This window comes from Parus major, unplaced genomic scaffold (genome assembly GCF_001522545.3).
Source record: "Parus major isolate Abel unplaced genomic scaffold, Parus_major1.1 Scaffold411, whole genome shotgun sequence".
Classification (NCBI taxonomy): Eukaryota; Metazoa; Chordata; class Aves; order Passeriformes; family Paridae; genus Parus; species Parus major.
In genome coordinates, this window is record NW_015379319.1 from 1 (window position 1) to 54,063 (window position 54,063).

General features: G+C 47.9%; 2 protein-coding genes, 2 long non-coding RNA genes and 3 pseudogenes across 9 annotated transcripts; 3 read left to right on the forward strand and 4 right to left on the reverse strand.

Annotated features, from left to right (window-relative positions):
• Positions 1-9,284: 9,284 nt before the first annotated feature.
• Positions 9,285-13,390, forward strand: LOC107199026 (zinc finger protein 239-like). 6 transcript variants are annotated; one of them, XM_033511646.1, is made up of 3 exons: positions 9,285-9,414; positions 11,177-11,251; positions 11,429-13,390. In XM_033511646.1, exons 1-3 carry the CDS (start codon positions 9,300-9,302, stop codon positions 12,517-12,519), a joined length of 1,281 nt encoding a protein of 426 aa, XP_033367537.1. In that variant the 5' UTR covers positions 9,285-9,299; the 3' UTR covers positions 12,520-13,390. The 6 variants fall into 6 exon arrangements, with proteins under 6 accessions (XP_033367537.1, XP_033367540.1, XP_015471817.1 ...); XM_033511649.1 differs by having other exon boundaries at positions 11,193-11,255; XM_015616331.2 differs by having other exon boundaries at positions 9,301-9,429; positions 11,177-11,255.
• A 2,119-nt stretch (positions 13,391-15,509) lies between these two features.
• On the forward strand, positions 15,510-16,938 carry LOC117243791. The gene is made up of 2 exons (XR_004495697.1): positions 15,510-15,560; positions 16,386-16,938. It is a non-coding gene; the product is annotated as an uncharacterized LOC117243791 (long non-coding RNA).
• A 3,180-nt stretch (positions 16,939-20,118) lies between these two features.
• LOC107199025 (zinc finger protein 664-like) lies at positions 20,119-25,897 on the reverse strand. Its single transcript, XM_015616330.3, has 4 exons — positions 25,769-25,897; positions 24,003-24,081; positions 22,637-23,807; positions 20,119-20,977 (listed from the first exon to the last, which is right to left on the reverse strand). Exons 1-4 carry the CDS (start codon positions 25,880-25,882, stop codon positions 20,902-20,904), a joined length of 1,440 nt encoding a protein of 479 aa, XP_015471816.1. The 5' UTR covers positions 25,883-25,897; the 3' UTR covers positions 20,119-20,901.
• A 6,342-nt stretch (positions 25,898-32,239) lies between these two features.
• On the forward strand, positions 32,240-34,342 carry LOC107199024 (annotated as a pseudogene).
• An 8,564-nt stretch (positions 34,343-42,906) lies between these two features.
• On the reverse strand, positions 42,907-44,528 carry LOC117243685 (annotated as a pseudogene).
• A 276-nt stretch (positions 44,529-44,804) lies between these two features.
• LOC107199027 lies at positions 44,805-46,428 on the reverse strand. The gene is made up of 3 exons (XR_004495698.1): positions 46,218-46,428; positions 45,439-45,632; positions 44,805-45,075 (listed from the first exon to the last, which is right to left on the reverse strand). It is a non-coding gene; the product is annotated as an uncharacterized LOC107199027 (long non-coding RNA).
• Positions 46,429-51,912: 5,484 nt separating this feature from the next.
• Positions 51,913-52,813, reverse strand: LOC107199028 (annotated as a pseudogene).
• Positions 52,814-54,063: the final 1,250 nt, after the last annotated feature.

The following is a 54,063-nucleotide window of genomic DNA, read 5'->3' on the forward strand; positions in this document are numbered from 1 at the left end:
TGTCGGCCTCTGGAGGGAAGTCAGGGGACTCCTCTGGGTCTTCCTTGTTTGATGGTACTGTTTTTATCCCTTTCCTTTTGTGTGGCTCGTTGTTTCGGGTTTTTTTTCAGTCTGGGTGCGTCCCATGAGTCTCTGGTTTCTCTCGTTTACATAGAAGTCCTTATGCCATCCTCCTCCTCAGGGCCCAACTGAACAAGGTACAGCAGCTTGGGGCAGGGGTACAGTGTTGGCATGTGGAGTCTAGGAGCAGTGGGGGCAGGGCCTGGCTGAACACGGAACAAGAAACACAGTACAGCAACTTGGGACAGGGGTACAAGGTAAGTAAACCTGGGACAGGGGTACAAGGTAAGTAAACCTGGGACAGGGGTACAAGGTAAGTAAGGGGTTTACAAACAGTAATATGGTAACAATATTCAAATTATTCTTAACAGAGACAGGGTAGCTTCCAGGAAAAATGAGACCAAGAAAAAGATAAAATGATTGCATATGTGAAAGAAGATTGAAGAGGACTGGTAGATCTCACCTCAAAAGATCCACTAGTGTTGGGGGTTAGGTGTCCTTTTTTTTTTGTTTTGTTTTTCTGGTTTGCCCGTGGAATTTTTACCCATTAGTTGTGGGGACAACCTAACTGTGGATACTTAGTGGGTGCTTGAGAAAAGACAAAGAGTGGCTGGACCAAGGGGGGGAAGGGGGGCAGGAAATGAGGGTGGGAACAGTTTGGCGGGCTTTCTTCAGCTTCAGAGAAAGACATTTTGGGGCGCAGAGCTGTTGCGGTGAAGAGAAGGGAATTTCGCCATCACCCAGACGGAGCGGCTGCTTCTTCTCCTTCTCCCCTCTTTGTTGGCGGCCTCGCACCCCCTGTCCTGCCGGGACGTGTGGCAGTGCCAGCCACCACCGCGGAGCTGCTGATACACCTCAGCCACCGGCCCAGGATCTCAGCTCATCCCTGCTGTTCCAGCCGACTGTTCCTCGGAGCCCTGCAGGAGCACTAGGACTGCCTGCCTGAGGGGTTTGTGAAAACAAAAGCCTCTCCTCCATCCCATCTCTGCCGAGAAGGCTGTCCCGGGGTCCCTGGTTCTGTGTTCTTGTTATTGCTGTAGTTATTGTTGTTTCTTTGCCTGGTTATACTAGTAAAAAACTGTTATTCCTATCCCCAGATCTCTGCCTAAAATCCCCTTGATTTCAAAATTATAATAATTCGGAGGGAGGGGGTCTACATTCGTTCATCCCATGGGAGGCTCCTGCCCTCCCTAGCAGACACCTGTCTTCTAGAACCGAGACAACTAGTTATAAAATTGAAACTGGGGGAAAAAGGGAAAGAGGTAGAATTTCTGGTTGACACAAGGGCAACATATTCAACCTTGAATAAGACTTTAGCACCTGTGGGGAAGGATTATGTTACAGTAATAAGAGCAACTCGTCAACCTGAAACAGCATATTTTTGCAAGTCATTAAAGTATAAGCTTGGAAAGCAATGGGGCATTCATAAATTCCTATATCTGCCCAGCTCCCCGAGACACCTTTTAGGTAGAGACTTGTTAGAACAATTACAAATAACTATTAAATTTAAAAATAGAGAGGTTATTCTAGAAGTATATGATGAACAGTACATAGAGGCATTGAGTTTAATGGTGACAGCCATCCAAATGGAGGGGGAAATTAGTGAAGAAATAATAAATCAAGTATTTCCTAGAGTGTGGACATCCAGTGTACCAGAGAGAATGAAAAATGTCCTTCCAATATTAATCAAACTCAAGGAAAGAAGATAACCAGTTAGAATTAAACAGTACCCCCTGAAGAGGGAAGATAGGGAAGGAATTAGTCCCATAATTGAAAACTTTTTGCAGTTAGGGTTGTTAAAAGAGTGCCATCTGAGTTCAATACTCCCATTTTGCCAGTCCTGATGGGTCATACCAGATAGTACAATATCTAAGGGCTGTTAACAAAATAACTGAGGATCTCTATCCCGTAGTCACAAATCCATATACTCTGCTAACGTCCCTGACACCTGAGCACCTGTTTTAGACTTGAAAGGTGCCTTCTTTTGCCTCCCTATCCATGAGGACTGGACTGACAGAAAATTTTTGCATTTGAATGGGAAAACCTCAAAAGTGGGCGCAAATCCCAGCTCACATAGACTGTGTTGCCTCAAAGACTTAAAAACTCTCCCACTGTTTGAAGAGCAACTTGCCAAAGATCTGGAATCCTGAAAAGTTCCCTCAGAAGAAGGAAAGATACTACAGTACATGAATGATATCCTCATAGCCACCTAGACAAAAGAAGCATGCATAGCCTAGACAATAAGCCTGCTAAACTTTCTGAGACTTCAGAGATACAAGGTGTCGAAAAAAAAAAAAAGCCCAGGTAGTAAAGCAAAAAGTAATTTATGTGAGTTATGAAATCAGTGCTAAACAATGGACTCTAGATCAAGATCGCAAAGAAGTGATATGCCAAACCCTGAAACCTCAAACAGTAAAGGAGCTGCGAACATTCTTAGGTATGACAAGATGGTGCAGACTATGGATACACAGCTACGGGTTGCTTGTGAAACCTCTGTATGCGCTCATTGCAAGTGAGAACAAAAACCTCCAGTAGACAAAAGAAGCCACACAAACCTTCCACCACCTTAATGTCAGCCCCAACACGTGGACTCCCAAATGTAAGTAAACAGTTCTTCCTGTTTTCCCATGAGAAGCAAAGAATTGCCCTGGGAATACTGGCCCAGGACTTGGGTCCTGGGAGAGCAGTTGCTTACTTCTCCAAACAACTAGACGCAACAGCCAAGGGATGGCCAAGATGCCTTAAGGCTGTTGCAGCAGTAGTGCTGAATATTCAAGAAGCACACAAATTCACCCTGAGCCAGAAGATTACTGTATTGGTGTCTCATACAGTGTCTGCAGTCCTAAAAGTAAAGGGCGAGCACTGGCTTTCCCCACAAAAGTTCCTGAAATACCAAGCCATCATGGTAGAACAAGATGATGTGGAGATAGTTGTAACTAACTTTATCAATCCAGCTTCTTTTCTCAGTGGGAATCAAGGGGAGCCGGTGCACCACGACTGCCTGGAGACCATCGAAGCCTCCTACTCCAACTGCCCAGACCTGAAAGACACCCCACTGGATGATGCAGAAACCTGGTTCACTGATGGGAGCAGCTACATCATCATTGGAAAGCGACATGCCGGGTATGCAGTTACCACCTGCAAAGAGGCAATAGAATCTGAACCCTTGCCAACAGATACCTCTGCACAAAAGGCAGAGATCATCGCTCTTACCCGTGCCCTGGAGATTGCAAAGGGAAGAAAAATAAACATCTATACAAACTCAAGATATGCATTTAGAATTGCACATGCACATAGAGCCATCTAGAAAGAAAGAGGACTGTTAAACTCACAAGGGAAAAACATCAAACATGTGCTGGAAATATTGTGGCTACCTGAGCAGGTAGCAATTATGAACATTAAGGGACACCAGAAGGTGAGCTCAAAATTGGAAGAAAAGAACAAGCTGGCAGACAGAGAGGCAAAAGAAGCAGCAAAGGGTGAGATAACAATTGAGGGAGCCTTAATTCCTGATAGACAAGTCTTCCTTGAAGGTAAGCCAGTATATACTAAAAATTATAGAAAACCAATTCAAAATCAAGGAAGAAAATATAACCAAAAGAGATGGGCAATTATTGCAGAAAAGACAATAGTCATCCCTTCTCATTTGTTATAGTCACTAGTAAAGAGAAGAGCACCAGAAAACACACTGAAGAATAGATGCCCTGTATAGCTATCTAATTGAAAAGATTACTGCCAGAAATTTATACTCTACTGTCATTCAAGTAACTTGGAAGTGTAACATCTGCCACTAAACTAAACCTAAGAATACTCCCAAACCAAAATTCAGTCAAATTGAAAAAGGCCATGGGCCTAGACAACAGTGGCAAATTGACTTTTCAGAACTCCCAAGAAAAGGGGGGTATTGATATTTGTTAGTTTTAACAGATACCTTTTCAAAGTGGCCAGAGACTTTTCCCACCAGAACTGCCAAAGCCTGAGAAGTAACCAAAGTATTGTTACAAGAGGTAATACCATGCTTTGGAGTTCCAGCCACAATATCTTCAGACAGGGGGCCACATTTTATCTCAAAAATAGTACAACATATCAGTTGACATCTGGAGATAGATTGAAAGCTCCATACCCCTTATCGCCCCCAGTCAAGTGGCCAAGTAGAAAAAATTAATCATTTAATTAAACAGCAAATCGTTAGGCTGGGACAAGAAGCTAATTTACCTTAGCCTCAATCTCTCCCACTAGCATTGATGCAGATCTGAACCAAGCCAAGAGCCAAAGGAAAACTAAGTCCCTTTGAAATGCTTTATGAGAGACCATACGGTGTGCAAAAGGGATTGTCTACCCAAGTGGGGGAAGAGAGGCTGACTGCCTATATGATAGCCATAAGCAAACAGCTCAAAGCAATTGAGAAACATGTGGCTGGAACCCAGAGCAGAGGGCTGGATGGGCCAGTGCATGACATACAGCCTGGAGATTATGTGTATGTTAAGTCTCTTACAGAAAAAAACTTTAGAGCCACAGTAAAAAGGACCGTTCCAGGTACTCCTCACCCCTTCACCGCAGTTAAGATCAAAGAACAGAGTGCCTGGATTCACCATTCTCGAGTGAAGAAAGCTCCAAAAGCCCCTTGGAAAGTAACACCGGGTGACAATGAACTGAAACTAAAACTTACTCGAGCAAAATGAGTACATTGCAGTTGGGAGTATTCCATGATTTAGTTTGCAAAAACCTAGTCAATAGAATCATTCTGTTTGTTTTACTTGTAGCCACAAGTGTAATTCAAGAATTAGAAAGCACCTCTAGCCAGAAAAATGATGAATAGCCTTGGTCCCAAGCTTTCATTCAATCCACTAGATTCATGAGAAAATACTCTGATACATGGGATTTAAACCTATCAACTGTGGTTATGCATGTAACCAAGTAAAACCAAGTATATAAAAAGCAAGAATAGCAAAGACAAAGGTTATGGACCCTTCAAGGAACTATCAGAGAAGTAATCAAGGTAAAATGCTGGATGATTAATAGGACTAACTATGAGAAGGCAGTCCAAATTAGTGTTTCAGCTTCTACGGACAAGCACTGAGAAGTTTTTGATAATTTAAGTAAATTGGATTGTTGGTATAATTTTACGTTGGTACAAACAGTGGATATGGTCTGCCTTTGGGGTTGTGATGATAAAAGACTAACATTCAAATTTAAAATGAAAGCTGTGCCTATTGCAACAACCAAATCAACTGTAACCCAAGCTCAGACCACACCACCTAAAATTGAACCTAAGATTAAATCTAAAATTTATGAACTTGGCCCATATGTAATAAAGAATACTGGACAACAACAGCTGTTATTTAACCCAGAGTGGTCTCTCAAGCATATTGAATTACTAATGAAAACTAACATTTCTACTTTTCAGCCAGCCTGCTCCTCTTTCCTAAAGACACCATCTAAAGGCTGAGCAACATGGTTACAAAAGCAAGTACACTTCAGAGACAAAATGAGAAGAGACTTAATTGGAATACTAAGAACAAGGTTGGGGGTATTAAATAAAATATATTCATAAATATTAATGAATAAATTAGCCACTGCCACAAGTAATTTAACAAAACTAAAACATCCCCTACAATCCTATTTATTAGCATTAGGAACTAACCAATGGGAAATTTCTAAAATATTACCAAGGTGGAAGGAGGCTGAGGACCAAGACCACAAGCTAATAATTAAAGCACTAAATATAGCCCAAAATAATGTGTCATTAGCCCTTAGCTGCATACAAGCACAATTACAGATACAACCAATAGTCACTTCAGTAATAAAAGAAAGAAGTGAAGGTGCTTTTCCAGTTGAAATTCAGAAAATTGTCTGAGACAATGCAAACAATTTAAAAAGAAAACTTAAGTCTTGGTAGACTCTGGTAAATTTTACTTATGACTCTACCACCGAAATAGCTACTGCTTTTGTGCTAACTATATGCAATGCCACAATTTACAATATCCACCCTATTATTACATTAAGATTGAATCATGAAAGGACAGTGCTCTACCCCTCAGAGCATAGAGCATGGGCCCAGATGATAAATGAAAAATGGCAAACTGTAAATTTAGAATCTTGTGTTACCCGAGAACAACAAAGGTTTATCTGTGAAGCTAACACGATTGATGCACAGGACATATGTTTAGACACTGAGCAAAGCATCTGCCAATTTGAGATTCAGCCAAACACAAGTCAGAAGAGTGTGCTTGTATATATTGGCCTAGGCTGTGTATGTCTAAGAACTGCATGTGTTTCTGTAGAAATAGATGATAACAATGTAGCCTTGCCCATTAAGAACCATTCTAATTTTTGTATTTGTAATTTTGTTAAAATTGTAAGGCGTGATTTTTTCATATCTGGCACTGGTTACATCCCACCAGTTGATAAGATCTAACTACACAATATACACCATAAATTATCACCTACACCCATTGGAATGAACCTGACATTACTAAGACAGCTAATGAACCACCAAGACTTAGCAAAAATCCTGAAAGAGATCCAGGAAAATGAGCAAAAGACTCTGATTACTGTCTATTATAATATAAAAGAGATAAGCAAAGTATTACAGAGGGTAAACCAAGACACAAATCATCACTAGTGGGATGTACTGTTTGGATGGTCACCAACTACAACTAAGATTTGGAACACACTTTGCCACCCTCTCATTGTCATACTGGCATTAGTAGGTGTAAGTCTGGTGCAATCGATTGCAATGCTTGTTTAGAACTAGAGGATGTTAAAACAAATAGCAGTACTGACCTCCCTAGCAGCAGCATATGGTAATGCAATGAAGAATACATACCAAGGAGGGCAAACTACAAAAATAGACCAAAAAAGAGAAAGACATCAGTATAGCTAAATAAAAAAAATTACTAATTTTCTAGAAAAGGGGGTACTGAAGCAGAGAAATTAAGAATAATTAAAAATTTATAAAATTTCTTTGTGTAAAAGAAGGGGCTACAAAACCCGTGTGAAATGCTGACTGTTCCCATAATAGCAGGAAGAGAAAGACTATAGGATGAGATAAGGAGCTGGAATACGTAAACAGGATACAAGCCTAAATGCGCCATAGAATGAGGGGTTTCCTTGGATTCTTTTGGACCCCTAAGCCAGAAGAAATGGAAAGGGGGGAGTCAAAAGAACTGAAGGGAGCATGCACAAGGAGACAAGGTAGAAAGTTCAGCCAAAGGAAAAAGGCTGACTTCAGCCCCAAAGACCCCCAGAAGACCACCAGAGTGACCAACAAGGAGCAGTGCACAGCTGCAAGTAGGCGTGGAACTAATTTTAATACAAAGTGGGGACAGGCAGGGTTAGCAAATTAATGTATATTAGGTGTACCGTGTAATCCTAATTTGTGGAGAATAAAAAGGGAGAAACAAGTCTCCAAAGAGTGCATGCCTTTGGAGGAGATATCCCCCCATGCACCTCAGCGCTGAATAAATGCATACCTACACTTTTAACTACTCTGTGAGTTACAGAGTTCTATCTATCCGCATATCATCCCACCCCTCTCTACATCCAACTTGGCCTCCTACTCTGGTAGTGCAGGGACACAGGGAATGGGGCCATGGTCACTCCATCCCCCGGGGCTTTTCCCACTGCTCAGGGACAGGAGTCGTTCCCCTGCTGCACCTTGGGCTTTCTCTCCCACCAGAGACTTCTCCAGGAACTTCTCCACCTGAGTCCATCCCATGGGGAATAGCTCCCTCACAGTGCTGCAGCGTGGGTCACTCTGCCACGGCATCAGGCCTTCTGAAAGGAATAGGCAAGAAGAGCAGCTCCTTTTTAATGCCTTTATTGAGGTCAGCTCTAGGTGGGGGAGCTCGACCACTGCTGCTCCTAATGGACAACACAGAGGAGGAGATGTTCAGCTTTGCCACATGTCAGAGCTGGGGCTTCCGTCCTCATGAGAGTCCCTAAGAAGATATTCCCTTGTTGTAAATCTAGGGTAGTTATGGATATCAAGTATTGTGCAGTTATGGCAACAAGGTCCGGGACATAAGTTCCTGAATGTTCTCCCTTGCTCCTCAACATAGTTTGGAGTCTGTTTTGTTCCATGGCTCACTGATTCTATAGGGGTCTTTAGATGTTAATCCCACTTCTCCTGGGTGCTATCCCCCATGGGAGTTGGGCTCATCTACACACTGGGTGCTGTCATCGGTGCCACTGAGGGGTGCCAGGAGCAGCACAGGCAATAGACAAGGCCAGGTGGCAATTAACAAGGCTGGTACAACAACATTGATATTTAACAAACATCACACAACATGAGGTATATTTACAAAGTAAGCACCTTATGGTGACAACATTCTACTGTTCAAACTGTAAACATCTTTCTGTACTGATCAGGAGGTCACGATTTACACTTTACAATCCTGATGCTGAATGTCTCCTGAGGAGGCCTGATCACTGAGAAGAGTGGGGCACTTGTAGGCTGACCCTGTTTGGAAAACCTGCTCCTCACCCCGAGCCTCACCATTGCCCACCTGTGACTGACATCCCAAAACATTGAAAACATTTATCCATTTTTCTTTATAATTCAAATCTAATGAATTAATAAAAATAAAATTGTTTTTTATAATAATATTCTACTCTATTTTATAACCTAATTTTTATATTTATGTAAAAGCATTGATGCATTTTTAGAAACGAAAAACGTTATTGTTGGTGGTTCTAAGTACCACAATTACCTTCATTAATTAATTGATCACTATTTCTCTCTCTTTATTGCAATTACTCCTATTTTTAGTCCGTTAATAATTTTTTTTATAATTATTGTCAGACAGGGTAAAAGGGACCACTTTGGGGTCCATGGAGACTTTCCTGGGGAACATTTGGGGCAGTTTTGGGTCTGGGAAGGGAATTTAGAGAGAACTTGGGGGTCTGGAGGACACTTGGGGGAGCCAGGTGCGCACTTGGAGGGGCACTTAGGGATTCTGTGGGACAATTCGGGGTCCGGGGTAGCACCTGGGGGTCCAGGGGGGAACCTGGAGGTCAGGCAGGGGAATCTGGGGGCCCTTCGTATTCCGGGCGGGCACTTGCGGGACTGTAACGGGGCTCTCTGGGGCGCGAGGGATGATGGGAGTTGTAGGCGCCGGTATAATACAGTTTAAAGGGGCCGCGAAGCATCACGGGAGTTGTAGACACAGCTCCAATGGGTTCCGGTGAGGCGCGGGGCATGACGGGAGATGAAGTCCTGGCTGGAATAGCGCTCTATGGGTGCCGCGGAGCATGATGGGAGCTGTAGTCCCGGAAGTGGCTCGGAAGGTGCCGTTCGCGTCGCGGGAAGGCACTTGGGGGAACACTTTTGCGTCCGAGCCGTGGCTGCAGGTCCTCGGGGCGAATGTATACGGCTCGGGAGCACTTGGGGGGAACCTGGGGAGCTCTAACCGGGCTCTTTGGGGCGCGGGGCACGGCAGGAGGTTTGGGCGCGGAACTGTGTTGTGAGGTACTCTGATAGCGTGGGGGATGATGGGTGATGAATTCCCAGCAGTGGCTGTAAGGGGCCTCAGTGGGATCGGGAGGATTCAGGGATCCACGGACGCTTTGGGGGGTCCCGAACAGGTGATGAGGGGGATCCTGGAGCATTTGGGGGACACTTATGGGATATATGGGGGGCGATACCAGAGTTCTGGGGAGCGCAGGGCATATTGCCAGTCCCTCCCATTTCCTATCAGCATGATCCCATTTGCTCTCAACTGCTCCCAGTCAGCCTCAGTGTAGTTAGACTCTCTGCCAGTATGATCCCAAACACCACCAGAATGATCCCAGTTCTTCCCAGTATAAGTCCAATTTCTTCCAATCACCCCCAGCATGCAGCCAGTCACTCTCAGATCCTGCCAGTTGCTCCTAGCATGATCCCAGTTGCTCATAGCTGCTCTCAATCACCCTCAGCATGATCCCAGTCCCTCCCAGTATACCACATTTGCTCCCATCCTGGTCTCAATTGACCCCTGCAGGCTCCCACTCACTGCCACTATGATCCCAGTCTCCCTCACTGTGATTGCAGTCTCTCCTGCCATGGACCCAGCTGCTCCCAGTATGATCCCTGTACGATGTCAGCACTATCGCAGTCACTGCCAGGATGATCCCAGTACAAACCAGTCCCTGCCAGTGCTGCCACTCCTGGGATCCCCCAGCCCTCTCTATATTCCCCCTCCCAGAGGAGCCCATGGACTGGGAGTCCCCAGCCAGGGTCCCCAGTCAGCCCCAGTTTGGATCTGCAGCCCCCAATTTTCCCAGTTTCCCTCTCCTTTTCCCTGGGCCATGTTCCCCCCTGGCCCCAGTGGGTGGGAGCAGCCAAGAGCCCTGCACTGCCGATCCCAACCTGTCCTGGTTCCATCCCTGCTCCTGCCGTGGACTGTGAGGGGTTCGGGAATGGGGCACCGAGGGTGTCGCTGCTCCTGGGGGAGGAGGAGGAAGGATGGAAGAGGAGGGGTGAAGAAGGAGAGTGAGAAGAGGTGGAAGTAAGAGATAGAGGTGGGGTTAGGGAGGAGGAGGAGGAGGAGGGATGGAAGGGGAGGAGAGGGAGGAAGAGAAGGGACAAAGAAGGATCAGGGAAAGGAGAAGTTACCACGCAGTTGATCACTCCCTGAATTCACAGCCCCCCACCTGTGGGGTTATCGCCCCCCATCCCATAGGTGACTGGGGAGGGGGAGTTCAGCCCTGATATCCTGGGGGGTCCCTGGGTTGGGTTTTTTGAGGGGGGAATATTTGAGAATTAAGGACTGCAAAGCTGAGTGGAAAATGCCCCTTGGGAGGACATTAGGGGGTCCCAGCATCCCTAAGTGGGGAGATGGAAACGGGGGAAACTTTTTGGATTCCTGGCACTCCCAGCAGCCTGCGAAGAGCAGGGATTGAGTAGATGGGGACCCACAATATAAGTGTGACCCCCAACAGCTGGGATAGGGGGGAACCAATGAGCAGTAAAGGGGAAAGACCAGAGATGGGGAATTCCTGGGAGGTATTTTCAGGGCTGAATCTTGATGTTTTGGAGGTTTTTATGGAAGGCTGGTGACTTCTAGAGATGGACTTTGAGAGAAGGAAACCCATAATCCAATGTGATCATGAATTGTATTTTTGACCAAACCAGGATTTCTCATTCCCAGACCTTGGCCAGATGGAGGAGGAGGCTGTGAGGAAGAGGAAGATGCCCCAGAACACCCAGGCAGGTGAGGGGGAGGTCACTGCCCCTTTCCCTCTCTCTCCTGCTCCATCTCCCAGCCCAGCCTGGCCCCCGGCTGCAGGACAACCCCGCTGCCAGGGACGCACTGGGGGGGATCTCCTTCCCCTTCCCTCTGGCACGGAGGCAAATCCCATCCACTCCTTGTCCTTCCTCCCCCAGACAAGGAGCTGAGGATGGAAATCAGGGAGGACAAATCCCCACGGCAGAACCTCCTGAAAGAGGCCATTTTTAGGGGCACCACAGTGCAGGAATTGAACGGGAAGGAAAATCCCCAGAAATCCTGCAGGAGGAGAGTCTCCAAACCCAGCCCAGGGAGCTCTGAGGATGAAAGACCCACCCTGTGCTGGGAAGGCGGCCGGAGATCCAGCCAGGGCTCTGAGCTGGTGGTCCATGAGCAGCTTCAGGATGGGGAGAAGCCCTACAAGTGCTTGGAGTGTGGGAAGAGCTTCAGCCAGAGCAACCGTCTGATCCGCCACCAGATGATCCACACCGGGGAATGGGCCTATCAGTGTGGGGAATGTGGGAAGGGCTTCAGCTGCAACTCCAACCTTGTTACCCACCAGCGCATCCACACCGGGGAGAGGCCCTACGAGTGTCTCCAGTGTGGGAATAGGTTTCAGACCAGCTCCAGTCTCGTCATTCACCAGAGGATTCACAGAGAGGAGAGGCCCTTCCGCTGCCCTGACTGCAGGAAGGGCTTCAAGCACAACTCCAACCTCATCAACCACCGGCGCATCCACACTGGGGAGAGGCCCTATGAGTGTGGGGAATGTGGGATGACCTTCAGCCGGAGGTCCCAGCTGATCATCCACCAGATGATCCACACTGGGGAGAGACCCTACGAGTGTCCCGAGTGTGGGAAGAGGTTTCAGACCAGCTCTGATCTCCTTGTGCACCAGCGGATTCACACAGAGGAGAGGCCCTTCCGCTGCCCTGACTGTGGGAAGGGCTTCAAGCGAAACTTCCACCTTGTCAGGCACCAGCGCATCCACACTGGGGAGAGGCCATACATGTGTCCCGAGTGTGGGAAGAGGTTTCAGACCAGCTCCTATCTCCTCGTGCACCAGCGGATTCACAGAGAGGAGAGGCCCTTCTGCTGCCCTGACTGCGGCAAGGGCTTCAAGCGAAACTCCACCCTTGTCAGGCACCGGCGCATCCACACTGGGGAGAGGCCCTACCGGTGTCCTGAGTGTGGGAAGAGCTTCTCTGTGAGTTCTCACTTGATCAAACACCAACGAAGGCACCGGTAGGGAAAGCTCAAGTAAGAAGGAGTGCCCAAGTGCTGGAATAGCTTTGTGTGCTGCACCAGTTCCCTCCCCCATCAGAGGACTCACATTGGGCAGAGCCCTGATGAGTCACATTCCCAGTGATCTGCATTGGGAAGACACTGGGCTGGTGATCATTTTGATTTGGCTCTAATTATCTTTTGATTCATCTTCATCCCTTTAAAACAGACAAAAATTGGGGTAATAATCAACAGATTCATCAAAGGCATCTAAAGCCTTACTTTTAATAGTGCTACAAGAGAATCTGGGATTCAGGGACGTACATGGGAGCGTTTTGGGGGATATTTGGTATCGTTGTCTCCATTTCTTGGCACTCAACGAGATGAGAGAGTTTGATCTGTCACCTCAAAACCACTCAATGCCATTGAAAACTACTCAGTCCCACCCCAAAATTACCAGATTCCACAGCCCCTCAGGGTGTGATGCCTTAAGTTTTAGCTTTCATATTTTTCATATTCTGCGCTGCCTAGGTTTGTAGTTTTGAACTTCATATCAAGTGTTAGTGAGCTCTCTTCACAGAGTAGGTAGACAAAACAATTCCTTTTCTAGCTTGATACAAAGGACAGCTGTGACGAGTTTCAGGCCCAAAAGCATAAACAAGTGTGGCCTGAAGAGAGAAAACAGGAAGGAGGTGACTTAATCATCTGAAGCTGTAATTGGACCATGAACCCCAATATGCAGATGGACCTAAACTTCTAAAAATGTGAGACCTCGTGATCAGTTGTCCATTTTTGTGACCATTTTCAGTCCATCCTGGGTGTAGCCCTGGCCAGGCTCTTGTACTGCCCCAGGTGTATCCTTTAAGGCCTTGTAATAAATGTTATTCTTAACTCTGTCTAGCCTCTGTTCTAGGTCAGCCTTCCCAAGGCATCAGGTGGAATGGGGTTGGAAGGGGACTGGGTGAAGTGGGATGCAAATCAGGAGGGGTGAGATGGGCATTGGGTGGGACAGGATGGGTGGGATGGGGATTGGGAAGTGTGAAATGGGCGAAATAGGGCTTAGGGCTGTTGATGTCCAGCAGGAGTGGGATAGGTTGTGGTTGGGAAGGTGGGATGGGGTCTGGAATGAGACAGCAAAAGTTTGGGGATAATGAATAAAGGGGGAGCCTATTACTGAGTTAGTTTTTGGATATTCTACATTCCTGAAGAGATTTTGGGGTATCTCATGTTTCTGAGGCAGTTTTGGGGCACTGTCCAACTGTTGGGAGGTTCCTGAGAGCAGCTCCATCGAGCCCCATTGCCAGGGGTGGTTGCATGGGCACAAGGTCAGAGCTGTAGGCAGAGTCCGTTCCCTCAACACTGGAAAGCAGAGAAATGATGAATGGCCCCAGACATCTCCAGTGTGTGTTTGGTGTTGAGATGAAAAATGAGCGATGGGACCACTATGCTTTGAGATGCTCAAGTAGCTCGATAAGATATCAATCTCAAGGCGTGAGATTTATAGAGCAGCAACAAGTCAGCCATAGCTCGTGGAAGTCAGAGTTTCTTCTCCGCACAGCAATATATGTTTTTAGTCAAATAGACAGTTGACATGAAGTTTGTTTTCACTTAGTAACCTATCACCTTTGCTTAATTTTACTGCAGTGTGTCTGTGTCTTAGCCACTAAGGTGACAGCTCACATACTCATGCATCTCTCTGTAACAGTTTCTGGATCTCTAACCTTCTATATAACTCACACTATTACAGTTTAAACTTTAAACTATTTTACCTAATAGAATTTCTTACTTACTGTCATGGTTTTAAACCAGTAACTAAAAAAATCACTTATTTCTTGCTGTGAGATATGGATTAGAACAAGACCAAAACAGGCTTAAAACTTAAAAGGAATAAAGACAGTTTATTAACAAACTACAAGAATAAGAACACCAGAATAAGCTTCCAGAAAACCCTTTTATCTCTCACTACTTGGCCATTTTTTTTGTACACATGACAACATAGAGACAAAAAACTTTTAGAACTTTGGTGGTTAAAAACAGTCCCAATTCTTGCTACAGTCTTTTCATCAGTCTTTGCAGAGAAACAGAAGTCTCCTTCTGCCAATGTATGGAGTTTTTCACAAGAAAACTATTTTTGTTATAGTTTTCTATTTCTCTAATGCCAGCTGCCCGGAAATCTGTCATCAGAGTTCACTCCTCCCATTTCACATCACTCTGAGGTGTGTTATGGGTCAATGAGTCTAGGGATGCCATTTTAAGGATGAGTTATTCAAAGGCAGAAGTCTTTTTGAGTCTGTCTCTGTGAGCTTTCCTGGAAAACAGTTTTCTCTTTGCCCCCCAAGGCTTCAAAATCTTCACTCTACTCATTTCCAGCAACTCACAGTATTACAATTACTCTCTCTTTTTCTCAAAAGTCCACACTTTGAACTCTCTATTCCTCCCCAATACTCTAGTCATGAATTAAAGGAGTCTTTTTAAACTACTATTGTCCATCTTCATAGCTTTAACAGAAAGATATTTCAGCTGTAAAGCACCTTCTTATTCTCTCTCATTTAAACTTAACTCTTTTCCCTCACTGTTTTTGGTAGTTTTATGATGTCTTCTGCATGTTGATTGCCTCTCTTTCTCTGTCTTTCTGAGAAAAAGGAATAATCTGTACATTTTATCCAAGTAGTAAAGGAATTAAAAGCTTTAGAAAAGCTACAAGAGTTCATGGTGTCAGGTTTCAGTCCAGCAGCAGAAACTGAAAACCAAACCAGGCTGGCTGCTCTGCTTTCCTTTCCTTTCCTCCCCCCACCTTCCTCCCGTCCTCTGCGGCCTTCTTCCACCGGGGTGGGGAGAATGGAGGAGGCTACCACAGAACCTTGTCACCTTCTCAAAAGACGGAAACAAAAACGGGCAAGAGAACTCTGACTGTACCTCTTAAGGGGGTGTTTACAAGTTGACTTAACTTTTTAATGGTCAAGACTGCTGTCAATTCTTAGAAATGACTGATAATTGGTCAGGAGGAAAAACTCCCATCAGCCACCAGCAGCTTCAACTTCCTCAGCTCTCAAAGCTATCTTAAAGGTAAAGCTACCCCATAACACTTACTTAACACATATTCTTACTTATAACTATAGAGACATAAATTTATAATTTCTCTACCCAGTGTTTGTTTACCTTCATCACTACATCAATCCAGGCTTTTTCTAAGGCTAAACCGAAGATACTCGGTTTCCAACATCTCCCCTCTCCCTTTGCACTAAAAATCTCCATTAATGGATCTTCTGGAGTGATAGTGGATAAGCATATGATATTGAAACTTGAAAAATTAGCTGAAATCACACAAAAATTGGTTCTAGGCTCACTAACTACACAAAGCTACACTACTAAAGGCAAAGTAAAAAACAAACTTAACATTTGATTCAACTCCATATTTCTTTAAAATTATCTTTTGGCAAAAGGTTCTTTTTTAAATTTTTTTTTTTTTTTTAATTTTCAAGCAAAGTTTTCAGCATATTCTTTTTTTTTTTTTTTCTTTCCAAACTTGTTCATGGACTAACCAAGATACATAGTTATTCTGTGCACATTCAATTTTTTAAAATTTGGACATCTTCTGATTCTTTTGAAAATTCCTTCTTATATTCTTCTTCAAGAATAAGGCAAGGGCTAATACTACACTTTTGCCGAGAGCTTTACAATATTTCTGGTTTTTACACCCTTTACATTGATATAAAACCTTGGGTTTTCACAGATTTGCAAATGGAACAAAAATAATGTCTACTGTCCTCCAGGAAAATGAAAAAAAATACTATTATTTTAAGGTTCAAATAGTTTATGTTAAGAATAATTAGAGGATTGTTACATGTTACTGTTCGTAAACCCCTTACTTACCTTGTACCCCTGTCCCAGGTTTACTCACCTTGTACCCCTGTCCCAAGTTGCTGTACTGTGTTTCTTGTTCCGTGTTCAGCCAGGCCCTGCCCCCACTGCTCCTAGACTCCACATGCCAACACTGTACCCCTGCCCCAAGCTGCTGTACCTTGTTCAGCTGGGCCCTGAGGAGGAGGATGACATAAGGACTTCTATGTAAACGAGAGAAACCAGAGACTCATGGGATGCACCCAGATTGAAAAAAAACCCGAAACAACGAGCCACACAAAAAGGAAGGAATAAAAACAGTACCATCGAACGAGGAAGACCCAGAGGAGTCCCCTGACTTCCCTCCAGAGGCCGACATAAACTTGAGGGGACTCGACTGGGATGACACCCTAGACTACAAGGCCAAGAGAATGAGTCTTACCAGGGACTCCTGTGAGGAAGGAAGTCCCAGCTCTGCCCTAGTGACAAAGCTGCAGGGATCTTCCTCTTCTGCGGTGTCCAAGTGGGAGTAGTGGTGGTGTGTGTGACTCCCCAGGCCTCCACCCCACAGCTGTTCTGTTTAATAAAGGCCCTCTTAAAAAGAGCTGGTCTCCTGGCCCGTTCATCACAGTTGAGACTCCAGATGTGCTGTTTTAGCAGGTCCAAGTCTATCAGCTGAAAATGTTGATCCTTAGCATCACTGAATGTTCTTTCAAATCCTGAAACAGGGAATAACTGAAGAAAATTGGTAGAGACACAACATGATGATAACATAAAACTTCTGTTGGCAAACTGTAGTTTTCAGACATAACTGTGTCTTGGCAGTTCTGGTCTTGTTTTGACAACAAAGGCTGTGTAGTGACTTCTCTGTTTACTGGGTCTCATGTTTTCGGAGGCAGTCAGTGTCTGGTCAGATGAACAGGTGACTCTTTTGAACCTGTCAACAGAACATAGGCACTTCTCCCATTTATGTTGATGAATCATTTAGGCTTAACTGTAGTAAACTTATTTGTGAATTCAGATATTATGATCTTTTCTAAATTTTTGGTGCAATTATTTCATTATTCAAAATGAATTGTGGTCTAAATTTCTAATGCACATACTACGTTAATTGAATGTTCTTAAGGCATCAATTCCTTTTGCTTTTAAAAGTGAGATGTACTTTTATCATGCATATGAATATCAACACAAAACTATACACATAATGAACAACAACTTACAGTAGTTACAAATTAATTAGATGATAAACATTATTGATAACATATGTGATATAGAATTACTGTTAACTACTAAAACACTGTACCAGCATCTCAGAGTTTGTAAACAGCTGACAAACCTCAAATCAGTAAAGGATTGGATAACCACCTCCAGAAATGATTCTCCAAGTTCCCTTCAAAATTGATCCAGCTGTCATATTAATAGGGTCAAATTGCTAAGTCAAAAGTGACTCAAATATTGATTTGGTACAGAAAACATCTATATCTGTTGGCAAACATTTCATCCAGGTAAAGTCAAGGCTTGACCAGGCCTGGCTTTAAACTGGAAAGATATCTCTTAACTCATTTTCAAAACAAGGTTCTTAATTATAGCAGCTATGGGATGCTTAAAGCACAGCAAACTGTTGAAGTGCATTTGTGGAAAGCAAATGATCAGAAGTCTTAGGCAACAGACCGATAGAACTATCTAGCAGTTGGTTTAATCTGAAGTTTCTCTCATGGTGGCTGACTTTTAGCAATGATACGTTTTTCTGGAATTCTGGAAGCACTGAAAAACAATAAAGCTACACTGAATTAGGCAAGAGCAAGCCTTCTTAAACAAGGGGAGGAGTTACAAAGAGTAAGAAAACCCTGTACAGGAACAGCTGTATAACTTGTTTAAAGAGATGCATCTGCAGTTAGAAAACAAAAAGAGCTCAAATGACATATGTCTTAAAGGCAATTACACAAAAATTGTAAAGCATATGGAAAGCTGACTACAAATATAGTAATAATACCTTGTGAATAATACTCATCATAAAATCTGTAAATTCACATTATACAATGAATATATCAGCAGTAAGTGTCTGAGGGAGTTAAGATAGTATTTTCAAAATATTCATGTCTCAATGGCATGAAGTGAAACAAGGTAAAAACTTTTAAACTTCTTAGTATTAATAACAGTCACTATTCTTTTGTGTTACCTAAAGAAAAAAAAACCAGTGGAGATTGTAACAAATAATTAAACCTTTGATGAAATGAAGGGTGCAACAGACTGTATCTTCTCCCATCCACAAACAGGTGTTTATCAGTGTTCTATCACAGTTTCAGTCATAGTCATCTCTCTAGGAAAATAACTATACTTCGTAGTTTAGACAAGTGTCTTAACAAAAGGTGAGACAATTTAAATAAAACAATATTCAAACCTGGTAGAAATTAATTTTGACAGAAGGAAATAACAAAACTTAACCTCAAAAGAATATTAAAGTTATAAAACCTAACTTAAGAACACTCAGACCTAAACCTAGTGAAACTTAACTTTGCTAAATTCTATCAACACTTTATCAAGTGAAAACATAACTCATTCTTAATCTATTATTACAAAAAGGCAACTGAAAGTTTGGTATATACCTTTTAAACACAATATAATAGCAACATGAATTTACAATAGAGATTATAAATATGTGACAAATACATTATGATTTTATCTAATTTGGCCTTGAGAATAACTCATAGTATCTACAAAGGTTACTGAAAATACTTATTTGTAGCAGGGATTTGCTTGGAATATGCTTAAGTTTGTTAGGATTTTTAAAGTGCAGTTTTATTAGAGAAAAATCACAACAACACAGGATTTGGCAAGTTGCCATTCAGCTTTTGTAGCACTTTTCAGAAACATCAAGTCTGCTTTTTAATTAAATTACGAAGTCCAAATTGGTATATATGCTGTTATACCTGTTTTTTATAGCAAAAAGACTCACATTGAAATTACCTTATTAAAATTGTGGAAAACACAAGCATATGGGTAATATATGGTTAACTTAACTTTGTCTTGTGCAGTGAAGTTCTCCTAGCTAATTATTTTTTAAACCATGAATATCTTCTGTAGATAACATTAATTGGAAGGTCATTTTATTAGTAACTGTAAATCATTCAATATTTTGACATTAGGTTTTAAAACTAATTATTGCAAGGTAACTTTTTCCATCTGTTAATATTTACTCTAAACATTTTTAAAGAGAGGGTTTTTGAATTTTCTATAGAGTCACAATAATTTCTCCAGTAAAACTCTAAAACTGCAAGAACTCATAATTACTTAAAAACCACAAATTTAATTCTGAAAGGGTATATAAAGACATGCTAAGAAAACAACAAATTGTTACTGTTTAACCAACTGGGTAGTATCCCAGTGCTTCTTCGGGGGGGGGACGACAGTGTGAACGACATCCTCCATTTATACTTGCAGAGGGCAAAACCGGAGACAAAAAAACCCTATAAAGTTAACTTTAACAAATGCAGTTCTTTCCCTCAATATTTATCTCATTCTTTGCAGACAGAGGAAAAAGGACATGATTTTACAAAAATGGGCGATGTTAAGCAAAGAGCTTCTCAGGGCCAGGTGATAGCAACGGTGACCATTGGAATTTATCAACTTTTAATTACAGTAATGAATTTCGAACTAGATTCCATATAGTTAGCAATTTTTTGACTATTTTGTCACCCTTTGAAGCTGTCTGAACCACCTGTTTCTGCTCAACTGTTTCTGTAATTGCTGATATTTGTCCTGTGTGGCCTCGGAGCTTCTTCTGCAATGCCTCTGCCGTGGGGGTGCCTTTGTTCTCTGTGCACACTCCAGTGCTCCCCCCATGCCCCCCTGGGTCGGGTGGAAACCAATCAAAATCTGGCTTCTCTTCAAAAGTAGAGTTAATATGTTGTCCCTGTAGGTCCACAGTCAATTTAAAAACATTGAACACCTCCTTATATACTTCTCTCTGACTCTCTCCCCCTCTCTCCAAGGGCGTCATTGCCAAGAATGTTCGCCTAGCAGTGGGGGGTAGAGATGGCTGCTGCTGTGACAGCAGGTAGAATTATGGGGCTTGCAACCTGGATAAATTCTGCTTTCATGTCTTTTAAGGTATTAATTATAATCTGCCAAGTCAGACTGTAAGACAGAGTGTCCTTGCTTTTCCTTGTAATTGTTTTCTCCCACAACTGGACTCCTATTTCTCTCCATTCTTCCACTGCAAAAAGCAGTGGAGGCACTTTCAAGTTTCCATTTTCTCTAGCCCATAAAACGAGCTTTTCAAGGTCCTTATCCTTGACTGCTTCCCCTCATTTAACTATAACACTTTGAAGCAGTTTTTGTGCTGCCGCAAACTATATCCATACTAGCAGCCCTGGATGGGGGGAGGTTCGCGACGTCTCCTACCTGAGTGCCAACGCGTACTTGCCTTTGGTCTTCTGTCTCAGGCTCCTCCGTCCCCAGTTTTCCCCAGCTTAGGTTCACAATTCCACGTCCAACCGCTGCACGAACCTGCCACCCAGCTCCGATCCACGCTTTCCGCATCCAACCGCTGCACGAATCTGCTCCCTCAGCCCTGATCCGCATTCCACGTCCAAACACTGCGCGAATCTGCCGAGCTGGTACCCTTTGCCCGCAAAGGGTCCCTGTTCAGAGTGCCAGGTAATGGAAAACTGCTCAGACTACTCACTGAGTCCTCACAGAGGTATAGCAAATGTTGTTTATTTATATCTTTAGCACAATTTTATAGGGTCCTACAGGGCTCGCAGGGCTTAACAAGCTACTATTCGTTAATACATATTGTTTTACATTCTTTTCCATGTACACAACGCCATTGTTTTTCTTTATTCTTGCTGTTCCAGGAGAGCTTCAAGAACACTACCCTTGTTGCCTGGATTGAAAGCTGGGTTGTGCAGACAGGCTTTTACTAAAATATCATGCTTTTGTTCTGTTAAAACGTTTTTCTGCACAGTGCCAAGGCAACAGACTCTGCCTACAGCTCTGACCTCGTGCCCATGGCAACCACCCCTGGCAGTGGGGCTCTATGGAGCTACTCTCAGGAACCTCCCAACAGTTTGGGAGTCCCCCAAAACTGCCTCAGAAACGTGAGTAACACCAAAATCTTAAGAACGTGGAATATCCAAAAACTCACTCAGTAAAAAACTCCTCCTCCCTTCATCATCCTTGAACCTTGGCTGTCTCATTCCAGACCCCATCCCACCTTCCCAATCCCAACCACAACCTATCCCACTCTTGCTCCTCCCATGCCACAGCAAGACTCCCTTCCCAAGCCCTATTTCGCCCATTTCACACTTCCCAATCCCCATCCCACCCATCCTGTCCCACCCAATGCCCATCTCACCCCTCCTGATTTGCATCCCACTTCACCCAGTCCCCTTCCAACCCCATTCCACCTGATGCCTTCAGAAGGCTGACCTAGAACAGAGGCTAGACAGAGTTAAGAATAACATTTATTACAAGGCCTTAAAGGATACACCTGGGGCAGTACAAGAGCCTGGCCAGGGCTACACCCAGGATGGACTGAAAATGGTCACAAAAATGGACAACTGATCACGAGGTCTCACATTTAGGTCCATCTGCATATTGGGGTTCATGATCCAACTACTGCTTCACAAGATGAAGTCCCATCTTTCTTGTTTTCTCCCTTCAGTCCACCCCTGTTTATGCTTTTGGGCCTGAAACTCGTCACAGCTGTCCTTTGTATCAAGCTAGAAAAGGAATTGTTTTGTCTACCTACTCTGTGAAGAGAGCTCACTAACACTTGATATGAAGTTCAAAACTACAAACCCGGGCAGTGCAGAATATGAAAAATATGAAAGCTAAAACTTAAGGAATCACATCCTGAGGGGCTGTGGAATCTGGTAATTTTGGGGTGGGACTGAGTAGTTTTCAATGGCATTGAGTGGTTTTGAGGTGACAGATTGAAGCATCTCATCTTGTTGAGTGCCAAGAAATGGAGACAACTACACCAAATATCCCCCAAAACCCTCCCAAGTTTCTCCCAGATTTCCTGGAAGCACTAGTAAAATGTGAGACTTTAGATACCTTTGATGAATTTGTTGATTTTTACCCAATTTTTGTCTGTTTTAAAGGGATGAAGATGAATCAAAAGATAATTAGAGCCAAAACAAAAGGACCACCACCCCAGTGTCCTCCCAATGCAGATCACTGGGAACATGGGTCATTGGGGCACTGCAAAACTTGAGTCTTCCAAGGGGGGAAAAAAGCTGGAGCAGCAAACCAAGCTCTTCCTGCACTTGGGGCACTCGTAGGTCTTCCCTTACCGGTGCCTCTGTTGGTGTTGGGCCAAGGCTGTGCTCTGGGTAAAGCTCTTCCCACACTGGGGACACTTGTAGGGCCTCTCCCCAGTGTGGATGCGCCGGTGGGTGATGAGGTTGGAGTTGTACTTGAACCCCGTCCCACAGTCAGGGCAGCGGAAGGGCCTCTCCTCTCTGTGAATTCTCTGGTGCTGGAGGAGATAGGAGCTGGTCTGAAACCTCTTCCCACACTCAGAACATTCATAGGGCCTCTCCCCAGTGTGGATGCGCTGGTGGATGATCAGTTTGAATCTCTCTCTGAATGTCTGCCCACATTCCCCACACTTGTAGGGCCATTCCCCAGTGTGGATCCTCTGGTGGCGGATCAGACTGGAGCTGTCGCTGAAGCTCTTCCCACATTCCCCACACTCGTAGGGCTTCTCCCCGGTGTGGATGCGCCGGTGGGTGATGAGAGTGGAGTTTTGCTTGAAGCCCTCCCCACAATCAGGGCAGCGGAAGGGCCTCTCATCTGTGTGAATCCGCTGGTGCATGAGGAGATTGGAGGTGGTCTGAAACCTCTTCCCACACTCAGTACACTCATATGGTCTCTCCCCAGTGTGGATCATTTGGTGGATGGTCAGTTGGGACCTCCAGCTAAAAGTCATCCCACATTCCTCACACTTGTAGGGCCGTTCCTCAGTGTGGATCCTCTGGTGGATGGTCAGGTTGGAGCTCTGGGAGAAGTTCTTCCTACACTGAGGACACTTGTAGGGCCTCTCCCCAGTGTGGATGTGCTGGTGGACGATGAGGTTGGAGCTGTAGCTGAAGCCCTTCCCACATTCCTCACACTCACAGGCCCATTCCCCGGTGTGGATCATCTGGTGGCGGATCAGGCTGTTGCTCCGGCTGAAGCTCTTCCCACACTCCAAGCACTTGTAGGGCTTCTCCCCATCCTGAAGCTGCTCATGGACCACCAGCTCAGAGCCCTGGCTGGATCTCCGGCTGCCTTCCCGGCACAGGTTGGGTCTTTCATCCTCAGAGCTCCCTGGGCTGGGTTTGGAGACTCTCCTCCTACAGGATCTCAGGGGCTTTTCCTCCCCATTGGATTCCTGCAACATGGAGGTGCTCAAAATGGCCTCTTCAACGAGGTTGTGCCCCAGGGATTTCTCCTCCCTGGTCTCTGTCCTTGGCTCCTTATCTGGGGGAGGAAGGACAAAGAGAGGTTGGGATTTGCCTCCGTGCCAGAGGGAAGGGGAAGGAGATCCCCCCCAGTGCGTCCCCGGCAGGACGGCGTCAGCAGCGGGGTTGTCCTGCAGCTGTGGGTCATGCTGGGCTGGGAGATGGAGCAGGAGAGAGGGAGAAAGGGGCAAAGGGGCAGTGACTTCCTCCTCACCTGCCTGGGTGTCCTGGGGCATCTTCCTCTTCCTCGCTGCCTCCTCCTCCATCCGGCCAAGGTCTGGGAATGAGAAATCCTGGTTTGGGCAAAAATACAATTCATGATCACATTGGGTTAGGGGGCTCCTCTGCCCAAGTCCACCTCTTGAAGTCACTGGGCATCTGGTGCCCATATAAATATCCAAACCACCAAGTTTTAGCTTTCAAAATACCTCCCAGGAGTTCCCCATCTCTGGTCTCTCCCCTTTGGTGTTCAGGGTTTCCCTCCTGTCCCAGCTGCTGGGGGTCACACTTGCACTGATGGTGCCCCTTCTACTCAGTCCCGACCCTCCCCAGGCTGCTGGGAGTGCCAGCAATCCAAAAAGTTCCCCCCATTTTCATCTCAACACATAGGGATGATGCGGGTTTTTAGGTTCCAGAGTCCTTTCTCTCCTTATTCGCTACTGTGGGATGCAGGGGGTCCAAGGAGTCCCCCCTGCCCCTCTCCAGGCTGCTGAGGGTCCCATAAATCGCAGCGCTCCCCCTCTCTGGGCTCCCCATTTTGGGGTCCTGGGGGGGGACAGGGCTCTGCTCCTCCAGGCTGCCTCTGCTGGCAGCCGCCACTGGGAACCCCCAATGTCCCTCCAAGGGAGTTCTTCATTCTCCAAACATCCCTCCCACAAAAAACCCAACCCAGAGACCACCTAGGATATCTGGGTTGAGCTTCCTCTCCTCGGGCAACTGTGGGATGGGGGGATGATGATCCCACAGGTGGGGGGCTGTGAATTCAGGGAGTGCTCAACCTCATGCTTCCTTCTCCCTCCCCTGATCTTTCTTTGTTCCTCCTCTTCCTCTTCCTCCCACTCCTCCATTTCTCCTCCTCCTCCTTCCTATCCCCACCTCCTTCTCCTACTTCCATCCCTTCTCACTCTCCTTCTTCATCCCTCCTCTTCCATCCCTCCTCCTCCTCCCCCAGGAGCAGCGACACCCTCGGTGCCCCATTCCCGAACCCCTCACAGCCCATGGCAGGAGCAGGGATGAAACCAGAACAGGTCGGGATGGACAGCGCGGGGCTCTCAGCTGCTCCCACCCACTGGGGGTGAGGGGAACCCAACCCAGGGAAAAGGAGAGGGAAACTGGGAAAATTGGGGGCTGCAGATTCAAACGGGGGCTGGCTGGGGACCCCGGCTGAGGACTCCCAGTCCATGGGCTCCTCTGGGGAGATCTGGGAGGGGCGAATATAGAAAGGGCTGGGGGATACCAGGAGTAGCAGCACTGGCAGGGACTGGTTTGTAATGGGGTCATACTGGGATCATCCTGGCACTGACTGGGATTGTCCTGGGGGAGTACTGACATAATACTGGGATCATACTGGGAGCAGCTGGGCCCATGGCAGGAGAGACTGCAATCACACTGAGAGAGACTGGGATCATACTGGCAGTGAGTCCAACTACACTGAGGCTGACTGGGTGCAGTTGAGAGCAAATGGGATCATGCTGGAAGGAAATGGGAGGGACTGGAAATATGCCCTGCGCTCCCCAGAACCCCAATATCGCCACCCATATGTCCCATAAGTGTCCCCCAAACCCTCCAGAATCCCTGAATGCTCCCGACCCAACAGATGCCCCTTACAGCCACTGCTGGGAATTCATCACCCATCATCCCCCACGCTATCAGAGTACCTCACAACACAGTTCCGCGCCCAAACCTCCTGCCGTGCCCCGCGCCCCAAAGAGCCCGGTTAGAGCTCCCCAGGTTCCCCCCAAGTGCTCCCGAGCCGTATACATTCGCCCCGAGGACCTGCAGCCACGGCTCGGACGCAAAAGTGTTCCCCCAAGTGCCTTCCCGCGACGCGAACGGCACCTTCCGAGCCACTTCCGGGACTACAGCTCCCATCATGCTCCGCGGCACCCATAGAGCGCTATTCCAGCCAGGACTTCATCTCCCGTCATGCCCCGCGCCTCACCGGAACCCATTGGAGCTGTGTCTACAACTCCCGTGATGCTTCGCGGCCCCTTTAAACTGTATTATACCGGCGCCTACAACTCCCATCATCCCTCGCGCCCCAGAGAGCCCCGTTACAGTCCCGCAAGTGCCCGCCCGGAATACGAAGGGCCCCCAGATTCCCCTGCCTGACCTCCAGGTTCCCCCCTGGACCCCCAGGTGCTACCCCGGACCCCGAATTGTCCCACAGAATCCCTAAGTGCCCCTCCAAGTGCGCACCTGGCTCCCCCAAGTGTCCTCCAGACCCCCAAGTTCTCTCTAAATTCCCTTCCCAGACCCAAAACTGCCCCAAATGTTCCCCAGGAAAGTCTCCATGGACCCCAAAGTGGTCCCTTTTACCCTGTCTGACAATAATTATAAAAAAAATTATTAACGGACTAAAAATAGGAGTAATTGCAATAAAGAGAGAGAAATAGTGATCAATTAATTAATGAAGGTAATTGTGGTACTTAGAACCACCAACAATAACGTTTTTCGTTTCTAAAAATGCATCAATGCTTTTACATAAATATAAAAATTAGGTTATAAAATAGAGTAGAATATTATTATAAAAAACAATTTTATTTTTATTAATTCATTAGATTTGAATTATAAAGAAAAATGGATAAATGTTTTCAATGTTTTGGGATGTCAGTCACAGGTGGGCAATGGTGAGGCTCGGGGTGAGGAGCAGGTTTTCCAAACAGGGTCAGCCTACAAGTGCCCCACTCTTCTCAGTGATCAGGCCTCCTCAGGAGACATTCAGCATCAGGATTGTAAAGTGTAAATCGTGACCTCCTGATCAGTACAGAAAGATGTTTACAGTTTGAACAGTAGAATGTTGTCACCATAAGGTGCTTACTTTGTAAATATACCTCATGTTGTGTGATGTTTGTTAAATATCAATGTTGTTGTACCAGCCTTGTTAATTGCCACCTGGCCTTGTCTATTGCCTGTGCTGCTCCTGGCACCCCTCAGTGGCACCGATGACAGCACCCAGTGTGTAGATGAGCCCAACTCCCATGGGGGATAGCACCCAGGAGAAGTGGGATTAACATCTAAAGACCCCTATAGAATCAGCAAGCCATGGAACAAAACAGACTCCAAACTATGTTGAGGAGCAAGGGAGAACATTCAGGAACTTATGTCCCGGACCTTGTTGCCATAACTACACAATACTTGATATCCATAACTACCCTAGATTTACAACAAGGGAATATCTTCTTAGGGACTCTCATGAGGACGGAAGCCCCAGCTCTGACATGTGGCAAAGCTGAACATCTCCTCCTCTGTGCTGTCCATTAGGAGCAGCAGTGGTCGAGCTCCCCCACCTAGAGCTGACCTCAATAAAGGCATTAAAAAGGAGCTGCTCTTCTTGCCTATTCCTTTCAGAAGGCCTGATGCCGTGGCAGAGTGACCCACGCTGCAGCACTGTGAGGGAGCTATTCCCCATGGGATGGACTCAGGTGGAGAAGTTCCTGGAGAAGTCTCTGGTGGGAGAGAAAGCCCAAGGTGCAGCAGGGGAACGACTCCTGTCCCTGAGCAGCGGGAAAAGCCCCGGGGGATGGAGTGACCATGGCCCCATTCCCTGTGTCCCTGCACTGCTGGGGGAGCAGGCACAGCTGGGAGGAGGGAGGGGTGTGGAGAAGCTGGTTTTAAGGGTTTTCCTTTACTTCTCATTATCCTCCTCTGAGTTTCTGGAGTTTTCTGCAAGAAATCTCTCTCCTCCCCCACTCATCCACAGGGGTTTGGGGCAGTTTTCCCTTTTGGGGGAAATTCCAGCAATGCACTGATGCTCCTAATTAGAGGTGGGAGAAGTGAGGCTCCAGGGCTTCCCGCTGAGCCGGAGCCACCGAACACCCAGGGCTGGGACAGGCGGGCCGGGAGCTGCGGAGAACTTTGTTTGTGTTCTGAGCTCAATGGCCGCTCGGGCCGGGCCCGTTCCAGGGCTGTTCCTCATCTCCGGATTTCCCCTCACACAGCCCGGGGGACGCAGAGCGCGCGGGGCGGGGATGTGCCGTGTGCAGAGCCCGCCGCTGGCTGCGATTGGCTGCTGCTACCGTCACTCATGGTTCTGACGCGCGCTGATTGGGCAGAGAGGGGACAAGCCCAGTCCCGCTGGCGCCCCCAGGACAGCCGTGGGGCGGGAGAGCCGCCATTGCCGGAGCGTCTGTGCGGGCCCGGGAGCGGCGCCAGCGGCCGGAGCCCGGTGAGGCGGCGGCGGAGCTCGGAGGCGGCCCCGGCCATCGCAGGTGGGAGCCGCGCTCGGTTCTGCGGGAGCTCGGGGCTCGGTGCGGGCGGAGGGGGCGACAAGGGGCTGTGGCGGGTTGTGCCGTGGCCGGCCCGTGTTGGCCCTGGCGTGAGGGCCCTGCGGGAGCAGCTGCCCGGGGTCTCGTTCCCTCTGGGGCCCCGGCAAGAGCCGGTGCCGGAGCAGCGCTGGCTCGTCCCTGTTCGTGTCGGGAGGCCGGAGGTAGCTGCGCTGTGCCCGGGGCTGGGCGGGAAAATTCCCGGCGCCAGAGGTTTGTGTGGCCAAAGGAGCCAGAGGAGTGGTGTGCAAGTGACTTTATTGCTGCCCAAAGGGAGAGGCCATGGGGCATTTGCCATGCGGTCTCTCCAGGTGCTGGGGAACGCAGCCCCGTTTTTGTTCTAATTTTCCGGGCCGCATGTTCCTCTCCCTTTCCCCACTGGCGGAGGTGCTTGGAAAGTTCAGACTTCCTGATCCGCTTCTTGTATGTCCCGCTTAATATGTACCCCCCACTTTTGTATAACGTCCGATATTGTTGTTCTTCTGGAAGTTCAGGAATTTAGTGGGACTTTATCTGAGCAGCAGTCCTTGTCAATTAGTAACATTTTCTGAAACGGATTATTTTTTCCATTGCTCCTTATGTGCAAGTCTCTGGCCCTAACTTCAAGCAGATTCACTCATTGAATCTGTTTTTTCTTCCTGGGTCTTCTTTGATTTTGGGATTGCTCTCAGTGACCTCATTTGTTGTCCTTTTGTAGCCGTTTCTGGCTCAGGAGGCCTGGCTGCCACCTGCATCCCCTTGCTCAGCTGCTGAATGAGCTGCACTCAGCAGGGTGTTGTGCATGGCGAAAAGATGAAAGTAGAATATAAGAGGAGAAACAGCATTTGTTTAACCCATGGTCTGCCAGGGAAACATGGAGATGTGTTCCATTCCCATCCTTTCCACGTTTGGACTGACACATGAGCTTTTTTCTTATATCCTTTGTTATCTGTTTTATCACTTTTCCTTTGTGATCTATTTACCAACAGCAGTTTGAGTCATTTAACTTTCCTCAAACCCCTCCTTTTTCTGCTAAAAGATAATCTGATCCCATCTCACGGTGAAATGTTGTGTTCCTCTTCTGGGTGGATTGGTGGGCAGGAAGGTCAGGAGCTGGAACTGTCTGGTTGGGTATTGTTTTGAGGACATCCTGTAATCTAATTATGCCATGGAAATGATAAATTAGTTCTCTGGTATCTGATACGAATTTGTTAGGGTTCCCTGGGGCTGGTCTATGGTGTTGCAGGATTTGTTCTGGTGGCTGTTCATCTTTTCCCTGTTTTTGGGTCCTCCCTCCAGGTAGGGCTGCATCAGTTGACCCCTTTTCTCTAATTAAAGCATCAAATACTTGGATTCTGAACTAATTTTCCCTGAACTTGTGACAGCAGAAACAGACCTCTGCAGTGGTCTGATACATGCTATATAACATAGACAGTGACAGCACAGGTTGGAGAGTGGAGAGGGATGATTCCTTCCACTTGTTTTACTGAAGTTTTCACAACATTCTCCATTTGCTGTTTCCCTTTGCAGCTTAACCAATTTCTGCTCCAGAGTGAGGTATCCTCACTATGGGCTCTGCCTTTAGCTGTGCAAATTCCCTTTGTGCCAGAAGGCAGAGCTTGGGTTGAGGGGCAGAGGGAATCAGCCCAATTCTGTGTTGCGGAGTAATGACTTTGCAATTAAAATTGCAAAGTCAGAATGTTTTATTTCCTGCTGGGAGGCATAGGGGATTCTCCACCATACATGCATGCCTGGTGGAGACAAGCTTCAGCTTTAAATACACACTGATCCCACCAGCCCACACCTCCCTGCCCGCCCATTCCCTGGCCATTCTCTGTCTCATTGCTTTTCATATTATAATGAGTCTTGTGTGGTGCTACACCTCCAGGTGGTCTCATGGGCAGAGAGGTCTGTGATGAAGTCAAGACATCTTCCTCAGTGTTTGCTGATTGAGCCCCATCTCTGGGCAGGTGCAGTGGAGGCTCAGCTAACTCCTGGGTCAGTTTGTCCTGGTCAAAACCAGGAGTCTGGTTCTTGCTGACTTCTTAAGCCACAGGTTGTGCTTTTTTGGGTTTTCACAATACCTAAGTCTTGCTTCACTGAGTTTTCACAATATACATCTTAGCTTTATGGTCTTCACCTAGCAACTAAATTCCTTTGTGTTCTGTTACAAGTTGTTTCTACCTTTTACAAAATTGTTAAATGAAGTATATATTTTTGTTTCCTCTCATGTGCTGAAGCACATTACCTGCTTCTGATATTCTGAATTTTCATATACATATGTGTTTCCTGTATCAGTTCCTCCCCCAGCCAAGAAGCCCCTGGTGCATGGTCCACACTTTGCCCCAGCAGTGTTAATTTGCATTTCTAAAGTTCCTCTCCTGGCTGCCTTGAAGGAAGCTTCTCTTCCAGGGCACCATCCTGTGACTCACATGTTGCCCCCTCCAAAAGCTAGGGTTTTGGGGATTTTTTTTGAACAGTATTCTATTAACTGTTTACCAGTTAAAGGGTCATCTTTAAAAAAAAAGCTCTTCCCATTTTTCATTTGCAGCTTAAAGGTGAACACTGCAAAACCCATACCAAATTTTTTCAGTTTCTAACAGTCACACAAACACATGGACAAGGAGTCCAAAGCAATGAACATTTTTTTCTACTTCATCTCCTAAGAATGAAAATTGATTCTTACACTCCTGGCCCAAACCGAACTGACGATATAAAAGTAGGATTATGAAGAAAAAACATTCTAATGGTGGAATCTTGCCGCCTGAACTGCAGGAAGCGCAAAAGCTCTCCAGCAACATAAAATTAAGGCATTACTTTGTTCTGGCCAGGATCTGCAACAGAAATCATTTCATCCACACAGCAAAACCAGTGTCCAGGCAGACCCGCAGTGTTGGGGAAGGTGAAACAGGGAAACCGTATGAATGTGATTGTTTGGCACTAGTTTGTGAAAATATGAAGGCTAGAATCAAAGTAGAAATGAAAGCCTGCTTTCAGTTATAGGATACTGAGTACTGGTTAACCAAAGAACAATAGCCTAGCCAGCTAGAGGAGAATCCCTGTTGATAAAACAATGTTCTTCTGCTGATAAGAAGAGTCCAAAAATAAAGAAGCAAGGAAAGAACTTGTAAAGCTCTGTAGAGTATAAAATGCAACACTGTATGTTAATATAGGGAAGCTCATAGGTTGTATGTAAATTCTTTAGTGGGTATGTCTCATGGTGATTGGTTACTAAGAATTAGAATATTCACGATAGAAAAAGATATATTGGATTGTAACAAGAACTTCGCTCTCTTAGCCCTTAGCTCTTACCTCTGAACCCCTCCCCCTTATCCCTCTCCCCCTCTCCCCCACTCTTAACTCTCAGCCCCCTCTCCCTGCTCCTACCCCTCTCATCCTCCCTGCTCTCTCCCTCTGGTTTTTCCCTCTTTCCCTCTGTTTCTCTTACTCCCTCCCTCCCTCCCCCTTCCAACCTCACCTCCCCTGCTCTACCTGTGCTCTCTCCCCTCCCCCTGACCATGTGGACGCCGAGGCTGGTGGCGGACACAGGTCTTCCCTCCTATTACCCTTATAATAAATTGCTTATACTTGAACAGCTTGACCCTGGAGAAGTCTCTCACCGGGAGCGAGCGTTTTTACATCCCCAATACCGCAGCTGCCAGCATTCCTCACCTGGAGCCCAACTCTGCCCCACCTGGGCCCCAGCGCCCCCCGTGAGGAGAATCTGGGGAGGGGGGAGTGCCAAGGCCAGGCCCCCCCCGCACTGTCCTGGCAGGAGCAGCTGCAGTGGGGAGCGAGTGTGGGCGGAAGCGACCAAGAGCCCAGCGCTGCCCCAGGCCGAGCTGGCCCAGCTGCATCCCTGCCCCTGCAGAGGGATGCTGTGGGACTGGGGTGGGAAGAGGGAGCCAGCAGTGGGTGCTGGGCCTGGGGGCAGGAGGGGAAGGGAAGGGGAAGCAGGGTTGAAGAAAAAAATGGTCAAACCATACCCATGGGAGTAGAAGGTGAGATTGTGCAGGAGAAGGAGGAATAGAAGGAGGAAGAGGAGTGTGAGGAGGAGTAGGGACACATGAGAAGGAGGAGCAGAAACAGGCAACACTACAAGGTTCTAGCCCTCCCTGTATCTGCAGCCTCCCAGCCCCTGGTGTGTTTCCCCCCACAACATGCAGCAGGTGACCGGGGAGGGCGATCCATGATTTTCACAGAGCTGAATCTTGGTGTTTCTGAGCTTTATTGGGCTAAATGTTGGTGCTTTGATTTTTTGCAGGGGCTGAGTCTTTCTACGCCTAAGGAGGTTTTGGCTGCATCTTGATATTTGGTGAGTTTCTGATCTCTCTTGATGTTTGGAGGATGTTTGGGGCTCTATGTTGGTGTTTTAGAGGTGCCCAATGACTTCCTGAGATGAACTTGGACAAGGAGGAATCCCCAGACCAAGGTGCTCACCTCTTATTTTTTCTCCCAAACCAGGATTTTTCATTCCCAGGGAGTGGCCAGATGGAGGATGAGGAAAAGCCCCAGAGATCCCACATAAGGACGGGCTGCAAACCCAGCCCAGGGAGCTGTGGGGAGGAAAGTCCCCGCCCTGTGCCAGGACAGCGGCTGGAGATCCAGCCGGAGCTCAGAGCTGGAGGAGAAGCCCTCCAAGTGCTTGAAATGTGGGAAGGCTTTCAGCTACAGCTCAAGCCTGATCCAGCACCAGGTGATCTACACTGGGAAAACACCCTATGACTGTCGGGAATGTAGGAAGAGATTCAGCCAGAGCTCCAACCTGATCCGGCATCAGAGAGTCCACAATGGGGGGTGACCCTATAAGTGCCTATGAGTGGGAAATGTGGGAAGAGCTTTAGGAACATCTCTGGTCTGATTGAACACCAGGTGATCTACACTGGGGAAGTCCTATGAGTGTGAGGAATGTGGAAAGAGCTTCAGCTGGATCTCCCACCTAATCTGGCACAGTTGATCCACACTGGGGAAAAGCCCTACAAATGTGGGGAATGTGGGGAGAGCTTCAGCCAGAGCTGCAGCTTAATCAAGCACCAGATGATCCACACTGGGGAAAAGCCCTACGAGTGTGGGGAATGTGGGAAGAGCTTCAGCACCAGCTCCAACCTGATCAATCACCAGGTGATGCACACTGGGGAACAGCCCTAAACCTGCTTGGAATGTGGGAAAAGCTTTGGGCAGAGCTCCACCCTTAGGTATCACCAGCTCATCCACACTGGGGAGAGGCCCTATGAGTGTCCTGAGAGTGGGAAGCGGTTTCAGACCAGCTCCACTCTCCTCAGACATGAGCGCATTGGATGAGAGGCCCTTCTGCTGCCCTGACTGTGGGGAGGGCTTCAACTGCAACTCCACTCTTGTCAGGCACCGGTGCATCCACACTGGGGAGAGGCTCTATGAGTGTCCCCGGTGTGGGAAGAGCTTCTCACAGAGCTTTCACTTGACCTGACAGCAGCAGAGGCACCACTAAGAGAAGCCCTACAGGAGGTGTGGGAAGAACTTTGTGTGCTGCTCCAGCTCCATCCCCCATGGGAGGATCCATGTTCGATGATCTCCAGTGACCCCCCATTGGGCAGAGCCCTGGTGATCCATGGTCCTGGTGATCCATGTTGGGACAACACCTGGCTAGAGGCTCCACATCTTCCTGGCTCCCTGTTGGCACCTGGATGAACACAGGGGCAGGAACACCCATTGAGATGCAGACCGAGAATGGGAATTCCTTGGGGAGAGCAGATTTGTTGACCTAAAACCCAAAAAATCTTTTTCATTCAATCCTATCTTCTGGTGGTATCAAGGAATAGTGGATGGTCTTGGAGGTCTTTTCCAACCTCAGTGATTGCAGAGTTTTGATTTCCTGTTGCTCAAGGGTGTCTTCCAAAGCTAAATGATGATGAACTGGGGCAAAGACCAAATTTTGGAGACAGTGGGGTGGAAACCCCTCCAAAAAGGGTTCTTCCCTCCCACCCAAGCATGGGGATCCTCAGCTGGCACAGACACGGAAATCCTTTTCTTTTGGCCTTGACTTGCTTCTCATTTCTCTTCATCCTTTGAAAACACCTGAAACTGGGGTAAAAATAAAGACATTGAGATAAGACATGGGTGGGGACATTGAGGGACATAGACAAAGAGAGTGACATGGGGACACATGGGAAAGCCTGACAGAGCTGTCTCCCTGCAGAACTGCACCCCAAAAATCCCCAAACTGGGGGATTCCTCCCAGGAAAGAGCTGCTAGGAGGTGCCAGAATGGAGTGAAAGGGGGATGGGATCCCCAGACTGAGGAGGGAGGGGACTGGGGGCAGTGGGGAGGGGTGAAAGACCAGGGGAAAAGAGGGGACTGGGGCCCCAAAATTACATTGGGAGGAGTCTCACTCCTGCTCCTTTCTAATCCCACCTCCTCTCCAACCGTTCTCCCTTTCCTTCCTCTGCCCTCCTCCATCCCTTCTTCTGTTCCCCACCTGGCCCCAGCACCCACCCTTGGGCCCCCAGTTTTCCCAACAGTGTTTCATCCTGCGGGAGGAGCTGGGATGGAGCTGGAGCAGGTCAGGCTGGGGCAGCACTGGGCTCTTGGCCCAGCCTGGGCACCCCCCATGTACACCCTCCCCACATTCCCCTGGCAGCTTCAGGGAGTTGCAGTGCCTTTTGGGGTTCAGGTGCCTCCCAAGGACCCCCAGAGCAGGGTGACATGGGGGGAAGACACACAGCAGTCCCCATTTCTGATCTATCCCAGGACCAGGTCTGCCCCAACCCCAAGTCATGGCCGCACCTGTGGGGTCCCCCAAGTCCCTCCCCACTGCTCCCCATAAGCAGGTCTGGGGAGAACTGGGAAGCTTTATTGGGAACACTGGGAACAGTTTGGTGGGGGCAGAGTAACAGCGGGGCTGGGGGTACACACGACCCCCCCAAAATCAGCGCAGGGACAGAGCCCGGAGGTCCCAGCTGGGCCCGAGGCCATTGGGGAGCAGCTGTAGCTGTTGGCGGCTCAGGAGCTCTGTGGGCAGAGAAAAGGGGGTGACGCTGGGCTGGGGGCCCTGGGGGGAGCACACACACTCAGGGGGAGGGGGGACATGGCCCCTGGGAACCCCCCCCCCACCCCCCAACCTTCCTTTGCAGGTAGAAGCTGAGCCCCAACACCAGGAAGACGAAGCCCACCCAGGACCTTCTGAAACCTTACAGTCTCTTCCCAGCCTCCCCAGGACCCCCCAAAACCCTCCTGTCCCTCTCAGGATCCCACAGCCCCCTCCCAGTTGCCCCCCACTGCCCTAGGACCCCCAAATTCTCTCCCAGTCCCTTCCCAGCCGCACCAGGACTCATCAAGACCCCTCCCAGTCTCTTCCAGCACAACCAACCTCATTCCATCCTCCGCCTTCCAATCCCCAGTCTTACTCCAGCCCCTCCAGGCTCACTCAGATCCCTCCCAGTTACACCCAGCACCCCCAAAATCCCTCCCAGTGTCCACCAGGATCCCCAGAACCCCATCCCACCCTCCCTAACATCCTTCAAAACCCTTCTCAGCCATTCTAGACCCCCAAACTCCTCTCCCAGTTTAAACCAGTCTATCTCAAACTCCCTCCCAGCACAGCCCAATCCCCTTCCCAGCCCTGCTGGTGACTCCCCTGCTGCTCCTGGCGCTGTGGGGACTGTGCCATGCCCCAGTGCCGACTCAGGGGGTGCTCCAGGCTGACGTGCTCCACCTGGCAGCTGGACAATGCCCCACGGTTTGCCTTCTTGGTGCCCACCCTTAACCGAGAAGCCCCAGTGAGGAGGTTCCACTGGCGAGTGTTGCCACAAGGCATGAAAAACTCGCCCACCATTTGCCAGTGGTATGTTTCCTCATTGCTGTCTCCCGTCCTTGCCAAAGTAGGGGAGGCCATCATCCACCATTACATGGATGATGTCCGAGTGTGTGCCCCCCATGACAATCTACTGAGACGTGCGCTTGACCTGGTGGTTGAAGTTCTAACCTCTGCAGGATTTCAACTCCAGGAAGAGAAAGTTCAAAGGATGCCACCCTGGAAGTATCTGGGCCTACAGATCGCTGAGAGGACCATTGTTCCTCAAAAATTGGCTATTAACATCGATCCAAAAAACCTGGCGGATCTCCACTCCCTGTGTGGGACTTTGAACTGGGTCAGGCCTTGGCTGGGTCTCACTACTGAGGACCTTCATATTATCGAAGGGGGAGAAGGAGCTGAGTTCTTCCAGGTCCCTGACCGGTGCGGAAGGCTCTGGAAAGGGTACCGAATGCCTTAGTGGAGAGGCAAGCACACAGGTATGAACCAGACCTATCTTTCGAATTTATTATACTGGGAAATCTGCCAGACCTGTTTGGGTTTATCTATCAATGGGACCAGGACTCAAGGGACCCACTCTTGATCATAGAGTGGGTTTTCCTAAGTCATCAGAGGTCCAAAAGTATCACGGGGCCGCAGGAGTTGATGGCTCAGCTTATCAGGAAAGCTAGGGCAAGGCTTCGGGAGATGTCCGGGTGTGACTTTACATGCATACAGGTACCGGTCAGTCTGTCTCAGGACAGAGCATCCCCAGATAAACTGACCAAGGAAATGTTTAACCAATTGCTGCAGGAAAATGAGACTCTCCAGATTGCTTTGGATAGCTACAGTGGACAGGTTTCAGTCCACGCCCCTGCTCACAAATTGTTTAACTCAAAGTTCAGTGTGATTCCTAAAGAGATCAGGAGCAGAAAACCTCTCAAGGCAGTGACAGTTTTCACTGACGCATCCAGAGCATCCCACAGGTCAGTAATGACTTGGGTGGATCCTCAGACTCAGCAGTGGGAAACGGATGTTAAGTATGTGGAGGGATCTCCACAAGTTGCTGAGTTGGCTGCTGTTGTCAGGGCCTTTGAGAGGTTCCCCGAACCATTTAATTTGGTGACTGATTCGGCCTATGTAGCAGGGGTAGTAGCAAGAGCAGAAAATGCAGCATTAAAGGAAGTCTCAAATTCTCAGCTTTTTGAGCTGCTTTTGAAACTAATATATGCCCTTTCTCACCGAAAGCAGCCTTTCTTTGTTATGCATGTACGATCACACACAGAGCTCCCTGGCCCAGTAGCCGAGGGGAATGAAAGAGCGGATTCCCTCGCTGCCCCTGTTGAAATGGCCCAACTTCCTGATGTGTTCCAACAGGCTAAACTGAGTCACCAAATGTTCCATCAGAATGTGCCTGTTTGGTCTGTCAGTTCCATCTAAGGCGAGATCAGGCCAGAGCCAATGTGGCCACATGCCCACAATGTCAATCAGCAGCAATGCCATCCCTGGGCTCGCGGGTTAACCCCTGAGGTCTGGGGAGCTGTGAAGTGTGGCAAATGGATGTCACGCACATCCCAGACTTTGGTAGGTTCAAATATGTAGACCTCTCCATCAATACCTTTTCTGGTGCAGTCTATGCTTCTGCCCACATGGGAGAGAAAGCTGAGCATGTTTATAAACATCTCATGCAGGCTTTCTCTGTGCTGGGGGTTCCCAGGGAAATCAAAACAGATAATGGTCCAGCATATGTTTCCAGGAAGCTGGAGGATTTCCTGCAGGAGTGGGGAGTGGAACATAAAAGAGGCATCCCCCATTCCCCCACAGGCCAAGCTGTCGTTGAGCGAGCCCATCAATCGCTCAAAAAGGTCCTGACCCATCAAAAGGAGAGCATGAAAGGCTGCATGCCTCAAGATTGGCTGTGCAAGGCCTTGTTCACCATCAGCTTTCTAAACTGCTCTTCTGACAATCCAAACCCTCCAGTGGTACGCCACTTTGAGTCCACAAGTTACAGGACACAAGAACACCCACCACTGCTGGTAAGAGATCCAGAGTCCCAAAAGATCTTGGGACCTTTTGGGGGTGGGGTTATGCCTGCATTTCCACACCCCAAGGACTGAGGTGGATCCCACAAAGATGGGTGAAGCCTTTTACCCCAAAGCACCCCAGCAGGCCACCAGATGAAGAGAAGCAGGGTAGTGTCGTGTCCCAGGAAGTAGTTGCAGAACCTCATCCTGGTGGAGGAAGCAGCCCCAAGTTCCCCTTTTGATCCTGACCCTACCATATCTTCCTCCTCTTTCTAAAAAAGAAAGAGGGAGATGTTGTAGTATGTTTATTCAGTTCTGTTAAAATTGTTAGTGTTTTTGTCTGTTAGGTATGTTCCTGGTTCTCCCCCATTTACTGCTTTGGTTGGTTCCATTTGTCTGTTATGTAAACCCCTCCCAGTTTTCCTGAATGTTCCTCGTCAATCACCTTTACCCTGCCTCATCTCCCCATCCATTTCATAAACCCCACCTCTCCTTCCAGCTCCTTCCATGTACATCATCCCTTCCTTGACATGTTATTGGTTGTTACATTGTATTCCTGCCTTCTTTTTATCCCCATTGGTCCCTGATATTGTAACCTCCTCCCCTTACCCCTCCCTCCGCGAGCTTCCATTGGATCCTGAACTATGCCCACCCCTGAGATAAAACCCCATGGACAGAGGTGCTCTGGGCTCTCTTCGGGCCTGATTTGTCCTAGCCAAGACCCTGATGTTCATCCCCTCTCCCGAATAAACCTGTTCCTGGGAAGTACAGCCGAGTGAGTCTCCTCCTTCCTTTTGCCATCACCCACAATGACAAAAACAGGGCCAGGAGACCTTTTTCTCCTGTTTTAAAGCCTTTATTAGAACCAGCTTAGGGTGGGGGCCCAACGGGTCACGCGCACACCGCCGTTGCTCCCCTGAAGCGGCTCGGAGGAGGAGGAATGTGGCTCTTCCTACAGGGTGCAGTGTAGGCAAAGCCGGGACCTCCCTCGCGGGTAAACCTGGAGTCCCCTTTTGGCTCGAAAGTCCAGGGGTGTCATCCCTAGCGAGTCTCTTATCAGTCATGGCGAGGAGAGCGGAGTTGGCAGATAGTGTCCTTTGATCCCGACTCCAGGGCATCGCTCTTGGTTTCTTTATTTCGTGTTCCGATGCTCCATGGATCGGGTTTTTCGTCCGGGATGGTGTTTTTCGGTAGCTGATTTGCATAAGCTCCGATCGCCATCTTGGGAAATCTCCAACCCTGGTCACCGTGTCGGGAAGTTTCCGACTCCGGTCGCCATGTCGGGAAGTCTCCGACTCCGGTCGTGATAGGACAGGGGTAACAAGGAACAGTTTGACATGGAACTCAGAACCGGAACACTTCAGAACCTGGAACAGAGGCTGGAAAGAACACTTGCGAAACCTGGACTCCAGGTAGGGCCTATTCATATCAGTGCCCAGAGCAGCCTGCCCTGAGCAGAGCTGTAGGGCCAGAGCCGGCTGGGCTGTGCTGGGGAGAGGCCCTGGCTGCTGCCGAGAGCTCAGGGCAGCTGGGACAGCTTGGAGGGAGCTGGGCTGGGCTCAGAGAGCCTGCCAGAGAAACCACCAGTGTCCATCTCAGCCTATGTGAGCATGCAGGACTCACTGGTTCCATGTGGCCTCACACTGTCAGAATGGCCCCTTGGTTTCTTGAGACTGTGAAGTGAATTAATGGTCTCTCCATGGTTCCATGAGTCCCAGCAATGTCACAGTGGTCTCCATGATTCCATGGGGCCCTGTTGTGTCAAATGGTCCCTTGGTTCCATGGGGCTTGTGCATTCCCCCCTCCCCTTCTCAGGCTGCCCTGCCAGCTGAGAAATGCTCCTTAGGCCTCGGCCTTGGCCTACAGCCCCTGGGCTCAGCTCCTGTGCAGCTCATCAGAAACACTGTCTGCTCCCAGGCACTGCTGCTGCCCAACCAGCTCCTGCTTGCTTCAGGAGCAGCCCTGGGAACTGTTTCTGTTCCCTCCATGGCACAACATCCCTGTTCTCAGCCTTGCAAAGAAAGCTGTTGATGCCAAGTGCGGCCAGGATGAAACATTGCTCTGCCTGAAGCCCCTCTCTTGGGGCCCTACAAACAGCACTCCAGAAAGAGCCCTGTTAGAGTCTGAGATACAGTGTGTGTGCCCTTGTTTCTAATACTTAGTTCTAGGATTCAAAAAAACACTGAATTTCATATAACATGAACTTCATGAGCATGTTTTCATGGTGATACATGAGAACAAATGCTAAAGTTAGATAGGAAAAGTGCAAGTGTGTAGATTAGAAAGTTTCTTAAATCACTGGGTGAAAAAGTAGTTTAGAAAACAGGAGACAAGATGGAGGATTTAGGGTGTTGTCTCTTGTCCTTCTTTCTTTTTCGTGTTCTTCTCCTAGGGGTTTTTGGGTAGTAGTAAGTGATTGGATAGAAGATGCTACAGTGCAGCACAAAGGTGTTGGGTTATTGGGTCACTTAGAAAAATAATTTCGTTGGCATCTGTTAATTGGGTAAATGGACATATAAAAGACCTTGAAGAAGATCTTTGTTAGCCATTTTACTCCTTTTCTATCATAGTGCACATAGCTCCTTGTACCTTGGAATGCTGATAAGAATAAACAACTGAGACTGAACAAGAGAAAATGGCCTCTCTTTTGTCAGTCTTCAGTTCAAAGGGAAAAAGAACCCAAACCCAAAAGTCCATAATGAGACAGAGCCCTTTGCAGCTCTCCTGGGCCAGCCACCTCCCTCTGAGTGGGGCCTCTGCGAGCCAGGAACTTTCTTGTTTGCTGCACTCAGGGCATCCCTGAACAACAATGGAGCCTGGGCTGATCCCCCCACTCCTCCAGGCTCAGCCCTTCGGCCGCTGGGGAGATGCCAAAGCATCCACAGGGAGCATTTCCCTGCCCTGCAGGGGAATTTTCACTGCTGCCTTGCACTGACTCTTCGTGTCTGTGTGTACACACCAGCACTGTGCCCTGGAAAATGTGGCAGAAATACTGCTCTCTGAGGGGTTGGAGTGCCTTGGATGTCTGAGTCAGTCAGACCTGTAAGGTTAAGTCATAAGGTATAAGCTAAGTTAAATGATGCCAAGTGTTGTTCTTTTGGTAAGTAGTTGTTGCTTTGTTTCCTTGCTGTGCCTCAAGTTTCCAGTCAGGAGCAGAGTGACCCTTGCACCCTGGGGCTCCTGAAACACCCCACAAACAGGGCAGGCCCAGAGTGTCACAACGTCCCTGTGGTTCCATCAGGCCTCAAAGTGTCACAGTGCTCCCTGCACACCCTGAGGCCCCACATCGCCCAGCTCAGGTCACTGCCATGGTTACAGTCACTCCCAGTATGATCCCAGTGACTCCCAGTCTCTCTCAGTAGATCACAGTTGACCCCAGCATACTCCCAGTCACTCCCACTTCCTCCCAGTTGCTTCAAGCATAATTCCAGTCACCCACAGCCACTCTGAGTCACACTCAGTGCAGTTCCAGTTCTCCCAGTATATCCCAGTTGCCCTCAACATGGTTCAAACTGCCATCATGCCATCAGGATGCTCCTGATCACTCTCAGTATGATCCCAGACCTTCTCATTGTTGTTCCAGTTCTACCCAGAATGATCTCCGTAGCACCCAGTTCCTCCCAATATAGTCCCAGTCACTGCCAGTATGATCTCAGTGGTGCCCAGTATAGACAGAGTCACTCCTAGTTGCTCCCAGTTGCCCCCAACATGGTCCCAGTTGTTCCCAGTGTTGTTGCCTCCAGTGTCGTTCCAGACACCCCCAGTATATCCCAGCTTCCCCCTGCATGCTCATTCCCAGTCACCCCAGAGTCCCCAGTATGGTTCCAGTTGCCCCTAGGAAGACCTCACTCATTCCCAGTATATCCCAGTTAACCTCCAGCATGCACCAGTCATTCCCAGTTGCCCTGAGCAGCCCTCAGTGTGGTCCCAGTCACTCCCAGTATTTCCATGTCTATGCTCCAAGTGCTGCTCCCAGGTCTGATCGTTGGGGATGGGAATGTCCTGCTCCCTTCCCAGGGCAGGGTCACACCTGAGCCACGTGTGTGGAGCAGGACCTTTCCCTGACCCCAAGCTCTGTCCCAGCTGCAGGATTTGCTTCCCATCAGCCTCTTCCTCCTGCAGTCCCAGGCTCAGCTTGGTGCTGAACAAGGGGGCTGGGGCAGGGTCATCCCCCGGTGGGGGCTGCACACCCCCTCTGCCCCCTCCCCAAATTCTCTCCTGGGGAGCAGGAGCTGGGGCAGGAGCCTTGTGGGGAGGGAAATGGGGGTGACACTGGGATGGGGGGATCACACGCTCTGGGGGACACACACGGCCCCTGGAGACCCCCCCTCACCTTCTCCTGTAGCACCCGGAGGATGAACTCCAACATGGAAACCCCAAACTCCAGCAGCATCTTTGGGTTGGGGTCTGGTGGCAGCTTTGGGGTTCTGGGAGAGTCACAACCACACAAAATGCCCTCCCAGCCCCACAGCCACTCCCAGATTTTTCAAACTTCCCCACAGCTCCCGGCCAGGACACGCCCAACCACTCCCATCAGTACAAACACCCAATGAGCCCCCAAACCCCCTTTCCATCTCCCCCAAGTCTCACCCAAATACTCCCCAAGCCACATAGCCCTGCCAAGACCCCAAAGCTCCTTCACAGACTGCCCCAAAAACCCCTCAAAGCCCTTCCCCACACCACAAATGCCCCTAAGAGTCACAGAAGCCAGTCTCAGTCCCCCCAGGAGCAACTAAACCCTTTCCACCCCCCATGGCACAGGGGAGGACAGGTTGGTGGACAGGAATATCCCCAGCTGTGAGCAGCCTGGGCACTTCAGCAGCGATTTGGGCACTCTGGTGGGGGACACATCAGATGGGGAGACCCAGGCCAGGGACTTGGACAGACAACTGGAATTCCTGGAGGACAGGCTCAGGTGGAAACATTCTGCTGAAACAACTACAAGATCATGGCCATGTTTCCTGGCTTGGGTGGTCCCAGAACACCCAAATCCTCCTGAATATTCCAGTGAACCAACCCCAAATTCAGCCCCAAATCCCAGTAAAATGATGCCTCTTTAGATCTCTTTATTTAATTTATTTATTGTTACCCCAATTCTGAGTGGTTTGAAAGAATAAAGTGGAAATTATTTAGGTAGGACAAGACCTCCAAAATCATTCAGTCTTGATGCCACCAAAGAAACAATTGGATAGAGCAGGTGTAATTTTTAAGGGTGTAAAATTAAAAAAATCAGTTCTTTCCAATGAATTTCCAATGTCAACCAGAGTCCTGATGGATGTTCCTGAGCCTGTGTTCATGCAGATGCCTATGGAGAACATGGAGACCACCAGCCAGGTGTCTCCCCAATGTGGATCAGGGGAATGTGGATCACCAGCTCTCTTCCCAGTATAGATCCTCTGATGGGGAAGAAGTTGGGACAGCGCACAAAGCTCTTCCTGCAGTTAGGGCACTTGCAGGGCTTCCCTTGCCAGTGCCTCTGTTGGTGTTGGGTCAAGTGGGAGCTCACAGAGAAGCTCTTCCCACACTGAGGACACTCGTAGAGCCTCTCCCCAGTGTGGATGCAACAGTGGATGACAAGGTTGGGGTTTTGCTTGAAGTCCTTCCTGCAATCAGGGCAGCAGAAGGGCCTCTCCTCTCTGTGAATCCACGGGTGCAGGAGGAGATGGGAGCTGGTCTGAAACCTCTTCCCACATTTGGGACACTCATAGGGCCTCTCCCCAGTGTGGATGCGCTGGTGGCAAGTGAGGTTGGAGTTGTGTCTGAAGCCCTTCCCACATTCCCTACACTCGTAAGGCCTCTCCACAGTGTGGATCATCTGGTGAACAATTTGATGGCAGCTATCTCTGCAACTCTTCCCACATTCCCCACACTTGCAGGGCTTCTTGCTGCTTTGATGCTGCTCACGGACCAACAGGTCCAAGCTCTGGCTGGATTTCTGCCTGCCTTCCCAGCACAGGGTGGGTCTTTCCTCTTCAGAGCTCCCTGGACTGGGTTTGGAGCCACTCCTCCTTCAGGATCTCTGGGGATATTCCTCCCCGTTGAATCCCTGTGCTGTGGAGCTGCTCAAAATGGCCTCATTCATAAGGTTCTGCAGCAGGGATTTGTCCTCCCTGGTTTCTGTCCTCAGTTCCTTGTCTGGGGGAGGAAGGACAGGCAGAGGATGTGATTCGCCTTCGTGCCAGAGGGAAGGGGAAGGAGATCCCCCCAGTGCGTCCCCGGCAGGACGGCGTCAGCAGCGGGGTTATCCTGCAGCCGTGGGTCATGCCGGGCTGGGAGATGGAGCAGGAGAGAGGGGGAAAGGGGCAGTGACTTCCTCCTCACCTGCCTGGGTGTCCTGGGGCATCTTCCCCTTCCTCACAGCCTGCTTTTCCATCTGGACAAGGTTTGAGAATGGGAAATCCTGGTTTGGGGAAAATACAATTCATGAGCACATTGGGATTGGGGTTTCTTTCTGCCCAAGTCCATCTGTAGAAGTCAGCGGCCATCTGGAATGTTTTGGTTTGGAAGGACAGGTGTGAGCTAAGGAAGGCAGAAACCTACACTGAAATGGATAAAAATGTAAACCATCCCCCCCCTGCCACCCCCTTCCAGATTATTATAATCTTGAAATCAAAGTGCTTTCAGGTAAAGATATGGGAACAGGAATAACAGTTCTTTCCCCAGTACAAGTGTGACCCCCAGCAGCTGGGACAGGGGGGAAACCCTGAACACCAAAGGTGAGAGACCAGAGACAGGGAACTCCCAGGAGGCATTTTCAGGGCTGAATCTTGGTGTTTGGGAGGTTTTTATGGACCCCATCATCCCTGATGATGTACACTATATTAGAAATGGCGAGAAGTACGACACTTACTCTCTTAGCTGCATTGTCCAAGAGAGCTGAGTTTATTATTGTTGCAGTCAGCAACCTCAGGATCTCGTCCAGGGAAGCAGCAGGATTCTGGGGACCAGCACGAAACACCAACAAGACGGGCTCCCGGTTCACGAAACCATTTATTCAGCACGGGAACAAAGTCAGGTCCAGGACAGAGAGCTCTGAACAGAGACACAGCTGGGGTTTTTGAGGGACAGAACCCCTAAGGGTCTACACCCTTGAGGGTGAAGTTCAGGGTCAGGGACCAGTAGAAGCACACCAAGGGAGAACCCCCCAGGGACTCAAACCCAATCAGAACACCTGGGCCACCCTTCTCAAGGGGTTTGGGGTGGGACAATGTAACTCTTTGTCTCCCCTGAGGCTGCTGCCAACTACTATCCTTGATCTTGATCTTCTCTTATAGACAGATCTGAGAGGTAAAACTGTCACTGGTCATTAAACCAACACATCACTATCATTGGTCAAGTGGAACACCACCCCTTGAATGTTTCTTGCAAGTAAACAACAAGGATCCTAAACAACACCTGCAAAGGTTGTTGTCTTTTTCCAATGACTGTTTAGATTCTTCTTTATGCTTTCCCAGGCCAGAGTGAGAAGTTTGTGTGACTTAGTTTCACACAGGCTCTGTGTTCCCTGCTTGCTTTGTGCATTTAGCATCCACAGCTCCCTTTTTTCTTTGAGGGCAGAAAGGCGGCATTTGTAATCTCTTGCTAGGCCCCTGCAGGAAAGAAAACAAACACAGCATCAGAGGTCCCTTTAGTAACTTGTTGATTACCAGATGGAACCTCAATTGGACACTGAGTTAGAATGGTCAGGGAGGTTCTCTGGCATGTGCTATCGAGTTCTTTATGCATTACCATCAAGTCCTATTGTTCATTCTTGCAAGGAGTCAGTTAAACCTGGAAAATTGGAGTGACTCTGAATGTGCAGGAAAAATTTTCAATAATGAAACAAGGTTGCATCATTGACTTCTTTCAAAAGTGAAAATTAAACATTTGGTTATGTCTGCTATATAAGCAGATTCATTGACCAGATTCAGAGCTAATTAACTGTGGGCCAAGCTTGGTTTGTGACCTTTTAGCACTTGACAGTCAGTTTCATCCTTGCAGGTATCAACAGCTTTTCTTGTTTTCTGAGCTGTTAGCAAAGCTCCATTAAAAGTCTTCCTGCTATATTGGAAGAACAACTTTCAAAATGAGCAATTAATTCAGACAGCATGGGTGGTTTTTTTGGGTTTTTTTTGTTTGTTTGTTGTTTTTTTTTATGGTTGCAAAGGCATGTGATAGTTGATGAGATGACTTACCTCCTCAAGGAACAGGTTTACTCCGATAAAGGCTGCAAGACTGTAGAGGCTAAATATTTAAACTTTAATCTCCAAAACCCCTTCCAAGCTGTTGAAAATCTGTGTATTTGCACTTACACTTTTTACCTTTGCAGAAAGTGTGGTAAAAATACCAGAGTGAGCTGTACGGGCTTTGTAACTTGTAAGTTTTAGAGAGACCTCATTGCAGGATGTGCAGGATGGCACCATTGCTCGCTCAATTTTGCCAATGATACCTGTATGATGAGAATCTGAATTGAAAACAGTAATATCAATGGAGGAATTTGCTTGATGAATCTGATTCCCAAAGATCTACATGATCCACAAAGTAAAACCACAGCCCTTGGTAACTACAAGCATACCAAAAACACATGGGATATTACCTGAGGTAAAATTACCTCATAGAAAATTAATAATTATTTTTTTTTAAATTAGTAATTTTTGTTTTAGAGTCCAAATAAATGAAATTCAGGGAAAGTCCATCAACTGAAGATGATGATCTTTAGCATCACTAGATGTCTTCTTGAATCCTGAAACAGGGAATAACTGAAAAAAAAGGTCCATGTAAACACAGTACCATGATGCTGACATACGGCTTTTGTTGTCAAATTGTCTGTATAATTTCCAGACACATAATTGTGTCAGTCCTCTGTTGTTGATTTAGCCACAAAGGTTATGCTATTCATAACCCATGCTGTTCCTTTTCACTCCTTGAAGGTGATGGGTGTCTGATGTTGTGATGAGAGGACCAGGAGAACAACTCCTTTTAAAAAGGCCTTCATTAAACAGGACAGCTCTGGGGGGGGGACCCGCGGGGTCGCGCACACCACCACTGCTCCCACTGGATGCTGCAGAACAGGAAGATCCGTGTAGCTTTGTCACTAGGGCAGAGCTGGGTCTTCCTTCCTTACAGGAATCCGTAGGAAAACGGCTTTACCGGTTCGTAGTCCGGGGGGGGAAACAATCCTTTACAGTTCTTTAGGTCATGGCGACCACTTCTAAGCAGGTCCAGATGGTGTAGGAGGACGGTCTTCCTTCTTAGTTCACCAGGATATGTTCTTTTGGTCCTTTATTTTCCTTTTGGCTCGTTGTTGTTAGGGGTTTTTGTTTCCCGGCAGCGCTCAGTCCAACCTCATTTGCGTGCAGCCTCAGGCGCCATCTTGGGGCGCAGTGACGTCACTACCGGGGGGGAAGGGGATACAATGTCAGGGAAAAGTAACCACAGGTGAAGCAGCGAGAAGGCAACCAGGGGTAAAGACACTAGAAACTCCAACAATCGGTCAGTCAAACATTAACAGCAACCAACTCTTAATTTAACAACTTGTAACTTTAGAATTTCATTTCCCACAATGTGACTGCTTGAACCTGCTGTTAATAAAACACAGGCGTATCTTGTCCCAAGTTAAGAAATTAATTAGGCTTTACTGTTGTTAGTCAGTCAACATTTAGATTTGATAATTAATTTTTCAAATTTCTAATATAAATATACCTTATTCAAATTAATTATTTTTCTATAAATTTGATCAGCCCAGAAACTGCAAACAGCTAAAGTGTTTCTTTCCAGTGAAAAAGACCTGAACACCTCTGTATGGTGAGGGTTTCAGGTTCACTCCAAAGATTGATTCAGCTGTTATATTTACAAGTCAAATTGCTGGGTCAAAGTACTCATGTAATTTTTGCTGCAGAAATATCTGGGTCTGTTGGTAATTCTTATCCAGAAGGAGCTAAGGCGTGGCCAGTTCCCACCTTAACTGGAAAAGAATCTCCTACATCATACAATTTTAAAACAAGATTCTCAAGAATCCTGGGGTAAAACCAAATGAACCAGTAATAATTGATGTCCTTTGAAATTCTGTCAGGATAAGAGTGCTTCTCAGATAATAGCAATCATCCTAGAGAGCTAACACTTTAAACTTAGACCAATTTGTTTTATCTGTGGAAGTGCAGCAAAGTTGCTTGTCTAATAGAAATTCCGTAAGAAGAAAAGGGGAGGGGGGTGTGTGCTAACATCACAGCGGTGCCTGCCGTGCCGTGTGGCAGGAGAGGGGAAAAGCCTGGACCAAGAACCCCAAGCTGCTGTCTGTAAATCCCCGCCCAGCCACTGCCCCGGCCCTTCCGCCACTGGAGCGTGGTGGGGGTCACTGTCTGCAGCGCCACAGGGAGAGCACACGGGCAATCCTTAAAATAAACACAGGAAAAGTTAAAGGCATAGAACACTCAGAAGGCAAAATTTTCGCCCCCGAAACCCACAGGGAGAGACCATGGGGAAGAAACCTTTGTTACAGTGTATTTTGTCTGACTTTCTCTCAGCTTCAGGACAAAGTTGTATCAGCGGAGGTAGTTGGTGTCTTCAGAAGTCCGGACAGGCTGGCATGGCGGGCAACGGTACATGCTGTGAGAGGAGGTCGGGCCGGCCACAGTGGGGGTGCTCCACTGCTGCTGCTGTTGCTGCTGCTGCTACCACTACTGGAAGTAGAGGTTGCGGACCCCCTGCGTGGTCTCCCAGATCCACATCCACAGGCGGTTTGAGGGGCCGAGCTGCTCTGGCAGGAACCAGGCTATCCGGGGATCCATCAAACAAGGACCCACCCAGGCTGATCTGCTCTTGCCTCAGCTGTAACGCTTTAAAGCCTTCAGATAGAGTGAGTCCCCAGTTACTGCTTACATTCAATTCAGAGAGAGGACAAGTTTGTTCCTCTGCAGAACTTCAGTTTCCCTTTTTGGAAAACCTTTATCTCAATGCCCAGTGAGTCCAATATGCAGATGCAGTGTCTTATCCCAGGAATCTAAGCTCTAGCTTCATTGAGATTTGCTATTCCAATCCCACTCACTGGCTGGGTTCTCTACCCAGGGTCACTGACACCTGTAGCTGTCCAGAAGCACACAGGGAAAAACTCCTTACCTCTCAAAGGAGGAGGAGGGAGACTCCAATGTCCTTCAGTTCTTGGTTGCAAGGAACATTGGGTTCTACCAGATGTCACACTATATTAGGAATGGCAAAGTATGTCACGGACTCTCTAGCTGGGTTGCAGAAGAGAGCAAGTTTTATTATTACAGATCTTCTTTTATAGACAGTTCTTAGAAGGTCTGAAAAGGTAAAACTCTCATTGGTCATTAAACCAACACATCACCATCATTGGACAGTTAGGAACACCACCCCTAGATTGTTTCTTGCAAGCAAACTGTGATAAATAGAGACCCTTTTGTTCGACTAAACATGATGTTCTGTAATGCTATGTTGTGTAAAATCACGATTACATTGAAGGTTGATACTGACGCTGGCATAATTATTATGGCCTTGCCGAGATTCTTTGAATTCCAGAAAGCCGCCGAGATTAAACCTCCGAAAGGGGTAGAAGGTCAGAGGAGAAATGAATCTTGTGATCACAAGAGGGCAGAAGACCAGAAAAAACCCCTGAAGGCTGGAAGAACGCAGGCGCAAAGAGAACTCACAGGAAGATACTCAGCAGAAGAGCCGAACAGATAAAAGGGAATGCGGGGGGGCACGGAGACGCGGCCAGAAGTGGGTTACTTTTTGGCCGTCAGCGCGCTGTGATTTGCTTATTATCTTGCTTGCTACAATTAATAAAACTTTTCTTTAATCAATTTTAACACTCTCTCGAGTGTATTTATAACACAAACAACAAGGGGGCAACCAACACCTGCAAAGACTGTTTTCCTTCTCTAAGGACTGTATGGATTCTTCCCTATGATTCCTCAGGCCAGGGTGAGAACTAGTTTCACACAGACTCAAGCTAATGCCTGAAGCATAAAATTCTCTTATTTGACCATTGTCAGTTCCCACACCAACACATCCCACCCCTGTTGGACATCAAGACCCCCCTTCCCAAGTCCTATTTCTCCCATTTCATACCTCCCAGTTGTTGGAGTCTGAGACACAGAGTGTGTGCACTTGTTTCTGATACTTAGTTCTAAGATCCAGAAAAACACTGAATTTAGTATAATATGAAATTTATGAGCATGTTTTCATGGTGATACATGAAAACAACTGTTAAAGTTAGAAAAGCTAAAAGTGTGAGTGTGTAGATTAGAGAGTTTTCTTAAGTCACTGGGTGAAAAAGTTAAAGTTTAGAGTTTAAAATAGTTTAGAAAGCAGAAGGCAAGATGAAGGATTTACAATCTTTTTTCTTTTTCTTCTTCTTCTTCATGTGCTTCTTCTAGAGGTTTTTGGGTAATAGTAGGTGATTGGATAGAAAATGCCACAATGCAGCACACCGGTGATGGGTCAATGGGTAATTAAGAAAAATAATATTTGTGTCTATGGTTAACTGGATAAGAATAAGTATAGAAATAAAAGAATTGCATAGTTCAGGGCCATTTTGCGTCTTCAAAGGACAAAGTGAGCTATCAGGCCATTCTGTACCACCAGAAGAAAATTAGCCAGATTGCGGTGAATTAAACTTGTGCAGAAAGTCTGAAGAGACCTGTCAAGTTTTGTGATAATATCCTAATAAACACAAAAAACAAGATCCTAACAGGCTTTGGAGTTTTTGTCCTGACACAGAGGACTGTGATAAGCAGGATTCCCCATAAGGGAGCTCAGCTCAGAGAAGCTGAGAAATCCAGGAGTAAAAAGAAGTGCAGAAGCACAGCAGCAGAATCAAGAAAGATAAAAAAGAAATGAAAAAGAATTTTTAAAAAGTTCCACCAATCTCCATCCCACCCATTCTGCCCCACCCAATGCCCATCTCACCCCTCCGGATTTGCATCCCACTTCGCCCAGTCACCTTCCAACTCCATTCCATCTGATGCCTTCAGAAGGCTGACCTAGAACAGAGGCCAGATTGAAATAAGAATAAAGTCAATTAAAAGGTCTTAAAAGATACACTTTGGGCAGTACAAGAGCCTGGACAGGGCTACACCCAAGATGGACCAAAAATGGCCACAAAAATGGACAACTGATCATGAGGTCTCACATTTCTAGAAGTTTAGGTCCATCTGCATATTTGGGTTCATGGTCCAATTACAGCGTCAGATGATAAAATCCCATCCTTCCCGTTTTCTCTCTTCAGTCCACCCTCGTTTATGCTTTTGGGCCTGAAACTTATAGCGACTGTCCTTGGTATCAAGCTAGAAAAGGAATTGTTTTGTCTACCTACTCTGTGAAGAGAGCTCACTAACACTTAATATGAAGTTCAAAACTACAAACCTAGGCAGTGCAAAATAAGAAAAATATGAAAGCTAAAACTTAAGGCATCACACCCTGAGGGACTGTGGAATTGAATAATTTTGGAGTGGGATTGAGTAGTTTTCAGTGGCATTAAGTGGTTTTGAAGTGACAGATTGAACCCTCTCGTCCCTTTGAGTGCCAAGAAATGGAGACAACTACACCAAATACCCTCACAACCCCCAAATCTTCCCAAATATCTCCTTGACTTCCAGATTCCCTTGAAGCACTAGTAAAAAGTGAGGCAGTGAGGCTTTAGATGCCTTTAATAAATATCTTGATTTTGACAACTATTTTGTCTGTTTTAATGGGATGAGGATGAATGAAAAGATAATAGGAACTGAAACAAAACGACCACCAGCCCAGTGTCCTCCCAGCGCAGAATGTGGGTCATCAGGGCTCTGCCCAGCATGGGTCCCCCTGGTGGGGGATGGAGCTGGAGCAGCGGACGAAGCTCTTCCTGCACTTGAGGCACATGCAGGGCTTCCTTTACTGGTGCCTCCTTTGATGTTTAGTGAAGTTAGACCTGTCAGTGAATCTCTTCCCACACTGGGGACACTCGTAGGGCCTCTCCCCGGTGTGGATGCGCCGGTGGGTGACGAGGTTGGAGTTTTGCTTGAAGCCCTTCCCACAGTCGGGACAGCGGAAGGGCCTCTCCTCTCTGTGAATCCGCAGGTGCATGAGGAGACTGGAGCTGATCTGAAACCTCTTCCCACACTTGGGACACTCGTAGGGCCTCTCCCCAGTGTGGATCATCTGGTGGATGGTCAGTTGGGACCTCTGGCTGAAGGTCATCCCACATTCCCCACACTCATAGGGACGTTCCCCGGTGTGTGTCCTCTGGTGGCGGATCAGGCTGGTGCTGTGGCTGAAGCTCTTCCCACATTCCCCACACACGTAGGGCCTCTCCCCAGTGTGGATGCGCTGGTGGATGATGAGGATGGACTTCTCCTTGAAGCCCTCCCCACAGTCGGGGCAGCAGAACGGCCTCACATCCATGTGAATCCTTTGGTGCCTGAGGAGATCTGAGCTGGTCTGACACCTCTTTCCACACCTGGGACACTTGTAGGGCCTCTCCCCAGTGTGGATGCGCTGGTGACGGATGAGTTCAGAACTGCAGCTGAAGCCCTTCCCACATTCCCTACACTCGTAAGGCCCATTCCCCAGTGTGGATCATCTAGTGGCAGATCAGGCTCCTGCTGCGGCTGAAGCTCTTCCCACACTCCAAGCACTTGTAGGGCTTCTCCCCATCCTGAAGCTGCTCATGGACCACCAGCTCAGAGGCCCGGCTGGATCTCCGGCTGCCTTCCCGGCACAGGTTGGGTCTTTCCTCCTCAGAGCTCCCTGGGCTGGGTTTGAAGCCCCTCCTCCTGTGGCATCTCTGGGGTGTCTATTTTGGCGGATTCCCCCAAGACCAGGATCTCCCAAGATTGGGATCCCCAAGCCCGCAACCCCCCCAAAAGCAGAATCCCTCCAAATCAGGATCCTCCAAAACCGGGAGCCCCACCATCACCTTCAAAGCCCTCAAAATCGGGATCCTTCAAATTCGAGAATCCCCAAAATTGAGATCCTCCTGAGCCTGAGACCCTCTGAAACTGGGATCCCCTAAAAACAGGAATCTGCCAAAATAGACACCCCAATCCAGGAAATCCCAAAACTGAGATTCCCTAAAATCTGGACCTGCCCAAAGTTGGGATTCTCCAAACTCAGGGCTCTGTCCCCAGAACCCCCCCAAAACTGGGGCCCTCCTGTCCCTGGGACCTCCCAAAACTGGGACCCCCCCAAAAAAAATCCAAATCAGAATCTTTCAAAATTGGTACCCTGAAAATTGCAATACCCCAAAATCGGAACACCCCAAAACTGGGCCCCTTCTGTCCTGGGACACACCCATGCCCCCCCAAAACCGTGAGTCCAAAAATCGGGAATCCCAAAAATCAGAACCTCCCCAAAACCGGGACTTCCTCCATCCCTGGGACTCCCCAAAACCGGGATCTCCAAATTCAGGGTCCTCCCCGCACTCACTGGGCAGGGCTGGGGTCGCCCCCAGGGCAGCGGCCCCCACCAGCCACAACAGCGGTGGCAGCAATGGGGGGGCCCCACTGAGGCCCCCTCATGGCTGGGACAGTAGAATGTTGTCACCATAAGGTGCCTACTTTGCTAAAATACCTCATGTTGTGTGATGTTTGTTAAATATCAATGTTGTTGTACCAGCCTTGTTAATTGCCACCTGGCCTTGTCTATTGCCTGTGCTGCTCCAGGCACCCCCCAATGGCACTGATGACAGCACCCAGTGTGTAGATGAGTCCAACTCCCATGGGGGGTAGCACCCAGGAGAAGTGGGATTAACATCTAAAGACCCCTATAGAATCAGCAAGCCATGGAACAAAACCAGATTCCAAACTATGTTGAGGAGCAAGGGAGAACATTGCACAACCTACTGATTTTCCAGACCTTGTTGCCATAACTAAACAATGCTTGCTATCCATGACTACCCTAGATTTACAAGGAACCAGTGTTTTCCTAGGGACTCTCGTGAGGACGGAAGCCCCTGTAATGTTCTATTTCTTCTTGCCTCCTTTGGGCTCAGTTCCCTGTGGATATAACTTTTCTCTAGTCTCTCAGCCTCCTTTGGGCTGAATT

What these genes read in the sequence shown, in the direction of transcription:
- LOC107199026 (XM_015616331.2), top strand. Translation starts at nt 9,316, where the DNA reads ATGATGGGAGCTGTAGTCCCGGAAGTGGCTCGGAAGGTGCCGTTCGCG. An exon ending in TGCAGGTCCTCGGGGCGAAT is followed by an intron (nt 9,430 to 11,176) that starts GTATACGGCTCG and finishes TGACCAAACCAG; the next exon opens with GATTTCTCATTCCCAGACCT. An exon ending in GCCCCAGAACACCCAGGCAG is followed by an intron (nt 11,256 to 11,428) that starts GTGAGGGGGAGG and finishes TTCCTCCCCCAG; the next exon opens with ACAAGGAGCTGAGGATGGAA.
- LOC107199025 (XM_015616330.3), bottom strand. Translation starts at nt 25,882, where the DNA reads ATGATGGGAGCTGTAGTCCCGGAAGTGGCTCGGAAGGTGCCGTTCGCG. An exon ending in TGCAGGTCCTCGGGGCGAAT is followed by an intron (nt 24,082 to 25,768) that starts GTATACGGCTCG and finishes TGCCCAAACCAG; the next exon opens with GATTTCTCATTCCCAGACCT. An exon ending in CAACACCAACAGAGGCACCG is followed by an intron (nt 20,978 to 22,636) that starts GTAAGGGAAGAC and finishes CACTCTGAACAG; the next exon opens with GGACCCTTTGCGGGCAAAGG.